The sequence below is a fragment of the Citrus sinensis genome, chromosome 1, assembly GCF_022201045.2.
Source record: "Citrus sinensis cultivar Valencia sweet orange chromosome 1, DVS_A1.0, whole genome shotgun sequence".
NCBI lineage: Eukaryota > Viridiplantae > Streptophyta > Magnoliopsida > Sapindales > Rutaceae > Citrus > Citrus sinensis.
Genome location: NC_068556.1, coordinates 5,737,287 through 5,809,375, shown reverse-complemented (window position 1 = coordinate 5,809,375; position 72,089 = coordinate 5,737,287). Strand labels below are relative to the sequence as shown.

General features: G+C 35.9%; 6 protein-coding genes and 1 pseudogene across 6 annotated transcripts; 5 read left to right on the top strand and 2 right to left on the bottom strand.

Moving 5' to 3' along the window:
• Positions 1-5,353: 5,353 nt before the first annotated feature.
• On the top strand, positions 5,354-8,266 carry LOC102617281 (aldehyde dehydrogenase family 2 member C4-like). The gene is made up of 9 exons (XM_006475643.4): positions 5,354-5,521; positions 5,998-6,140; positions 6,239-6,622; positions 6,705-6,794; positions 6,888-7,061; positions 7,171-7,308; positions 7,419-7,556; positions 7,652-7,713; positions 7,876-8,266. The coding sequence occupies exons 1-9, from the start codon at positions 5,419-5,421 to the stop codon at positions 8,147-8,149; spliced, it is 1,506 nt and encodes a 501-aa protein (XP_006475706.1). The 5' UTR covers positions 5,354-5,418; the 3' UTR covers positions 8,150-8,266.
• A 9,389-nt stretch (positions 8,267-17,655) lies between these two features.
• LOC102617568 (aldehyde dehydrogenase family 2 member C4-like) lies at positions 17,656-28,254 on the top strand (annotated as a pseudogene).
• Positions 28,255-33,832: 5,578 nt separating this feature from the next.
• LOC112497978 (multiprotein-bridging factor 1c) lies at positions 33,833-46,297 on the bottom strand. Its single transcript, XM_052440380.1, is given in 3 exon segments — positions 33,833-34,075; positions 39,226-39,363; positions 46,155-46,297. Coding segments are annotated over 3 exon segments (447 nt in total). The 5' UTR covers positions 46,221-46,297.
• Positions 46,298-47,860: 1,563 nt separating this feature from the next.
• LOC102617856 (DNA mismatch repair protein MSH7) lies at positions 47,861-57,205 on the top strand. Its single transcript, XM_006475644.3, has 17 exons — positions 47,861-48,309; positions 48,730-49,273; positions 49,684-49,779; positions 49,896-49,951; positions 50,295-50,361; positions 50,824-50,919; positions 51,528-51,659; positions 51,760-51,793; positions 51,900-51,944; positions 53,044-53,243; positions 53,335-53,461; positions 53,551-53,828; positions 54,494-54,688; positions 55,138-55,551; positions 55,625-55,721; positions 56,071-56,198; positions 56,561-57,205. Exons 1-17 carry the CDS (start codon positions 47,975-47,977, stop codon positions 57,032-57,034), a joined length of 3,318 nt encoding a protein of 1,105 aa, XP_006475707.1. The 5' UTR covers positions 47,861-47,974; the 3' UTR covers positions 57,035-57,205.
• Positions 57,206-57,680: 475 nt separating this feature from the next.
• On the top strand, positions 57,681-62,126 carry LOC102625158 (ARF guanine-nucleotide exchange factor GNL2). Its single transcript, XM_006476036.2, has 2 exons — positions 57,681-58,740; positions 58,820-62,126. The coding sequence occupies exons 1-2, from the start codon at positions 57,686-57,688 to the stop codon at positions 61,905-61,907; spliced, it is 4,143 nt and encodes a 1,380-aa protein (XP_006476099.1). The 5' UTR covers positions 57,681-57,685; the 3' UTR covers positions 61,908-62,126.
• A 786-nt stretch (positions 62,127-62,912) lies between these two features.
• Positions 62,913-63,530, top strand: LOC102625444 (hypothetical protein). Its single transcript, XM_006476037.1, has one exon. The coding sequence runs from the start codon at positions 62,913-62,915 to the stop codon at positions 63,528-63,530; it is 618 nt and encodes a 205-aa protein (XP_006476100.1).
• Positions 63,531-64,940: 1,410 nt separating this feature from the next.
• Positions 64,941-67,244, bottom strand: LOC102618143 (trihelix transcription factor ENAP1). Its single transcript, XM_006475645.4, has 2 exons — positions 65,804-67,244; positions 64,941-65,287 (listed from the first exon to the last, which is right to left on the bottom strand). Exon 1 carries the CDS (start codon positions 66,814-66,816, stop codon positions 65,809-65,811), a length of 1,008 nt encoding a protein of 335 aa, XP_006475708.1. The 5' UTR covers positions 66,817-67,244; the 3' UTR covers positions 64,941-65,287; positions 65,804-65,808.
• Between the last annotated feature and the right edge of the window lie 4,845 nt (positions 67,245-72,089).

The window sequence follows — 72,089 nt, the reverse complement described above, 5'->3', positions numbered from 1 at the left end:
ATAGTACAAGATCAGATATCACATATGTTGTAAGCAGATTAAGTACTTAGACTCAGAATCCAAACTAGGATTATTAGACTGTAATAGCCAGAATGGCAAGATATTTGAGAGGCACCATCAATTACGAGCTTAAATATAGTAGAACTCGATCTATACTTGAAGGGTATAGTGATGCAACTTGGATCTTTGAGTTAAATGAGCTCAAATCCACTAGTGGTTATATCTTCACCCTTGGTAGAGGTGCAGTATCTTGGAAATCATCCAAGCAAACATGTATAGCTTGTTCTACCATGGAGTCCGAGCTAATTACTTTAGAAAAAGCTTATTCAGAGGTTGAATGGTTGCAAAACCTCTTAGCAAATCTTCCTATTTCTACTCATCCTCCCGCTGTTGTGCTAATTCATTGCGATTGTCAAGCCACTATTGCAAGAGCTAGGAGTAGGGATGGCAATGGGCACTGCCCGCAGCGGGTTTGCCATTACCAAACCCAAACCTGCACAAAATTTAAATTACCAAACCCACCCGCAACCCCCAGCGGGTTTTAATTTTTTTACAAAAACCCACCCGCAGCGGGTTTTAACAATTACCAAACCCGCAATGGTATCCGGCGGATTTTTTGCAGGTTTTCGTATTTAAAATCACAAATGTTTAATATATAAATTTATAATAATAACCTCAAATTCCATATAACATACTCAATTTTATATTTAAACAATGTAAATGAAAAATTAAAATTTCCACATCAATTCAACACAAATTCTCAAATTTAAGTATAAATTACACAAATCCATTTAAAAAACACAAACTAGTATCTAAAAATAATAATTATATTTCATATTATCATTTAAAACAAGCTCCAAGAGAAGATATTCATTTCATTCACCACCATAAGCACCCATCCAACACAATGCCTATAATAATAATTAAGATTAATATTTTCAAATACTAATTCGAAGGAAAATGCCTTTAGTTTTCTTTAGATTATGACTTTAGAATAGGAGATAGGCCATATACACACATAGACAACTTTGAGCCTTTGGCTATTTGGTAATTTGATTAATGACATTATTTTCTTTATACATTTTTAGATTAAAATTAAATTAAAAATATTTGGAAAAAATATTGCGGGTTTGATGGATATCCATGCGGGTATCCATCGGATATAAGGTTAATACCAAACCCACCCGCATCTATGTGCGGGTTTTAATTTATAATACAAAACCTGCCCGCAACGGGTAAAATTACCCGCAACGGGCGGGTTTTGCCGGGTGGGTTTGGGCGGGTTTGCGGGTACAATTGCCATCCCTAGCTAGGAGTAAAATTTATAATGAGAAGAATAGAGACATATGGATGAGACATAGTATTGTTAAGCAATTGCTAGAGTCAAGTGTTGTGAGCCTAGACTTTATAAGGTTAGAGTTGAATTTGGCCGATCCTCTGACAAAACCACTAAATAGAAGTTTAATAGTGATCACTTCGAGGAGGATGGGATTACTGTCTAGATCAAAAGGTAAAAGTGGTGGCAACCCTACCTATGTGATTGGAGATCCCCATGAATTAGGTTTATAACGGTAAAAAAAAATTGTTGTCTTGTAGCATTATCTATATATTGCAATCTTAATTTTATTCAATAAAGATATTCTTTATTTATGAGTCCTCCCTATGGTGAGATAATGTTTATTGCAGTGATTTAGGTTGAGCAATTGAGCTCTTATTGAATTCCATAGCCCATATATTGTGTATGGTGGTGTGTCAAAATTGCATGACATACTTGATAGAGATTCACCTAGGTGAGTGTGGAATTGGGTTGGTTCCTAAGAGAGTTAGACGGGCTTCTCTAGAGCACTAATGAATCTAGGGGCACAGGGCCATTAAAGTGCCAAATCGCAGAACAAATAAACATAGTGAGAGTTTAATGTGAGCTTCTAGTCCTCTGCCTTAAACAAAAGGAATATTAGTTTATAGAAGCTATATGTTTTACCAAGTTCCTGTGAGACACAATTAATTGTTCAATGGCTAGTTCATAACCCAAAAGGCACTAGTTCATATGCATTAAACTTTATGGACAAGGATGAAGATGAATGAAATTGAGCATTTTGAAATATGTGGGCGATTGTTAGAGATTGAGTTGGTTTTTAAAATACCAATATCCCACATTACTTAGATAAGAGAGCTTTAGTTGGTTTATATATAGAAACCAAATATGGTGTGGTGACAATCTCGTAAAGAGAAGGCCCATGCCCATTAAACAAAACCCAAGAGAGGACCCCATTCTGGGAATCTATTAATTGGGCAAAAAGAGAGGACCCCATTCTGGAAATTTATTAATTGGGCGCACGCGCCCAATAACTCACGCGTAGGGGGGACCCCCTGGCAAGGTTGCCATGTATGTGCGCGAGCTTGGCCGCTTTTTACGACTTTGCCCTTTACTTTAATTATTTTTAAATTCAAATTATATTGAGAATTTGATTCCTAATCAATTTCATATTTATTTTTAAATTTACAGGGGCTAGGGCGTATCTATATAAAGAGCCAATTACACTGCACAATTTATATCCTAGAAAATTGATTCGCTCTCTTTTCTGTGTTGTTTCTGATCTTGTTCATCGCTGTTAGTTTTGTTGTTCTAAACTATTGTATTGAGTGTAGTAGTGCAGTAGTGTATCCTGGAGATCAAACCGCCTTCGTTCGTCCTTCTTGCACTGAGATATTGTATCTTGAGGCAGGGAATTTGGTCTTAAGGATAGTGCTCACAAACGCCTCGACTATTTAGCTGTTTCTATTCAATTTCTGCTAGTTTAGTGCCGTTCTTTTTCTAATAGTAGAGAGGTGGTGCAATTAGAGAATTTGGCGATTTTGTTCAAGTTGTATAATAAGATTATGATATGATCTTGATTGAGTAAAGATGTCATTTGATAATCATTTGGCTGAATTACATTGCTAGATCATGATTTTATGGTAACTTATTAGAGGAGAGATTTTAGAGACAATATATTACGTCGACTTCTCTCTTATTTTCTTAACAAAGCACATAGAATACAACATTGATTTCTCATTTAAAAGTTGTAAAAAAAAAGCAATAATAATCAATTAAATGCTTACATTCTTATGACAACACAACAAAGAAAATTGGTAGACATATAAAGTATTTTAATTTCAAATTAATTAATTATTGATTTATGAATTAATTTGATCTAATGGAAAAGAAAGATTTTTTAAAAATTTATTATCTAATAAATTTATCGAATTATTAATTTACTACATTGGGACTGACAAAAACTATCATTTAATCAAGATTATCAATTTATCGAGTATTAATTTAACGAGATTCTATTGTATAACAAATTTTCATCCCAAACACTAATGTCGCACACATATGTTGGATGAAAAATCTCATAACTTGTTAAATTACTTATTACTTCATCTTATTTAAAATAAGTGATCGAGTCACAAATTCTTATACAAATTGATATGACATAACTGTATTAATTAGTTAAAGTAAATCATGTGATTATAAAGTGTTCTGATCTGACCGATGTCGTTATGCTATATCAGTTTATACAAAAGCATATGGCTCCATCAATACTCATAAAATATAGACTTGATCTTGTTAATTAATATATAAACTTATAACTTCGTAATTAGCTCTACATCAATGATTAATATTTATGAGTTTATTCATTATTTAGCTCTATATTAAAGATTAATATTTATGAACTTATTCAAGAGTCTGCATCTTTGCATTAATAGAGAGTTAGGATACAAACTATGGCTCTTTGAAAAGCTTGAAACATTGTCTGTAGTTCTGGGCTGAATTAATTCAATAAGAAAGAAAGGGGCGCCTGTTCCTGTTTTGACCAGTTAGCTTGCTTGTGTGCTGCTCTTGTTTGTTTTCTTGAGTTTTTGTTTTTCTTTTGATCTCTGTTCCTAAATCTGCTTTATTAATTGAGTGTTAGCCTTAAAGTTCATATATCTAGGCTTGTTCTAAAGGATCTTGGGTGCCAAATTGATCTGAATTAGGGATTAATTGGTTCAACATAAGTAAATGAAATAAATTTTTCTTTTGTTTATTCTATAGTTAGAATCTCCTGATGTCAAAAATTGGTTCTCAAGCAATGTAAATGAGTCTCCTATTTTGGGTACAAGTGATCAATTTGAAAAGAGACACTTAATTTGGAAAGGGAGCCAGAAAAAGTCTGTTGTTGAAGACAGCAACGGAGAGGCAGAAGAGAAATTGATCATAATTAGACAAGTTAGAAGTGGAGATGAAAAAGACTGAACAGGACAAAGTGCATTACAGTTTCACAACACAAAATTAAAAAATTCTAAAAATAACGAATAAGGGTCCTACTCTAGCTAGTCATTAGCCGGGAACGGAACGTCCAAGACGTCAGACTTTTCTGTTTTATGGTGTAGCTGATCAAAATTGAAAAGGAGCTAGGCTTATGCTGCTGGTTCACTTCATAATGTTTGTCAAGAACACAAGTCCTTCATTTTTCAATTAATGCGTTTAAAATGAACAAAATATTACCCAACGAAGTCAGAATTAGTGGTCTTGCAGTGGTCGTTACGCACGCACCTCAATAGCGATAGCCCCTAGTCCTCTTAAATCATATTTGTCTCTGAGTAACCATTTTTTTACGGGTCATCAGAAAATAAAATATAATTTAACGATTTCGGAGTACCTCATAAAAGATATTTTTGTATAAAGAGATAAGAGTAGGTAACAAGAAATATTATTAAATATTATATCGTTTCAAATCTCTTAGTTTAAAACATGGCATATAAAATCTCATAATCCTATTTTGGAAGTAGGTACTATAAAAAAATATTAAACTAATAACCTCTATAAATTAATGATATGGAATCATATAAAATCTAATAATCAGAAGAGGTATTAGTTAATTAATAAATAAATAATTTGTTGATCCACATAGTGCATTTCCAATTCAATGAACATACATTTAATCAACTAAAAGTTCATTGTATTTTACCAATCTAACCAATTAATTTAAATTAATTAAAAAATAAATTCAAATTTATTTCAATCTAAGAATTCAACCCACGAACTTTTAGATGCTATAAGAAAAATTAAAACTATATTTTAAATTTCAAGAAAAAAAAACATTAGAGTTATATTTTATTTAAGTAAAATATCATAACAATTTATTTGTTAGTTCAGTGAATTTTTAATTTATAACATGAATATAGTTTTTCAAGGATTTTTCAAGAAAGTATTATCTTATTAATTTATTAAAATTATTAATTTAGCTTATTTGTCAAGTCCGGAATGTAAAAAATTTTATATAACAATATTAATTTATAGAGATTTTACTATAATATTTTAAATATGTTTGAGCCTATAAATAAATTGTGAAATAAGCTCAAGAGGCCATATAATGAGTGAGAGAGTGAGAGATGGCGAGCCTTCGCAATGGAAGCACCAAGTCTTTATTCAAGTTGCGGGAGATCAAGTTCACAAAGCTGTTCATTGACGGAGAATTTGTTGATTCTGTTTCAGGTTTCTCAATCATCTCACTTTCTTAATATTGTTTTTTTTTTCTTTTTTTTGTGGGTTACTTGGCTTCTTTTCATTTATATTATTAATTTTTTGGAGGTCTTTTGGATCTCAGGATTTAAGGAGTTATGGCTTAAAGCGTTTCATAAATTCTTGTGAGCCAAAACAATACAATATTAAATAGAGTCTAAATAGAAGTACTAAAAATATGTCTAACATTTAATAATAAACTGAAATAAGAACTTAGTAAAATTTCGTAGTTGAAATTAATAAGAGCTTGTAACTACCAATTTCGCTACCAATTTTTAGAATCCATGTACTTTATAGTTTACAAGATTATTGCAAGGACGACAGATATATTGTTATATCATCTCTTTCACATATGTACTTGCGCATTTTATTTCGCTTAATTTTTATTTATTTACTAAGTAACCACAACTAACGTTGAGGGGCAAAAAATTAATTAATTTTTCTGACAGGGAGGACGTTTGAGACAATTGACCCTAGAACAGGTGAAGTCATAGCAAGAATTGCAGAAGGAGACAAGGAGGATATTGATCTTGCTGTCAAGGCTGCCCGTCGCGCCTTTGATCATGGTCCATGGCCCCGTTTTTCTGGAGCTGTAAGTAATGAAGTTTAACGTCACTATTTAAAAATTTTCAAATTGCCGATAAAATACCAAAAGCATAACTGTTATGTGTACCTTAAAATTTTAATCAGGAGAGGAGACGGCTAATGTGGAAATTTGCGGACTTAATTGAGGAACATGTAGAGGAATTAGCAGCGTTAGATGCTCTTGATGCCGGCAAAGTATACTTGAGGGCCAAAACCGCGGAAATTCCTGGGGCTGCCGAATTCCTTCGTTTCTTTGCGGGGGCAGCCGATAAAATACACGGAGAGGTTCTGAAAATGTCAAGCGAGTTACAGGGCTACACGTTGCGTGAGCCAGTTGGCGTTGTTGGACACATCATTCCCTGGAATTTTCCTACCACCATGTTTTTCATGAAGGTTAGCCCTGCCTTAGCCGCTGGGTGCACAATGATTGTCAAGCCTGCCGAGCAAACTCCCCTCACTGCTCTTTATTATGCTCATCTTGCCAAGCTGGTAAGTGCCTTCGATTCATTCAGATACACTGATCATCAAACGCTTTATGCAATTGACATGTATAGCTGATCATGTACTTCAGGCTGGGATACCTGATGGAGTGCTCAATGTTGTACCTGGATTTGGACCGACTGCCGGTGCTGCCATTTGCTCGCATATGGACATCGACTATGTGAGATCAAAAATATGAGAAGATTTTGTACGAAAGTGCTTGAAATTCATTTGATACCAGATATTCACAATTTGGTGGTCTCTGTCTTTTCAGGTTTGCTTTACAGGGTCTACGGATGTGGGACGTCTGGTGATGCAGGCAGCAGCAGCAAGCAATTTGAAACAGGTTTCGCTAGAGTTAGGAGGCAAATCACCTCTCCTGATTTTTGATGATGCTGATTTAGATACAGCTGCTGATGTTGCTCTTTTGGGCAACCTGTATAACAAGGTAAAATGTTGTTTATCTTTCTTTCTTTTAACTCATATAATTAATTAATTCAAATCTACTATCGACCAATATGTTCTAACATTTTTCTTTTCTAAATCTTAATTTTTAGGGAGAAATTTGTGTGGCAAGTTCTCGTGTTTTTGTTCAGGAAGGAATCTACGATAAATTTGAGAAGAAGTTGCTTGAAAAGGCAAAAGCTTGGCTAGTTGGTGATCCTTTTGATCCCACTGTTCGTCAAGGACCACAGGTACTATTAATCTGTTAAAGCTTAAGACTAAAATCAGCTAAGTCGTAGCAAGAAAATTCTTACATTGAATTCCGTAAAACATTATTTCTGTGATTCTACGTACGTAACAGATTAGCGAGAGGCACTTCGATAGAATTCTTTCTTACATTGAGCATGGAAAAAGAGAAGGAGCAACCTTGTTAACTGGGGGTAAGCCAATTGGTGACAAGGGATATTATATTGAGCCTACAATTTTCACTAATGTCAAGGTAAACTTTTCTAACAAGTATGTGTATGAGAATCTTGATTACAATGTCATGATCAAAGTTATTTTCTTCAATTATTAATCTTGCAATTTCTACAGGAGGACATGATAATAGCAAAGGAAGAAATATTCGGACCTGTGATGGCATTGATGAAATTCAAGTGAGTGAGAGAATAGCATGTCTGTAGGGAAAAAAAAAGTGCAGAAGTGAAAAACTCTGCAACCCTCTTTAGGATTCTGATTATTTCGAGATTGAAGTAAGAAAATATTTAATCTCCTTAAAATTCTCAGTGTTCTGATCATTTTTTGGTAAGCGATTGCAGGACTGTTGAGGAGGCGATTAAGAGTGCAAACAATACCCAGTATGGCCTCGCAGCAGGTATTGTAACCAAGGACTTGAACGTGGCTAACACGGTCTCCAGATCAATACGAGCAGGCATTATATGGATCAATTGTTATTTTGGTTTTTCTATGGATTGCCCTTACGGAGGATACAAGATGAGTGGATTTGGTAGGGAATATGGATTGGAGTCTCTATACAAGTATCTCCAAATCAAGTCCGTTGTTACTCCCATTTACAATTCTCCTTGGCTCTGAACTTGCACATGCTTTTTTTTTTTAAAAAAAAAAAGTAGTTGGCTGACCAAGGGTCATTTGGTGTTGTGGTTTTTAAACTAATAGAAGTAAAGATTGATTGTGTTTGTTGTTAGGAAATTGGTGGGTGGAGCAGACACGCAGCTAAAATAAAATTGGAAGAAAAATAAAGAACAAGCACAAAAGAGGACACCGGAAATTACGTGGTTCAGCTTTTAGCCTACGTCCACGGGCAAAACAGAAGGAAATATTTTACTAGTGAAAAGGAGTTACAAATATTATAGTATTTTAGCTCACTTCCCAAAATCCCAATACACCCAAACTATTAAATCACTATAACTCTTAAAAACACTCTCTAAATAAAGAAAAGAACTGAAGAACTCGATGATTTACAAATAAAGGGAGCCAGCGTTTTTATAGCCAAAATTGGCTACTGTTCATTTAATATTTAATTATTATTATTATTTTATTAATTTTTCTTTTCTTTTCCTTCTTCGGCCCGGCATCTCTTTTTTTCTTCTCTCTTTCTTCTTTTTCCTTATTTCTTTGGGCGGCGCCAAATTTTTCTTCTTTTGTTTTCTTTGATTCAAAGAATGCAGCAACAGCCGCATTCAAAGCAGGGAATAGTGGTGGGCACCACCTTCTAGAAAAGGTGGTGCTATTTTCCACATTCTCCCACTTGGAGATTAGATTGAGAAGCAATCAATCTCCACACCATCCTTTCTGCTTCGCCATTGTCATGTTGCCTACGTTTCTGCTAGGCCACAAGAGGATATACTCCAGATAAACTTGTCAGCATTTATTGGCTTGGTCAAAACATCTACTAGGTTCTCCTTGGTATGGATTTTTTGCAAATCCACACTTCCGTCTTCCACTACTTCTCGAATGAAGTGATACTGCACCCCTATGTGCTTTGTCCTGGAATGAAAGGTTGGATTCCTTGCAATGTGCAAGACACTCTGACTGTCACAAAACACAGGAATTTTATGTTGTTTGTGCCCGAGCTCCTCCAATAATCTTTGTATCCAAATAGCTTCCTTGCAAGCTTGTGTAGCTGCCATGTATTCTGCTTCTGTTGTAGATAATGCCACAATGGTCTGCAGTTTCGAAATCCAGCTTACAGCTGCTCCCGCAAGTGTAAACACATAACCAGTAGTGGATTTTCTTTTATCAAGATCTCCTGCAAAATCTGAATCCACATAACCCCTTACAGTAAACTCTAATCCTCCATAACATAATGCAACATCTGAGGTTCCTCTGATGTATCTTAGAATCCTCTTCACAGCTATCCAATGCTCTCCACCAGGATTCGCCATGTATCGACTGACTGCTCCCACTGCTTGTGCAATGTCTGGTCTAGTACATATCATAGCGAACATCAAACTTCCCACTGCTGATGCATACGGTACTCGAGGCATCTCCTTCCTCTCTGCTTCATTGCTACGACACATACTTGAGGATAATTTGAAATTAACAAAAAGCGGGGTAGAAATTGACTTACAATCTTGCATGTTGAAGCGTCGCAAGATTTTCTTCAAGTAATTCTTCTGCGAAAGCCAAATCTTCCTGTTATTTCTGTCTCGGTGAATTTGCATCCCTAAAATCTTGTTTGCTGGTCCCAAGTCCTTCATTTCAAACTCCCTAGCCAACTGTGCCTTCAATTCTTGGATTCGATCTTTGTTGGGACCTGCTACCAACATGTCATCCACATACAACAGCAAAATAATGAAATCATTATCTTCAAACCTCTTGTAATATGCACAATGCTCTGAACTGAGTCTGTTGTATCCAAGGCTCATAATGAAGGAATCAAATCTCTTATACCAACACTTCGGCGCCTGTTTGAGACGGTATAGAGATTTGTTTAACCTGCAAACCAAGTTCTCTTTTCCTGTTTCTGCAAAACCTTCTGGTTGGAGCATATATATTTCTTCTTCAAGTTCTCCATGAAGAAATGCAGTTTTCACATCTAAATGCTCTAGATGTAGGTCAAATGTAGCACATATTGCCAAGACTATTCTAACTGTTGTGAGTCGAACCACCGGTGAAAATATCTCGTTGAAGTCAATACCTTCTTTCTGAGCATATTCTTTCACCACCAGTCTCGTACGATACCGCTCCACTTGGTCATTGCCATCACGCTTGATCTTGTAGACCCATTTGTTTCGAATGGCTTTTCTTCCACGTGGTAGTGGTACAAGTTCTCATGTCTTGTTCTTGTGTAGAGCTTCAATTTCTTCCTGCATTGCTGTCATCCACAAAGCAACATCTGAGCTGTTTAAAGCTTCATGAAAAGTTGAAGGCTCTCCATCCTCTATTAGAAGACAGTATGCAACGTTGATCTCTGTGACATACTCTGAGTGCCACATTGGTGGTCGTCTTTCACGAGTTGACCGACGAACTTCTGGAGCCTCGGACTCAACTAGTTCTTGTTCTTCGTGCTCTGGTGCTGCTTCAGAAGAATCTGAATCTTCTAGATTATTTTTCACATATACCGGTATAGTCTCTGACTTTTCTTTTACACTGCTATCATCCTCATTTCTCCTTTGCTGTTGATTTTCTATAAAGACAACATCTCTGCTGATGACGATCTTGTGGGCAGTGGGGTCCCACAGACGATACTCCTTTACTCCATCAGCATACCCCAAGAAGATACATCTTCTAGATTTTGGATCCAGCTTTGTTCTTTCTTGGGCATTATACATCACGTATACAGGACATCCAAATGCATGTAGGTAGGAATAATCAGCTGGCTTTCTAGTCCACATCTCCATCGTCGTCTTCAACCCAATAGCTGTAGATGGTGACCGATTTACTATATAACAGGCAGTTTTGGCTGATTCTGCCCAGAATGAATTGGGTAGACCAGCAGTCCTCAACATAGCTCTTATTCTTTCTGTAAGAGTTCTGTTCATCCGCTCCGCCACTCCATTTTGTTGAGGAGTGTATGCCACCGTGAACTGCCTCTGAATACCTTCTTGCTTACAGAAAGCAAGAAACTCTCCGTCTGTATATTCTCCACTATTATCCGTCCTCAAGCACTTAATCTTTTTACCAGATTCAAGTTCCACCCGCGCTTTGTATTCTTTAAACACTAGAAATACATCTGACTTTTTCTTAATTGGATACACCCAACATCTTCTGGAATAATCATCAATGAAAGTCACCATGTACTTTACACCTCCCATGGATATATCCGGTGATTCCCAAACATCAGAATGAATCAAGTCTAGAATGCATTTACTTCTAGCAATAAATCTACTGAATTTTAATCTATGCTGCTTACTTGTAACACAATGCTCGCAAAATGGTAAACTTACCGAATTGAGCCCTGGAAGTAATTTTTGCTCAGAAAGAATCTTCAAACTTTGTTCTGACATGTGGCCAAGTTTGAGATGCCACATCATCGTTGACTCTTCTCCATTTGATGCGACACACTCATCAGCCTCCTGTAGTGTTTCTCTTTTAAGCATGAATAGATTAGCACCGATCTTTTCTGCCTTCATCAATACAAGCTCTCCTTTAACGATCTTCATAATTTCATTCTCTACATGAGTTTTGCACCCATGATTGTCTATTTGTCCCAAAGACAATAGATTTTTCTTCAGGCCATTAACATGTCGTACCTCCCCAATTGTGCGAATTATACCATCAAACATTTTTATTTTAATAGTACCAATACCAGCGATCTCCAAAGCATGATCATCTCCCATATATACAGATCCTCCTGAGATAGGTTCATATGTGTGGAACCATTCTCTCCGAGAGGTCATGTGCCAGGTAGCTCCTAAGTCTATAAGCCAGACATCAGACAGTCATTTTCTGCCTTCTAAAACAGTTGTTGCCTCGCTGTAAAGTATTTCGCCATCATCCGAGGTACTTGCTACACAACCCTCAGCATTTGATGACTCAGGTTCTTTACCCACTCTTCTCTTCTGGTTACTCCAGCACTCCTTTTTGACGTGCCCTTTCTTACCACAGTTGTAGCATTTAACATTCTTCTTACTTCTGAATTTTGATCTACCATGATTTTGACTCCCACTGGGGCCACGTTCCGTTGATCTCCCTTTCATCACCGATAGCGCCTCCACTTGCTGCGAACTTGCTTGTCTGTTTTCCTTATTTTTCCGCCTGCTCTCCTCATTTAATATGGAGGCTGCAACATCGTCGAAAACTAGACTGTCCGCTGGATTGTTGTTTGTCAGGTTGATGATGAGTTGATCATATGAATCTGGTAGACTTTGAAGTAGAAGCTCTGCACATTCATTTTCCTCTATATTATGACCCAACGTTGTGAGTTGTGAAAATAGAGTCTTCAAGGTGTTGATGTGGTCGGCCACCATTGTAGATTCCGTCATTCGAAGAGTATAAAGTTTCCTTTTCAAGAAGATTTTATTGTGTAGTGATTTGGCCTTATACAATTTTGTAAGAGTATCACATATTTCCTTCCCTGTATTTTTCTCTGCCACACTGGATAATACTCCATCTGCAAGTGCCAAGTGTAGATCAGAAATGGCGTTGCCATCTATCTCGTTCCACTTGTCATTAGTTATCTCAATGGGCCTTTCTCAAATTGCTGCCAAGCAATTATTTTTCCTCAATACAGCGTTCATCTTCATTTTCCACAACGAAAAATTATTTCCATTAAACTTTTCAATTTCATACTTTGCCGCCATTTTGTTGATAAATATCGCACACAAGCTAGTGTACCACCTTGAATAGTTGTGAGTATGTGTGAGAATGCACACCAGGAAAGTTCCCAGGAAAGACTGGAGGGGTCACAATGGTCCCACTTAAAACCCAGACTCCTTAAATTCTTATCGCCTTTGTGACAGAACTTTCCTCGACATGTACAAAACCACACAGTTACTTTACTCACACCACTATTCCCTGCTTTGCACCGCAAGATTCTTGGATCGCTCTCACCATTTCACGTGAATAGTACCATATACGTAAATAGTATCGTATATGTGAACAGTAGCGTATACGTGAATAGTATCGTATACGTGAACAGTGCCGTATACGTGAATAGTACCCCTTACGTGAACAGTACCCAACTCCAAAAATACAACCAATAGCTCTGATACCATTGTTAGGAAATTAGTGGGTGGAGCAGACACGCAGCTAAAATAAAATTGAAAGAAAAATAAAGAACAAGCACAAAAGAGGACACCGGAAATTACGTGGTTCGGGCAAAACAGAAGGAAATATTTTACTAGTGAAAAGGAGTTACAAGTATTGTAGTATTTTAGCTCACTTCCCAAAATCCCAATACACCCAAACTCTCAAATCACTATAACTCTTAAAAACACTCTCTAAATAAAGAAAAGAACTGAAGAACTCGATGATTTACAAATGAAGGGAGCCAGCGTTTTTATAGCCAAAATTGGCTACTGTTCATTTAATATTTAATTATTATTATTATTTTATTAATTTTTCTTTTCTTTTCCTTCTTCGGCCCGGCATCTCTTTTTTTCTTCTCTCTTTCTTCTTTTTCCTTATTTCTTTGGGCGGCGCCAAATTTTTCTTCTTTTGTTTTCTTTGATTCAAAGAATGCAGTAACAGCCGCATTCAAAGCAGGGAATAGTGGTGGGCACCACCTTCTAAAAAATGTGGTGCTATTTTCCACATTTGTCTTCTAAAATTTAGAAGATACACATGAATATATGTATCAAATCATCATGCAATAATATTAATTCCTTTATATTTAGAAGCTAAATATCAAATATCTATCATATATGTATCAAATATATGAAATAAAAATTGATTAGATGACTTTCAAGATATAAAAAGAACTTAAACTTTATTTTTAATAGATGATTGAAGTAGATGACGTATATAATTATTTAGTATTTTGATTAATCTCAGATTCAAATGGCATTAATTTTTACACGTGTTGCAATAATTTTTTCGTTTATATTTTGGCAACCCCCAAATCCAATTGCTAGTTTCGCCCTTGGGCGGTAGGTTGCTATTGGTCTATAAGCCGTTGATGATGAATAGATTTTGATCTTGAGGTGCCATATTAAATTGTTATTGGTAATTTGATGTAAATATATCGAGTTTAAAACGTGTACGAAAAGAAATACCACATTTAAATGAATGCCATTTAGTGATTTCATATTGATCTTAATGAGTATGTGAAAAAATTTATCCAAAAATAAGTTCATCTATAATAATTAGGGAACGCCTAAGTTACAATCAATGTACCTTACGTTCTTTGTCTTTTTCTTTTTGGCAAATATCATATGAGCCCTCCTAATTCTTTTTATTTTCAATTTTTACAGCTGTGGATGTATTTGTCTTCTTCCATCCCTCCTATCGATTTTTTTATTTTCTCTAAAGTTTTATTTATTTCTTTAAACATTATTAAATGATTATCAAATTCATACAAATCTATAAATTCAGAATAAACTTCTGGTCCTAAATTTATTAATCCTAGTCTTGAATTGTAGGTTTATTGCATGTAATTTAATTATATAATTAAATTAAAGAGAAATTATATAAAAAATATAAAAAATATACATGACAGACTTCAAAATTAACATGCAATAGCTTTCAGAATTACCGTTAAAATCATTCCTAAGAATTAATTCTGATTATTCTTCCATCCCTCCTATCGATTTTTTTATTTTCTCTAAAGTTTTATTTATTTCTTTAAACATTATTAAATGATTATCAAATTCATACAAATCTATAAATTCAGAATAAACTTCTGGTCCTAAATTTATTAATCCTAGTCTTGAATTGTAGGTTTATTGCATGTAATTTAATTATATAATTAAATTAAAGAGAAATTATATAAAAAATATAAAAAATTATACATGACAGACTTCAAAATTAACATGCAATAGCTTTCAGAATTACCGTTAAAATCATTCCTAAGAATTAATTCTGATTAAAGGGCATTATCAACATATACTCTGATTAATTCTGATTAATAGATACCATTTGATATTTTAATTTACCATTTTAATTCAATTAATGTAGTTTCCATAAAATTCAAGGGTGCCAATAGATATTTCACTTCTTGAATGTATGTTGCGTTACACGTAACCTAGGTTTGGCCATTTGATAATCGTATGTTATTATTTAAAAAAATAAAAAGAACATTGGAAAGAATGAAAAATAGATGTATAATTGATAAAAGAAGGCAAATACATCCATAAACATAAAGAATACAAGGACTCGTGTGAAATTCGCCAGAAGAAAAAAGACAAAAAACGTAAGTTACGCTTAACGTAACTTAGAGGCACCCTAATAATTAAAGTTATAGTCAACATACAAAATTTGTAAATCAATTGATGTGGCGCAATTATAAATTTACCATTTGAATGAAAAATGATAAGACTCATCAATAACTAATTATCACATAAATTAATGAGATATTATCACATTGTTAGTCGTATATATAAATATGTTATACATGGATTAAGATCCTCTCCTGATCTAATCTTCATATGAGCAAATTATGTTAATATGATTGGTGGTTAATAAATTAAAAGGAAATATAGTTAAATCCTAATAATCCACTAACATTAAAATACAGTGGGCACAAGATCTGTAAAATATCAGGAGTGCTCAGATCATAAAATGATCATGATCCGTTATACAGACCTTCTATAACCTTTGTAAGTCTTGCATGACTGTGATAATTAATATAAATTAATTATGGCAAGCATTAATTTTTTGTAAGCCTCTCCTAAAGAAGTAACTATATCAATTTTAGATAATAAAAAATTAGTTAAAAATAGATTATACACACACACACACACACACTCACACACAATTGCATATATTTAGGGGCAAAATTACATTGAAATAGAGTTAGCGCCTATTTGGTATTGCTTATCTAATGGCTATGAACATAAGCTCTTTTTAGGTTTTTCGTTTATTGTTTGGTTGTTTTTTTAATAGAGTTTTTAAAAAATAAATAAGTTATTATGCCTCTATTAGAAAATCTTAAATTTTATGCTTTCGAGAGTAGAGGTTGAAAAACTTTTTTAAAATATCGTTTACTTAATTGACAATTTTATTTCACTCCTTCCATGACATAACTTTAAAAACTTTACTTATTAAAGTAATTTTATAATTTTTAATAAAAAAATTTATTGACAACCAAACAATTACAATTTTTTGAGTAAAAACTCTACCAACAAAAGCTCCACCTAAATAAGTTTTGTTTGAAAAACTATATCAAACGAATCCTTAATTACCCTTCTTTTATCTTATTATGAACCAATTACATTGCAACAGTCATTTATTTTAAAAATAGAAGGACAAGATTTTTAAGTTTAACACATTAGTCCTGCAAACACAAGTTTTCTATTGCAGTTTTGGGGATATAATTTGCAATTTTATTTACAAAAATACCATTTTACTAAGTTTACAAAACTGCCATTGCTATTTTTACAAGTTTTGCTATCACAGCCCGACCCGAGCACAAGACAAAGTAAAGCTACAAATAAAAATCAATAGAAAAAAAGTATACGTTCATTCGGCTGAAAAAAAAAATTATACCAAAATGGTTAAGAATGCATGTTTGATAAAAAAACAAATAAAGACAATAACATACTTAGATGTTAAAAAAAAATCTAGAAAATCTTTAACATAACCTACTCTAAGATATGGAATTTCCCAATTTATCAAAGCCTAACAAAAAGTTATATAGACTTCTTGTAATTCAAAATAATTATCTTCAGACACAACTCATTTAATATTATAAAATATACATGTCTACTAATATTTTATACATTTACACTATTGATGTTCTAAATTAATATACAATTTTATAAATGATACAATATGTATATTTTTATCCTTTAAAAAAATCATGTCTAATATTTGAGTTTTTATGACAAGAATATAATTGAAAAAAAAAATCATATTTACATTTATCATCAATTATGTTTAGTAAATAATATACATAGTTTAACTATGTTGATAAATGTAATAATGTCATTTTAATTGTTAAACTAGTTCAATAGAGTAAATAATTTAAAATATCTTGGATTTAACATTTCGAAAGCTTAAAACTTTTGGCTGTTCTAATTTACTATAAACGACAAGGACTTTTAGTGTTAATAATCTAATATGCACATCCAGCCATTATACTACTCTTGCGTTAAAAAAAAAAATTTATATTAGAAATGGGGTCTTATTAAATTTGAAGCAGCTTATGTTAGTCTATAAGTAATTTTCTTTTTTTTTTTTGATAACATAATTATTATCAACCGAATGATAAGAAGGTCATGAAAAAATACTCCTAGTAGGTTGATGCAAGTTACATTTGATGTATCGGCTCTGCCTTAAAAATGATATCTTTTCAAATCTTTTAGTTAAATAATAGTGCAAACTCTCATAATTTAGTTTGGAAGTAGGCACTAATAGCAAATTAATAATATTTAAATGAACAACGTGCCTAGATATAAATTAAATAAATTGTGTAGTGAGCATATATACCAGACACAGCATAAAGGGGCCATAGTGAGAGACAGAAAAAGAGAGAGATGGCGGGCCTTAGCAATAATGGAAGCTCCGAGCAGTCTTTTTTCAAGATGCCGGAGATCAAGTTCACGAAGCTGTTTATTAACGGAGAATTCGTTGATGCTGTTTCAGGTTTTTATTTAATTTCTTAATCATCTCTCCTCTAACATATTGTTTGTTCAATTTTGTTTAGTTGGTTTCAATATTTCAACTTTAATCAGCTTATCAACTTGGGCTTCTGTTCATTTTTGTTTCAGGTTTTTTAACCCAGCTACAAACTAAAATATTTTTTCAATAAACATTATTTATCGAGACTACTATGAATATTTTTAGTTGAATATATGAATTTTTGTTATGACCGAATATAAACATTATTAATTTTACTAAAAGTATAAAAAAAAATATGTTAAGAATTAAAATGAATATTACTTTTTTATTAAGGCTTATATTTTTTAAAAATTAGCAGGCCTCAAAGAAATTTTCAAGGCTCAGGTTGGCTTTCGCATAGCTTCATCACTAATAGGGTTGTCAAAAATATTCGCCTGCACCTGGACCCGGACAATTCGGGCTGGGCAATCATGAGGTTGGGCCAAACCCAGACTTTACTTGATGAGGCTGGGGTCTAGTTCGAACTTAGAGCTTATGAAAAAATAAATAAATAATTATATTTATTTGGCCTATCTGTTACATATATTTAAAATTTTAATTATTTAAAATTCATATTTTCAAGCCTAATTTTATTAAAATAAAATTTAAGATCAGAAAATTATGAAATAAGTTAAAAATATACGTATATAATATTATAAAATTTAAAATCTAAATTTTTTAAGCCTCAATAAAAGAAACTCGTCTTAGTGCTGTGCTTTTTAGGCCCATCCCAAGTGTTCAAAAAATATACCTAGACCAAATTTGGGCATTGCTATATCTAGGATCGACCTAGGTTTTTGCTATCCATACCTCTAAAAATATTAATCATATAAGAGATAAACTAAAGGAGCTTATCTTAATCGAGTAATTTTCAAGCAGTTTTATTCGGCTAATCACCTGAGTTCAAATCCTGGAGAGATAGGGACAAAAAAATTAATTTTGACTTTCGCTATTCCCCTTCCTAGAAAAAAAAAAAAAAAGGCTATGGGAGTCCACGTGCCAATTGTTTAATTTCTTGGCTAGCATATTGTTATGGGCTGCTCAAATTTGACAAATCCAAAATATGCTATCTTTGCTTGTGTTTTGAAGCATCCATCTCTAGCATAGTCTTTACTTGTACAGATCCTGGAAGCCTCTAAATATTGCTAGATTATTGTAACATGTAGGCAGGATATTGTGAAAATGAGAGCTCTTTAAGCCATGAAAACTCTTGAGATCAGAAAACTCTAGAACATTGTCGATCTCGGCATGCCTCCCTGTAGGTATAAATGGGCTTGTCACTTAACATTTCAAGCAAGAGCCAACTTGTGAACAACTTCTCAAAGCTCCATTATGCACTCATCTTATGACTACAAACTCTGTTTGGCTTAATTACCCTCTCTTGCTCTTTCGCAAGCATTTTAGTTTAACTAATCGACAAGCTTAAAGTTTATTTAATAATGTGCCAGTAAAAGTTGCTTAAGTACCACATGAATGCGCTGCATAAATACTCATGTCATGAAAATATGCTGCTTCGTTTGAGTAGTTAAATACTCAATCACGATGCTTTGGATGGGCACTAGTTACTACTGGTTAGGAAGTTAGAACAAATGGTTGTATTTAATTAGAGGTTCATGCATTCAGGACTTTGATTCAAACTCAATTGTAAATAAAATCAATAGCTTCGAAGTTTATGAAGATTTATTTTTCTCACTTCAGTACGATCTCACACCTGCGTCTCAATCAATCAGGCTAATAGAACGGGGACAAGCTCTAAATTATTTAACACATTATTGGCATGAAGCCAAGCAGCCGACGGGCCGAGTCCAGAAAGCGTTTGATGTGTTTTGAAAAGAGCACAGCTATTTAGATTTTTAAAAAAAAACAAAAACAAAAATTTTGATAAAAATAACTACACAATTAAGTCAAATTTACTCAATTCAATATTATAATCCCGACTGGGTGTATCCACTATTTTTAACTTTTTGTCAATTTTTAGTTCACTTAACATTTTCATTTTGAAGTACACAAATAATACCTTTCTGGCTTCTAAATTTTGGTAGTATCGAAGTAATATTTTTTGGGCATGTCAATAATATTTTTTGAGTAAGCCTTTTGACACCCTTCAAAATCCTCATAAAATATTTTTCAAATTAAAATTATTTAAATAACCTAATACAAATTAATTCATTTCTTATTTTGAATGAAAATCCAATTAAGCACTTAGATAAATTATTATTTTAATAAATTTTTACACACATCCCATTTTATTGTTTATATATATAATCTTAATTGAAATTTTCTTTTGAGAAAGTTATAAAAGTTTAGAGTTATGAAAATAGAAATTATATGGTAAGAAGAAAAAAATTTAGGATAAATTTAATATTTTAGGATTTATATGTAATTTGAAAAAATATTTTTTTAGGGTAGAATTTCATAGGAAGACCGTTAATTTTAATATATGGATTGGTACTTATTACTTAAACTGAGGGTATTTTAGGAAATAAATTGAAAAGAGATTTTTTAAGTATTTTTAGAGTAGTGTTAAGAGCCGTAAATGCTATGTTTAACCTTTTTAAAAAAATAAGAGAATCTCCTTATCTATTTCGTCAAACATGGGAAAAGAAGTTGTATTTTTTCACAAAACAATATTACTCTCCAGCGGTACTATGTTACATTACTTATGCATCATATGCATCATCATCGTTCAGATGCATGCTTGCACATTTTTTTGGGCTTAATTTAATCATTTCCGAAGTATATATAAAAATACTCTAGAGGGAGAAACAATCAATTAATTTCTCTAATAGGGAAAACATTCGAGACAATTGATCCAAGAACCGGAGAAGCAATAGCGAGAATCGCAGAGGGAGACAAAGAGGACATTGATAATGCTGTCAAGGCTGCCCGTCACGCCTTTGATCATGGTCCATGGCCACGTTTTTCTGGAGCTGTAAGTAATTAAATTCAACTTCATTATTCCGAAGCTTCATGAAATTGCTTTTAAGAGTACCAAAAGCATAATATTAATCTACTACGTGTTACTTAAAATTGTGATCAGCAAAGGAGAAGGATAATGTTGAAATTTGCGGACATAATTGAGGAACATTTAGAAGAATTAGCCGTACTGGAAGCTCTTGATGCTGGCAAATTGCACAGCTGGGCCAAAGCCGTGGACGTTCCTGCAGTGGCCGAAAACGTTCGCTACTTCGCGGGTGCTGCAGATAAAATACACGGAGAGGTGCTGAAAATGTCACGTGAGTTGCAAGCCTACACATTGCGTGAGCCCATTGGCGTTGTTGGACACATAGTTCCCTGGAATTTTCCTACATTCATATTTTTCATGAAGGTTAGCCCAACCTTGGCCGCTGGCTGCACAATGGTTGTCAAGCCTGCTGAGCAAACTCCCCTTACTGCTCTTTATTGTGCTCATCTTGCAAAACTGGTAGGCCTCTGCGTTTATTTTTTTCTTAGATTCTGATGCATTGGTTATAGAACTCGTTATGCAATTGACATGGCACATATGTCACAGGCTGGTATACCTGATGGAGTGCTTAATGTTGTACCTGGATTTGGACCGACTGCCGGTGCTGCCATTGCCTCACATATGGACATTGACAAAGTAAGACCCCAATAAAAGAAAATTGTAGCAAAGTGCTTTCTTCAGTATGAATCTGGATTTTCAATTCGGTGGTCTTAGTTTTTTTCCAGGTCAGTTTTACGGGGTCAACGGATGTTGGACGTCTGGTGATACAGGCTGCATCAACAAGCAATCTGAAGCCAGTTTCACTAGAATTAGGAGGCAAATCACCTCTCTTGATTTTCGATGATGCTGATGTAAATACAGCTGCAGACACAGCTCTTCTTGGCAACCTGTTTAACAAGGTCAAAAATATCTCTTTTTTTTGTTAAATCAGTTATTATGATTAACTAGTTGGATATGTAATCAAGTATGTTCAAACATTTTTTATGTTAATTTTTAGTGAGAAATTTGTGTGGCAAGTTCCCGTGTTTATTGTCAAATAAAGTGGCCATCTAGATGGTCTAAAGCAGCCATCTAGACGGTCAGCATCAATGTTGTTCAAAGAAGAAGAATTTTGCAGCAAATTGGAAAAGAAAAGGAGCACACGGGTTTGACATTTGAAAGAAGAAAAAAAAGAAGATAAAAATAATATAGAATTGATGCATAGTGCCAAAGCTTTCTTTATAAATAGAAACGAAGAGAATGAGCAAAGGCATTCCATTCAGAGAGCAATTTAGGGAGTTGAGAGAGAGTTTAAGAGCTTGCATTTATAAGCTCTTGTTATAGTGATTGAGAGAGTTTGGATGTATTGGGATTTTTTGGGAAGTGAGCTAAAATAGTACAATACTTGTAACTCCTTTTCACTAGTAAAATATTTCCTTCTGTCTTCGCCCGTGGATGTAGGCTAAAAGCCGAACCACGTAATTTCTGGTGTCCTCTTTTGTGCTTGTTCTTTATTTTCTTACAATTTCAACTTAGCTGCGCGTTTGCTTCACCCACCAATTTTCTAACAGTGGTATCAGAGCTATTGGTTGTATTTTTTGGAGTCGGGAACTGTTCACGAAAGGGGTACTATTCATGTATACGGCACTATTCACGTATACAGCATTATTCACGTATACGATACTATTCACGTATACGGTACTATTCACGTGAAACGGTGGAAGCGATCTAAGAATTTAGCGGTGCAAAGCAGGGAATAGTGGTGTGAGTAGAGCAACTGTGTGGTTTTATACATGTTTAGGAAAGTTCTGTCACAAAGGCGATAAGAGTTTAAGGAGTCTGGGTTTTAAGTGGGACCATTGTGACCCCTCCAGTCTTTTCTGGGAACTTTTCTGGTGTGCATTCTCACACATACTCACAACTATTCAAGGTGGTATACTAGCTTGTGTGCAGTATTTATCAACAAAATGGCGGCAAAGTATGAAATTGAGAAATTTAACGGAAATAATTTTTCGTTGTGGAAAATGAAGATGAAAGCTGTATTGAGGAAAAATAATTGCTTGGCAGCAATTGGAGAAAGGCTCATGGAGATAACTGATGACAAGTGGAACGAGATAGATGGCAATGTCATTTCTGATCTACACTTGGCACTTGCAGACAGAGTATTATCCAGTGTGGCAGAGAAAAATACAGCGAAGGAAATTTGGGATACTCTTACAAAATTGTACAAGGCCAAGTCACTACACAACAAAATCTTATTGAAGAGAAAACTCTATACTCTTCGAATGACGGAATCTATAATGGTGACCGACCACATCAACACCTTGAAGACTCTATTTTCACAACTCACAACGTTGGGTCATAATATAGAGGAAAATGAACGTGCAGAGCTTCTACTTCAAAGTCTACCAGATTCATATGATCAACTCATCATCAACCTAACGAACAACAATCCAGCGAAAAGTCTAGTTTTCGACAATGTTTCAGCCTCCGTATTAAATGAGGAGAGCAGGCGGAAAAATAAGGAAAACAGACAAGTAAGTTCGCAGCAAGCGGAGGCGCTATCGGTGACGAGAGAGAGATCAACGGAACGTGGCCCCAGCGGGAGTCAAAATCATGGTAGATCAAAATCCAGAAGTAAGAAGAATGTTAAATGCTACAATTGTGGCAAGAAAGGGCACGTCAAGAAAGAGTGTTGGAGTAACCAGAAGAGAAGAGAGGGCAAAGAACCTGCGTCATCAAATGCTCAGAGGTGTGTAGCAAGTACCTCAAATGATGGCGAAATTCTCTACAGCGAAGCAACAACTGTTTCAGAAGGTAGAAAACAACTTTCTGATGTCTGGCTTATAGACTCAGGAGCTACCTGGCATATGACCTCTAGGAGAGAATGGTTCCACACATATGAACATATCTCGGGAGGATCTGTATATATGGGTAACGATCATGCCTTGGAGATTGCTGGTATTGGTACTATCAAAATAAAAATGTTTGATGGTACAATTCGCACAATTGGGGAGGTACGACATGTCAATGGCCTGAAGAAAAATCTATTGTCTTTGGGACAAATGGATAGTCATGGGTACAAAACTAATGTGGAGAATAGAATTATGAAGATTGTTAAAGGAGCGCTTGTATTAATGAAGGCAGAAAAGATCAGTGCTAATTTATTTATGCTTAAAGGAGAAACACTACAGGAGGCTGATGCATGTGTCGCGTCAAATGGAGAAGAATCAACGATGATGTGGCATCTCAAACTTGGCCACATGTCAGAACAAGGCTTGAAGATTCTCTCTGAGCGAAAATTGCTTCCGGGGCTTAAATCGGTAAGTTTAGCATTTTGCGAGCATTGTGTTACAAGTAAGCAGCATAGATTAAAATTCAGTAGATCTATTGCTAGAAGTAAATGCATTCTAGACTTGATTCATTCTGATGTTTGGGAATCACCGGATATATCCATGGGAGGTACAAAGTACATGGTGACTTTCATTGATGACTACTCCAGAAGATGTTGGGTGTATCCAATTAAGAAAAAGTCAGATGTATTTTCAGTGTTTAAAGAATACAAAGCGCGGGTGGAACTTGAATCTGGTAAAAAGATCAAGTTCTTGAGGACGGATAATGGTGGAGAGTATATAGACGGCGAGTTTCTTACTTTCTGTAAGCAAGAAGGTATACAGAGGCAGTTCACAGTGGCATATACTCCTCAACAAAATGGAGTGGCAAAGCGGATGAACAGAACTCTTACAGAACGGATAAGAGCTATGTTGAGGACTGCTAGTCTACCTAATTCATTCTGGGCAGAAGCAGCCAAAACTGCTTGTTATATAGTAAATCGGTCGCCATCTACAGCTATTAGGTTGAAGACGGCGATGGAAATGTGGACTGGAAAGCCAGCTGATTATTCCTACCTACACATTTGGATGTCCTGTGTACGTGATGTACAATGCCCAAGAAAGAACAAAGCTGGATCCAAAATCTAGAAGATGTATCTTCTTGGGGTATGCTGATGGAGTAAAAGGGTATCGTCTGTGGGACCCCACTGCCCACAAGATCGTCATCAGCAGAGATGTTATCTTTATAAAAGATCAACTGCAAATGAAAGATGAAGATGATGGCACTGTAAAAGAAAAGTCAGAGACTGTGCCGGTATATGTAGAAAATAATCCAGAAGATTCAAATTCTTCGGAAGCAGCACCAGAGCATGAGGAACAAGAACCAGTCGAGTCCGAGGCTCCAGAAGTTCGTCGGTCAACTCGTGAGAGACGACCGCCAACATGGCACTCGGAGTATGTCACAGAGATCAACGTTGCATACTGTCTTCTAACAGAGGATGGAGAGCATTCAACTTTTCACGAAGCTTTAAACAGCTCAGATGTCACTTTGTGGATGACAGCAATGTAGGAAGAAATTGAAGCTCTACACAAGAACAAAACATGGGAACTTGTACCACTACCACGTGGAAGAAAAGCCATTGGAAACAAATGGGTCTACAAGATCAAACGTGATGGTAATGACCAAGTGGAGCGGTATCGTGCGAGATTGGTGGTGAAAGGATATGCTCAGAAAGAAGGTATTGACTTCAACGAGATATTTTCTCCGGTGGTTCGACTCACAACAGTCAGAGTAGTCTTGGCAATGTGTGCTACATTTGACTTACATCTTGAGTAGTTGGATGTGAAAACTGCATTTCTTCATGGAGAACTTGAAGAAGAAATATATATGCTCCAACCAGAAGGTTTTGCAGAAAAAGGAAAGGAGAACTTGGTTTACAGGTTGAACAAATCTCTATACGGTCTCAAACAGGCGCCGAGGTATTGGTATAAGAGATTTGATTCCTTCATCATGAGCCTTGGATACAACAGACTCAGTTCAGACCATTGTGCATATTATAAGAGGTTTGAAGATAATTATTTCATTATTTTGCTGTTGTATGTGGATGACATGTTAATAGTAGGTCCCAACAAAGATCGAATCCAAGAATTGAAGGCACAGTTAGCTAAGGAGTTTGCAATGAAGGACTTGGGACCAACAAACAAGATTCTAGGGATGCAAATTCACCGAGACAGAAATAACAGGAAGATTTGGCTTTCGCAGAAGAATTACTTGAAGAAAATCTTACGACGCTTCAACATGCAAGATTGTAAGTCAATTTCTACCCCACTTTCTGTTAATTTCAAATTATCCTCCAGTATGTGTCCTAGTAATGAAGCAGAGAGGAAGAAGATGTCTCGAGTACCGTATGCATCAGCAGTGGGAAGTTTAATGTTCGCTATGATATGTACAAGACCAGACATTGCACAAGCAATGGGAGCAGTCAGTCGATATATGGCGAATCCTGGTGGAGAGCATTGGATAGCTGTGAAGAGGATTCTGAGATACATCAGAGGAACCTCAGATGTTGCATTATGTTATGAAGGATCAGAGTTTACTGTTAGAGGCTATGTAGATTCAGATTTTGCAGGAGACCTTGATAAAAGAAAATCCACTACTGGTTATGTGTTTACACTTGCGGGAGCAGCTGTAAGCTGGGTTTCGAAACTGCAGACCGTTGTGGCTTTATCTACAACAGAAGCAGAGTACATGGCAACTACACAAGCTTGCAAGGAAGCTATTTGGATATAAAGGTTATTGGAGGAGCTCGGGCACGGACAAGAGAAAATATCTGTATTTTGTGACAGTCAGAGTGCCTTGCACATTGCAAGGAATCCAGCCTTTCATTCCAAGACAAAGAACATAGGAGTCCAGTATCACTTCGTTCATGAAGTAGTAGAAGATGGAAATGTGGATTTGCAGAAAATCCATACCAAAGAGAACCTAGCAGATGTTTTGACCAAGCCGATAAATACTGATAAGTTTGTCTGGAGTAGATCCTCTTGTGGCCTAGCAGCAACGTAGGCAACATGATTATGGCGAAGCAGAAAGGATGATGTGGAGATTGATTGATTCTCAATCTAATCTCCAAGTGGGAGAAATGTCAAATAAAGTGGCCATCAAAATGGTCTAAAGCAGCCATCTATACGGTCAGCATCAATGTTATTCAAAGAAGAAGAATTTTGCAGCAAATTGGAAAAGAAAAGGAGCACACGGGTTTGACATTTGAAAGAAGAAAAAAAAGAAGGTAAAAATAATATAGAATTGATGCATAGTGCCAAAGCTTTCTCTACAAATAGAAACGAAGAGAATGAGCAAAGGCATTCCATTCAGAGAGCAATTTAGGGAGTTGAGAGAGAGTTTAAGAGCTTGCATTTATAAGCTCTTGTTACAGTGATTGAGAGAGTTTGGATGTATTGGGGTTTTTTGGGAAGTGAGCTAAAATAGTACAATACTTGTAACTCCTTTTCACAAGTAAACTATTTCCTTCTGTCTTCGCCCGTGGATGTAGGCTAAAAGCCGAACCACGTAATTTCTGGTGTCCTCTTTTGTGCTTGTTCTTTATTTTCTTACAATTTCAACTTAGCTGCGCGTTTGCTTCACTCACCAATTTCCTAACATTTATGTTCAAGAAGGAATTTATGATGAATTTGAAAAGAAGTTGGTAGAAAAGGCAAAAGCTTGGGTGGTTGGTGATCCTTTTGATCCTGCTGTTAATCAAGGACCACAGGTATTGATTAACCCATTAATTTAAAGCTTATGACTTAAATCAGCTAGTGGTATAAAATTGCAATATAATATTTTAGATGACATGGTAGTAGAACACCATAAATGCAATGCAATGCTGCAAACATTACAATCAAATTTGTCAGACCAGAAAAAGATTTCTGTAAATATATTTTTGTGGCTATGTTAACAGATTAACAAGAAGCAGTTCGATAGAATTCTGTCTTACATTGAGAGTGGCAAAAAGGAAGGAGCCACAGTGTTAACTGGGGGCAAGACTGTAGGTCAGAAGGGATACTACATTGAGCCTACAATTTTCACAAATGTTAAGGTAAAATTTTCTGGCAAGTACACAGAAATATTGATTACATCGTCAAGATTGAACTCATATCCTCCAATTATTGTTAATCTTACAACTTGTACAGGAGGACATGTTAATAGCAAAGGATGAAATTTTCGGACCCGTGATGGTGTTGATGAAATTCAAGTGAGTATTTGTAGCTAGTCTTTTTTTTTTTTTTTAATCTTCAACTGAAGAATTGACATTGCTTTCTTATCAATAATTGGACTATGATTAACCCTACTTTTAATAAAATTTTACATAATACACATGCCTTCAATTTCTCAATATTCTGATCAGTTCTTGCAAAGCAATTGCAGGACTGTTTAGGAGGCGATTAAGAGCGCCAACAATAGAAGATATGGCCTAGCGGCAGGCATTATAACTAATGACTTGAACACAGCCAACACCGTATCTAGATCAATAAGAGCAGGCATCATATGGGCCAATTGTTATTTGGCTTTTGATAACGACTGCCCTTATGGAGGATACAAGATGAGTGGATTCGGTAGAGACTGTGGACTGGATTCTCTTCATAAGTACCTCCACGTCAAGTCCGTTGTTACTCCCATTCACAATTCCCCTTGGCTCTGAATTACTGGGCTTCCAAACTGTAGTGCTTAGGAGTGGTTAATTACTTCAATCAACTCTAAACACTTCCCAAGATCATAATTAAACAAACAAGATGCACCAAGAATCAATCCAGCAGAATACACACAGATTATAAGAACTGAAAAATTAAAGAAAAGAACAAGAATTAACGTGGTTCAGCTAGCTTCAGTCTAGCTTACATCCACGGGAGAAACAGAACCCATTTGTATTGATTGTTCAAAGAAGTTACAAAGAGTTTACAAGCTAACTACAGAGTCTTACAAGAAGCCGTTTTCTTTCAGTCTTCTCAACTCACAATAGCTCTCATTTTTTTCCTCCTTTCTGTTACCAGAATCAACTGTATATAACAGCTCTTTAACGAATCAGCAACCAACCCAGAAAACCACGTGACAGGCATGTGAGTTAACTGATCTTAACGAACCAAGAAAGCAACTTATCCGTTCACGTGAAACTCTCGTGTATCACTTAACCAAAACGGCCTTCATACATGTCGTTCCAGGAGATACGAGTTTGACTTTCCAAAACGCAGCTTCAGCTGATGTTTCCACCAACAGATTTGCTTCACATCACAACAATTCTCCACCTTGAACAAATCACTCCCTGATCCTGATTTCTCCAACCTGAGTATTTAGAATTCACTCAGCCCAGCTTTGTCCAAGCAACTCTTGAACTTAGCTGTAGTTACAACCTTAGTAAGCATGTCAGCAGGATTATCATCTGTATGCACTTTCACCATGCTAATCACACCTTTAGAGATCACATTTCTGATAAAATGTAACTTGATATCTATGTGTTTAGTTTTTTCATGGTGAGCTGGGTTCTTACTCAAGTAAATTGCACTTGAGCTGTCACAATGAACTTCCACAGCCTCCTGCTTCATCCCTAGTTCTGTTATCAACCCTCTCAGCCACAGAGCTTCCTTGACAGCTTCTGTTGCAGCAGTATATTCAGCCTCTGTTGTTGACAAGGCAACAACATGCTGCAAACTTGCCTTCCAGTTAATAAGGCAACCATCCAAGAAAAACATATAGCCAGTTAAAGATCTCTTTCTATCTAAGTCCCCAGCATAGTCTGAGTCAACATAACCATAGAGACCTGCAACCTTTCCAGCTGATTTTCCATATACCAGCCCATACTGTTGAGTACCTTTCAGATACCTCAGCACCCATTTAACAGCCTTCCAGTGTTCCTTTCCAGGTGTAGCCATAAACCTACTTACAACACTTAAAACATGAGCTAAGTCTGGTCTTGTAAGTACCATTGCATACATCATGCAACCAACAACATTTGCATAAGGAACCTTTGTCATTTCATTCCTCTCTTCATCTGTACTGAGGCATTGGAAACATGACAGCTTGAAGTGAGATGCAAGAGGGGTTACTACTGACTTGCTATTTGACATCCCAAAAGTTCTCAGTACCTTCTCTAGATACTTCCCTTGAGACAGAATCATAGTACCCTTCTTTTTGTTCCTTATTATTTCCATACCCAAAATCTTCCTAGCTGGACCCAAGTCTTTCATATTAAATTTTGAATTGAGCAGTTGCTTCAAAACCTCAATCTCTTCCCTTTCATTACAAGCAATCAACATATCTTCTACATATAACAACAGATATATTTAGTTACCTGATTGTGTGATCTTGTAGTAAACACATACATCATAGCTGCACCTTAGATACCCATGAGTGACCATAAACTCATTAAATCTAAGGTACCATTGTCTGGGTGATTGTTTCAGCCCATACAGTGACCTATTCAGCAGACACACACAATCAGCAGATTCAGGACTTGTGTACCCTTCAGGTTGTGTCATCAAGATGTCCTCATTTAGTCTTCCATGTAAAAACGTTGTCTTGACATCGAGTTGATCAAGCTCCATGTCTTTTACAGCTGTTAAAGCCAGTAGCACCCTGATTGATGTGTGTCTGACTACTGGTGAGAATACCTCTTTGAAATCCACTCCAGCCCTCTGTGTGTAACCCTTAGCCACTAACCTAGCTTTGAATCTTCTAGGTTCAGTAGCTGTTAGTCCATCTTTGACTTTGTAGATCCATTTACATTCTACAGTTCTACTGTTGGCAGGTCTTTTAATCAGCTCCCATGTATTGTTCTTCTTCAGTGAATAGATTTCTTCATCCATGGCCTTTTTCCACTCATCTTTGAATAGTCCTTGAATAGCCTCTTTGTAGTTCTTGGGTTCGTCATCATCAATTTGGTGAGATGCTGTCAATGCATAGGCTATCAGATCTGCATATCTATATCTGACAGGTGCTTTTGCTTTCCTTCTTTCTCTGTCTCTTGTCAGCTGGTACTCCTGATGCTGAGCTTTAATCTGCTTTACATGATTAGTTCCTTCATCAGCAGCTCTTTGATAAGATTCATCATTATCTTCTAAAGCTTCTCTAGTGTAGGGCTCCACCTCAAACTGAACATTGGTTCTCTCCTTATCATTTTGTGCATCTGTGTCAGCGGATTTCTTCATTTCTAGTGCAGCTTTCTCATTGAATATTACATCTCTACTGATAATACACTTGGGAGGATTAAGGTCTGTACACCATAGTTTGAATCCCTTAACACCTTCAGGATACCCAATGAACTTTTCTTTAAGAGCTCTTGGAGCTAACTTCCCTTGACTCACATGTGCATAAGCTGGACATCCAAATACTTTGAGGCTGCCATAGTCTGCTGGTTTTCCATGCCATTTCTCAAATGGGGTTTTGAAGTCAAGAGCTGCAGAGGGACTTAGATTTACCAAATAGCTTGCTGTTAACAGAGTCTCAGCCCACAATCCTTTGGGAAGTTGTGATTGGATCATCATGCTTCTTACTCTGTCCATCAGGATTCTGTTCATTCTTTCGGCTAACCCATTTTGTTGAGGAGTCAGCCTTACAGTTCTATGCCTTGCAATGCCATGATCTGCACAATAGCTATTAAACTCCTGATTGCAAAACTCAAGACCATTGTCAGTTCTGAGTTTCTTCACCTTCAATCCAGTTTGATTTTCAACTAGGGATTTCCACTCTCTGAATTTGCCAAATACCTGATCCTTGTGTTTTAAGACATAAACCCATACTCTCCTTGAATAATCATCTATTAAAGACAAGAAATAGGTGTTGCCACCTAGTGACATTGTCTGTGCTGGTCCCCATAAATCTGAGTGTATGTATTCAAGGATGCCCTTGGTTGAATGAACTGATTTTCCAAAGCTATTCCTTGTAGCTTTGCCTAGTACACAGCCTTCACAAAAATCTAGTTCTGAGATTTGACTGCTGCCTAGAACCCCTTGCTTCTATAATTCTTTCAGACCTCTTAAGCTCATATGTCCTAATCTAAGGTGCCACAGCAAAGTGTTATCACAGCTTGAACTGATTGACACTCCTGACACACCAATTATAGCTTCCCCATTCAAAACATAAACCCCATTTCTCTTATAACCTTTCATAACTTCCCCATCTCCATTTGAGATTCTCAGCTCACCAGATTCAAGCTTAATACTAAGCCCCATTTGGTCAAGCATACCTAGAGATATTAAGTTCCTTTTAAGTTCAAGCACATACCTAACTTCCCTTAATTCTCTTATTGTTCCATCACGCAATTTTAGGTTTACATTTCCTATCCCCACAATCTTACAGACAGCATTGTTACCCATCATAACTTTTCCACCATCAGTTTCATGATAGTTTAATAGGTAGTCTTTAAAGGGGCACATATGAAATGTACAATCTGAGTCTAGAATCCAAGTACCTTTTTGCACATGCTCTGTAGCCACACATACTCCTGCTGACTCATACCTCTCTTCCTCAGCAGTAGCAGCAGTACCATTTTGGTCTCTTTTCTTGTTCTTGAGTTCTGGGCAATCTCTCTTGAAATGCCCTTCTTTCTGGCACTGAAAACATTTCTTGCCTTTAGTCTTTTGTTTGTTGTTCCCTTACTTCTTTTTCTTTCCATCATACTTATCAGTTCTTGCTTTTACTACCAGCACTTCTCCAGAGTTCATATTCCCTGACTTTTCTTGTAGCCCTCTAGTATTCAGGGCAGCTTTAACTTCATCCAATGATAAAGTCTGTCTCTCATACATGAGTGCATCAACAAAGTTCGAATATGAGGGTGGAAGTGAACTAACCAGAAGCAATGCTTTACCTTCATCATCTAAACCTTTATCAATTATTTCCAATGTATCACAGACTTTGTTGAATTCATCAATGTGGTCTTCAAGAGATGATCCTTCAGCCATCTTTAGCGTGAACATCCTCTTCTTGATGTAAAGTCTGTTGGCTAATGACTTAGTCATATACACCCTTTCAAGTTTTGCCCACAGATCAGCCACTGTTCTTTCTCTTGCAACTTCCCTGATCACCGAGTCTCCAAGACTCAAGATTATGGTACTTCTTGCTTTCTTATCAATCTCAGCAGCTTGTTGTGGTGTTAGTGATGATGATGAGGTGGAGGCTTCTAATCCTTCTTTCTTAATGATTGGTTCTAAGGCATCACCTAGCCCTTGAGTGATCAGTAGCGCTTCCATCTTGACCTTCCACATGTTGAAGTCATTCTTCCCTGTAAACTTCTCTAGATCAATCTTTGAACCAGCCATACTTGTGTCTGATTTGCAATCCAGGCTCTGATACCAATTGTAGTGCTTAGGAGTGGTTAATTACTTCAATCAACTCTAAACACTTCTCAAGATCACAATCAAACAAACAAGATGCACCAAGAATCAATCTAGCAGAATACACACAGATTATAAGAACTGAAAAATTAAAGAAAAGAACAAGAATTAACGTGGTTTAGCTAGCTTCAGTCTAGCTTACATCCACGGGAGAAACAGAACCCATTTGTATTGATTGTTCAAAGAAGTTACAAAGAGTTTACAAGCTAACTACAGAGTCTCACAAGAAGCCGTTTTCTTTCAGTCTTCTCAACTCACAATAGCTCTCATTTTTTTCCTCCTTTCTGTTACCAGAATCAGCTGTATATAACAGCTCTTTAACGAATCAGCAACCAACCCAGAAAACCATGTGACAGGCATGTGAGTTAACTGATCTTAACGAACCAAGAAAGCAACTTATCCGTTCACGTGAAACTCTTGTGCATCACTTAACCAAAACGACCCTCATACATGTCGTTCCAGGAGATATGAGTTTGACTTTCCAAAACGCAGCTTCAGCTGATGTTTCCACCAACAGATTTGCTTCACATCACAACACAAACTAAGTTATAGGAGCTTGTTTGAGTATTTGCTTTGTATTCTAATGCAGATTAGATTATGTTTTCAGTAATTACGGGTTTTGCATTTAGATGAATCATTCAATCAATAAGCAAGTCGAATCAGCTAATTCGCAACCCAAAATGTTTCAGACAGTTGAAATAGAAATCCATAAACCACAATTCATCTACATTTCTTTAGTATATTTGCAACTTTTTCTACAATCTAAAGATCAAGATCGAGGGCCACAAAGTCATTCCAAACACAAACAACACAACACATATGTCCAACTTCCAAAACCAACAAACTACAATCAAACAAACCAGAACCCGACATCATCCCAGCAAACAGCCATCATCACTTGCGAATTTTGACTCTTAGCTTCACGCCAATAGCCTTCTCCATCTTCGCCAAAACAGTTTGGTTTGGCACAACCTTTCCATTCTCATACTCCGAAACCACCTGCGGCCGCTGGTTTATCTGATTAGCCAGGTCGGGTTGGCTCATCTTCTTCCCTAGCCGCGCCCTCTGTATCTGCCTCGGCGTATCCGGCTCGGTTCCCTCATCAAGTTTCCTCATGTTGACGACTGCTCCAGCGGTCTTCTTGTTTGATCCGTGTTAAGGAAGCTCATATTTGCAGTCAAGCAGAGGATCACAACAGCTTCTATAATCAGTTGCAAGTTGATAACATGTACTGCCAGTTGGCACCAGGTGGTTATGTAGCTGCTTGTACTCATACACGTGATAAGTTTGTTAATCAATTTGTAATTAGTTAGTTAGTTTTGTAACCTTCAGCTGAGCTGCTACACTTGTATATATATGCCTGTAATCGTTCAGTAGCAACTTAAGCTTGAGAAAATAAAAGAAGAAAGTTTTCTAGATCTCATTTTATTTTCTTATTAGCCAAACACTCATTTTCTGTTTCTTTAAGTTGGTATCAGAGCCAGTCATGGCGTCTCTGAATATTGTCTCATCAAATCACACTTCGAATATTCATACAAACTCAAAAAACTTCTCATTCACGTTTAATACCCCTGTGAACTGGATTAGGCAAACTATCTGATCTGGAGGTCCCAAGTTCTAGCTTCCATACGCGGCAATAGACTGGAAAAATTCATTGATGAAACTGTCACTCCTCCTCCATCTCATATTGCTCGAAGAATTGACAATAAACTTAGATCTGTTGAGAATCTAGATTCATCAAGCTGGAAAGCACAAGATCAAGTACTTCTTGGCTGGTTGCTATCATCGATGAGTGAAGGTATTATAAGCCTGGTGTTTAATCTGGAAACTTCTCTTGAGGTATGGAAAGCTATTGAAACTCAATTTGGATCACATTCAAAATCCAGACTCTCAGGACTAGGAAAGATGATCTGAAAATTAATGAGTATTTCATTAAAATGAAGAATTTTGCTGATAACATGACTGCGGCAGGAAGTGCCTTAAGTAGTGATGATTTAATTTTGCATGTACTCTCAGGACTATGACCAGATTATAATGTTGTTGCTACTTATATTACTGGTCAAATAAGTAGTGATAAAATGAATTTGAATGAGGCTTATATGTTGTTGACTCAAGAGGCTAGAATTGAGCAACAAGCACATATGCTTTCTGGAATGGATGTTAAGCATAATTTTGAAGCTAATTTAGCTCAGAACAGAGGTTTCAAGAAAGGAAACTTCTCAGGTGGTAGAGGATCTGGTAATCATAACTATCTTACTGGATTAGATAATGCTGGAAATTTTAGAAATAATTACAGAGGTGGCTATGGAAGATCTGGTTTCTTTGGCAATGGTTCTGTAAATAATCTTAATAACCAGTTCAAAGGATTTCAAAGTGATAATCAAAGGGGATCAGGCTCAGGAAATTGGAACAATGGTGGGGGTGGTAACAATAACTCTATCAGGCCTCAAATGAATCATAAACTTCAGTGGAATGCTTCTAAACCAACTTGTCAAATCTGATTCAAAACTAGTCATACTGCAAATGTTTGCTGGAAACTTGAAGAATTCTTTACCTCTGGTGCTTACAAACCTCCTCCAAACAGAAATCCCAAAGCTGCATATCTATCTGATAAGGATGGTGCAGCTGATGCCAATTGGTATCTGGATAGTGGAGCTACACACCATCTTACCAATGACATGAGAAATATGACTATGGCAGAATCCTTTGCAGGTAACTCTAAACTCATCATTGGAAATGGTACTGGTTTACACATAACAAATGTTGGAAATGTTGTGTTAAGAATGCATAACTCTTCTGCTCATAATACACTCGAATTAAACAACATGCTTTTTGTTCTACAAATATACAAGAATCTTATTAGCATATCTCAGCTAACCAAAGATAACACTATTGTTATTGAATTTACTGATAAATCCTGTTTTGTGAAGGACAAGGTGAGGAATTTGATCATACTGCAGGGCAAAGCTGAAAAAGGTTTATACAGATTGCTATTGTTTCCCTCTAATAAAGTCTCTTCTTAATCATTTCAAAGGTCTCTTGAAGCCACTCAATCCAAAATTTCAAATGTTCCTCTATCTATGTTTTTAGTTGTTCAGTCAGTTGTCAATAAACAAACAAGCCCCTGCTTGCATACTGCAGCAGAACCTTGTATCAGTCCAAATTGTATGCTGAGTGTTTCTGTTTTGCATCAGAAACTTGGTCATCCTAATTCCAAAGTTTTAAGTCATGTAATAAACTCTTGTTCAGCTTTCAAGAATTTATATAGAAGTAAATTTCTTGATTCATGTGATGCATGTAAAATGGGAAAAATGCATAGATTACATTTTCCAGTTTCTACTACCAAAACAAAGCATGTATTAGAAGTTTTGCACACTGATTTATGGGGACCTGCCCCTGTGCTTTCAGTTCAAAGCTACAGATATTATGTGAGTTTTGTGGATGATTTTTCAAGGTTCACATGGATATTCCTATTAAAAACCAAGGATGAAACACTAGCTGTTTTTAAAATCTTTAAGAAGCAAATTGAGAAATAGCTAGATAGATCCATTAAGTGCATTCAATCAGATTGGGGTGGAGAATATAGATCATTTGTTAATTTTCTTCATGAGGAATGTATTCAATTCAGGCACTCATATCCCTACACTTACAATCAGAATGGCTTAGTTGAGAGAAAACATAGACACATAACCGAGCTAGGTCTCACCTTACTTGCTCAAGCCACTTTACCTATCAAATTTTAGTGGGATTCCTTTCATACAGCCACCTATATTATCAATCGACTTCCCATACCCATACTATCTATGCAGTCACCTTATGAATGTGTCTTTAAAACCAAACCTGATTACAAATTTCTCAAGGTCTTTGGTTGTTCATGCTTTCCATTCTTAAGGGATTATAATACTCACAAATTCCATTTTCATACCTCAAAATGTGTATTTCTTGGTTACAGCCCTTTACATAAGGGTTACAAGTGTATGCATTCTTCTGGAAAGATTTTTATAGCCAGTCATGTGCTATTTGATGAAACCTTTTTTCCTTACACATCAAATTCACAATTCTTAACTTCATCATCTAAATCCTCTGTTTTCCATTACAGTCTTCTTCAATCTTATACTGTTTCACTTTCCAATAGCAATCAAGAAACCTTTGAAGCTAGCTCTGCAGAAGATAAAGCTCCATCTCATCATTTTAGTGATCATTCCTCACCTGATAGTCATAATACAACCTTTGATGTTTCATCTTCTCAAATACATCTTCAACCCTCTACCATAGTTACTTCATATACACAACAACAACATCATCTCCTATTCAATCCACACAACCATCCCAACATTCTCTGCCAAATCATCCCATGATTACTAGAGCAAAAGCTGGTATATTCAAGCCTAAAGCATTCTTAACATCACATAACAGCCTGGAACCATCCACTGTTGATGAAGTTTTGTCTAATCCTAAGTGGAAAGCTGCAATGCAATTAGAATTTGATGCTCTAACCAGCAATAATACCTGGACTCTAGTACATGTGACATCTTAGCATAAGTTGGTTGGATGTAAATGGGTCTTTAGAACCAAGTACAATACAGATGGTACAGTTTCTAAACACAAAGCAAGATTGGTGGCCAAGGGCTTTCACCAGACAGCAGGAGTGGATTATAAGAAAACTTTCAGCCCTGTGGTAAAGTCTTCTACAGTTAGAACTATACTGAGTTTGGTAGTGATGAAAGGTTGGAAAGTCAGGCAAATCGATATAAATAATATTTTTCTTAAGGGAGATATTTCAGAGAATATATACATGACACAACCAGAGGGCTTCATCACCAAAGATGGCTATGTCTGTAAACTTAGCAAGGCTCTTTATGGCTTGAAGCAAGCTCCTAAAGCTTGGTATGACAAACTCAAAGGGTGTCTTACAAGCTGGAATTTCTTCAACTCCAAGGCTGATACATCCCTGTTCATCAGACATGACACCGGAGGTATCATTCTTATTCTTATCTATGTGGATGATATTCTCATTACAGGACCAAATTCTTCCCTGTTGGAAACATTCATCACTAAGTTTAGTAAGGTTTTGCCTTAAAAGATTTGGGATTGGTATCCTATTTTCTTGGTGTTGAGGTGTGTTATACTAATAGTGGGATGCATTTATCACAAACAAAATATATCAAAGACCTCTTAAGTAGAGCTTTAATCCAGAACTATAAAGGTTCTGATACACCTCTCAGCACAGGTCAAAAGTTAGAAAATGTAGCAAAGGGCTGTTTGAGGAAAGAATTTGAAGATCCAACTCTCTATAGAAGTATTGTTGGAGGGCTCCAATACTTGATACTCACCAGGCCTGATATTGCATACTCAGTTCATAAGCTCGGTCAATATCTAAGTGCTCCTACACTTCAGCATTGGTTTTCTTGTAAGAAGGTACTTAGATATCTTCAAGCAACTGTCACTCATGGAATATATATTCAGAAGGAAGGGGAGCTTGAAGTTACAGGTTTGAGTGGGTACTCAGATGCAGATTGGGCTTGTGATACAGATGATAGAAAAGTCCATTGGAGCATATTGCATTTATCTTGGCAACAATTTAATTTCATGGTCCTCTAAGAAACAAGCCATAGTGGTAAAATCCAGCACTGAAAGTGAGTATAGAGCACTGTCATCAGCAAGTTCAGAAACCTCTTGGCTGGAATCTCTATTTTCTGAGCTCAACATTGTAAAGCTGCCAACACCAGTGCTTTGGTGTGATAATCAGAGTGCTGGGGAATTAGCCAAAAATCATGTGTTTCACTCCAGGTCTAAGCATATCGAGTTGGACATTCATTACATTCGAGATAAGGTACTTCAAAAACAATTAGAAGTGAGATACATTCCTTTAGATGAACAAGTTGCTGATATTCTCACAAAAGCTTTATCTCTTCCAAAATTCAGCTACTTCAGGTTCAAGCTCAATGTCATTAGCAGACCCTTGAGCTTGAGGGGGGATGTTAAAGAAGCTCATATTTGCAGTCAAGCAGAGGATCACAGAGCAGAAGACCACAGTAGCTTCTATAATCAGTTGCAAGTTTATGACATGTACTGTCAGCTGGCACCAGGTGGTTATGTAGCTGCTTGTACTCATACACGTGATAAGTTTGTTAATCAATTTGTAATTAGTTAGTTAGTTTTGTAACCTTCAGCTGAGCTGCTACACTTGTGTATATATGCTTGTAATCGTTCAGTAGCAACTTAAGCTTGAGAAAATAAAAGAAGAAAGTTTTCCAGATCTCAATTTATTTTCTTATTAGCCAAACACTCATTTTCTGTTTCTTTAAGTTGGCGTCAAACTTCTTTACGGTCTGGACCAGCGCGCCTGACTACAGCGCTTGGTTCACCGCCTCTGGGTTTCGCAACTCTTGAGCCTTGCTCTTGGACTTGTGCAGCACCACAGGCTCTGATACAACTTGGCCCATTGTTGTGAATAAGATCGAGCTTAATGAGACAGCAAAGGAAGAGATCCAACCTACAAAAATGGAAGAAGCTCAACCCATGAATGAGACTGTGAAGCCATAGTTAATTATATTCTATTATGGGCTTACTGAGGTGGCTGGTGAGCTGGCATAAGTGGGATTCAAACGAGTGAGCAGTTAGTAATAACAGACTGATTCGTTAAAGTGGATACACACGTGAGAAGCATACATATATAAGTTGTCTCTAAACTAGTTTCAGAAATAGAAGAAAACACTTAAGCATTACAGAGAAGAAACGCTAATTGGAAAAGAGAGAGGTTTTAATCTGCAGTGGAAGTGTTCTTTTGTAATAAGCCATTATAGTCAATAAAAGCTTCTGCCCTAGCTGCATTCCTATAGCCGTGGATGTAGGTTCCTTTGTGGAACTGAACCACGTTATTTTTTTGGTGTTCAACTGTTCTTGATGTTCCTGTTTTTTTTCTTCTTGTGTTTAAGTCTTAGTTGATTCTTTTCTTGAGCAAGTTACGATATATTGCTCTGTCTTCCATAACAAACTGGTATCAGAGCAAGGTGTTGATTGGGATCGAATTCGAAAATGGCAAGCACCAGAGTTGATCTTGAAAAGTTTAATGAAGATAATGACTTTTATCTCTGGAGTTTAAATATGACAGCAATTCTGATTCAGTAAGGGCTTAATAGTGCCCTCGATGATAAAGAAGATCATATGGCCAAAAAAGAGAAAGGAGAAGGTTCTTCAAGTTTTGGTGGAGACTAGATGACCATAAACAACAAGGCCCATAGCACGATTATCTTATATCTCTCCGATGAAGTCTTGAGAGAGGTATCCAAAGAAAGAACTGCATCTGGGTTGTGGGCCAAGCTTAAAGAAATGTTTCTGAAGAAATCATTAACAAAGAGGTTGTACATGAAGAGGAGATTATACACATTCTCGATGAAAGATGGTGTAACCATGAAAGATCATGTGGATGAGTTTAATAAACTCATTCTTGATCTTGAGAATGTTAACATAATTCTTGAAGATGAAGACAGGGCACTCATTTTACTTAGTTCCCTTCCAGAGTCTTATGAACACTTTGTAGATACTCTCCTCTATAGAAGACAAACTCTCACGTTGAAAGATGTCAAAAATGCTCTGGAATCTAAGGATTTGAAGAAAAGGGCAGAAGTAAGAGATTAAAGCAATGCAGAAGGTTTAGTTGCCAAAGGAAAGCCAGAAAAGAAAAACAATAAGCAGAAGAAAAACAATAGCCATAAAGATAAAGCTGAGAAACAGAAGAAGAAGAGGAAGTGTTACTTCTGCCAAAAAGAGGGGCACTACATCAAGGATTATTTTGAGAAAAAGAAACTAGAAGAATTACAAAAGAAGTCAAATGGGAAGGCTGATGTAGCCTTTGAGGATGAAGGTGACTATGATGAAGCAGATGTTCTGGTGGCTGCAGAGAGGCATCCAATTGGTGAGTAAATATTAGATTCAGGTTGTTCTTTCCATATGTGTCCAAATAAGAGTTTCTTTAAGACCTTTGAAAGTGTAAATGGAGGGAATGACCTGTTAGGAAATAATTTGGCTTTCAAGGTGGCTGAAATAGGAACCATTAGCTTAAAAATGCATGTGGTATCACTAGAGATTTGCACCATGTGAGATATGTCCCTGAACTAAAAAGAAATCTAATATCCCTAGGAATGGTTTATCAATCAGGGTGTACTATTAAGGCTGAAAATGGAGAAATGCATGTCACAGATAAGGGTGAAACTGTTATAAAGGGGGTTAGGAAAAATGGGCTATATATACTTGTTGGATCCTCACATGAGCATGGGGTTTCTGTAAGTGTGACCAGAGACAAAACTAAGCTCTGGCACATGAGACCAGCCCATATCAGTGAGAGAGGTCTCAGAGAGTTAAGCAATCAGGGCTTATTTGGTAATGAAAAAATTTCTTCCTTAAAATTTTGTGAGAAATGTGTATTTGGCAAAGCTACAAGACTGAAATTCAGTATGGGGAGGAAAGAAACCAAGCAAACCTTATATTACATTCACTCAGATCTTTGGCGGCCACACAAGTTCCATCTTTAGGTGGAGCTAGGTACTTTGTGTCCTTTATAGATAACTTCTCTAGGAAGGTTTGGATTTTTGTGTTAAAACACAAAAATGAAGCACTAAAGAAGTTTAAAGAGTGGATTACTCTGATTAAGCATCAAACTTATAAGAAAATAAAAAGGCTACAAACAGATAATGGGTTGGAGTATTGCAGTAAAAAGTTTAAAGATTTCTGCAAATCAAAGGGCATAGCAAGGCATAGAACTGTAACCTATACCCCACAGCAAAATGGGCTAGCAGAAAGGATGAACAGAACCTTAATAGAGAGGGTAAGATGTATGCTACTGAATCTAAGTTTATCTAAAGGTTTTTGGGCTGATGCAGTCACTACAGCTACCTACTTGATAAACAGAAGTCCATCTACAGCCTTAGGCTTCAAGACACCACAAGAGATTTGGTCAAGAAAGCCACCAGACTTGAGTAATCTGAGGATTTTTGGGTGCCCAGCTTATGCTCACATAAAGCAAAGTAAGCTTGAACCAAGGGCTGTCAAAGGGTATTTTTTGGGTTATCCAGAGGGCATTAAGGGATACAAAATATGGACTCTCAATCGCAAACCATCCAGAATACTTGTCAGTAGGGATGTAACCTTTGATGAAGAATAAATGCTTCAGTCAAAGGTAGAAACTGATATTGAAGCCTCAGAATTAGAGGAAACTGAAAGTGTTGGACAGAAGGTAGAGCACTCTGATAGTTGCAAGACTTCTGATGAGCCTCCAGAACTATTCAAAGAAGGGAGGAAATCATCATAATTAAAGACATACCAACTTGCCAGAGATAGGGAGAGAAGAGCTATCAAAATGCCAAGGAGATATGGCATAGCTGACCTTATTTCCTATGCACTAACAGTAGCTGATGAAGTAAATGGTGGAGAGCCTTTGAGTTATAAAGAAGCTATGTGTTGTGGTGATAAGCTGAAATGGTATGCTGCAATGCAGGATGAAATAACCTCACTAAAGAAGAATAACACCTGGATCTTAGTTGAAAAGCCTCCTAACAAAAAATTAGTTGGCAGCAAGTGGATCTTTAAACTGAAGGCTGGAGCTTCAAAGAAGGAACCACCAAGGCATAAGGCCAGACTTGTGGCAAAGGGATTCACACAAAAAGAATGAGTTGACTTCAATGAAGTGTTCTCACCTGTAGTCAAATACAACTCCATTAGGTTGTTAATGGCCCTCTCTGCGTATTTTGACCTGGAGCTGGAGCAGATGGATGTTAAAATTGCTTTCTTACATGGCAGTCTTGATGAAGAAATTTTCATGGCACAGCCAGAAGGGTTCATTGAGAGAGGATCTGAGGACAAGGTGTACTTATTGAAAAAGAGTTTGTATAGGCTCAAGCAATCTCCAATGCAATGGTATTTGAAGTTTGATGAGTTCATGATAAGCCATGGATACTGCAGAAGCAAATTTAATAATTGTGTGTATTACAAATTCCTATCAAGTGGGGTTGGCATCTACTTACTTCTCTATGTTGATAACATGTGTTGTGTAAATTTTATTGAACTCGCAAGCGCACAAATCTATTGTAAAATAGATTAATAGTGACGAGTGTCGATCTCACAAGGAGGTGGATTTTAATTGTGTGTAGAATTAATTTTGTAAATGGGTGATTGGATTTTTAGTGAAAGTGACGTAGATTATCCTAAAATTGGAATTGAAATGGCGAGAATAAATTGAATAGAAATCTATTGAAATGACGTACTTGGGTATCTAGATCCGTATCAACATGCACCATGGGCTAAATTTTCCTTATTAATACCAATTAAATCATGAGGGGAGAATCCATACCTCATGAACCAAACTCTAATCAATATGGTGCTAAGAGTTTATCATGTCAAATAATAATAACCTTGTACTAGGGAGCCGGTGTAACCAGGGCGGTATCTAGACAAGATTATTATTATTTGTCGACGAAAAGTCAAATCATCCACAAAAATTAGAGGGGAAAAGAAAATAAATTTACCAAATAAAGCCCATGACACATGTTGAGACTTCACCTTCAACCCAAGCTTGAAAGAAAATTAGCTACTCATAATTGAACTATGGGCAAAATAAGAATTTATTAAAATACGTAGAAAATACAAGATGGAGAATGAATTACAGAAAATGGATTCAGAGCTATCAAATTAGGGGGGGATGCCCTTTTTTTATAGATACATTAAGTAAATCATGGTCATCGGATTAAAAACAGTTTGGACGCTCAGGATTGAGCCACATCATCAGTCAGCAGTACGCGATTTGACCACGTGGGTGAACAGTAACACGGTTTGACCCGGGTTGAACAGTGACGCAGTTTGGTTGAAAATAATCCTGTGTGATGCATGTACCGTACGCGAGATTTTTGGTCCACTGATATGCTGCCACGTCACCATCAACAGTACATAAGAATTTTAGTCCAACAGGATCGTGACACCTCATCAGTTAATGCCACATCATCGGTCAATGCCACGTCATCGATCCGTCTATGTGAACAGTGTCGTGACCAATAACGTAGACAGTACTGTACACGTGAATAGTACCGTACATGTGAACAGTGCCATTTTTCCTTTTATGCTCCTTCTAAGGTTTTTAACCGTCCTGAGTTCAAAAGTGATGTCCGTTTTACCGTCCGATCTCTCGTTTATTGTGAAATGACCATGATGCCCCTAAAATACATAAAATACTTAATTAAAATGAAACACACATAATTACATTACAAGAAGCTTAAATACATAAAAGTAAGGGTTGTTAGTAAGACGTGAAATGTAAAATGACGATTTTCTCCTCTATAAATATACATTTTCTAACACTCAACAACATGCTTATTGCATGTAAGCAAAAAGAAGAAATAAAGAAGCTCAAGGGTGAACTAAGCACTGAATTTGAAATGAAGGATTTGGGTGCAACTACAAAAATTCTGGGCATACAGATAATAAGGGACAGAAACTCTAAGACTTTGTATCTGTCTCAAGCTGATTGTGTGAAGAAAGTGTTAACCAGGTTCAATATGGAAGATTCAAAACCTGTTACAACACCCCTGTCAGCTCACTTCTAGTTATCTAAATCTCTGGAACCTACAACTGATGATGATCTTAACTATATGAGGAAAATACCATACTCCAGTGCAGTTGGCAGCATCATGTATGCCATGGTGTGCACCAGACCTGACTTGGCACATAGAGTTGGTGTCATCAGTAGATTTATGGGGAACCCTGGTAAAGATCATTGGAATGCAGTGAAATGGGTAGTGAGGTACCTTCGAGGGACTGTTGTCACTGCCATTGTGTTTGGAAAAATAAGTGGAGCATCACCTGAAGTTGTTGGGTTTGTAGATTCTGACTCTGCAACAGATAATGATAGAAGAAGGTCTATAACAGGGTTTGTGTTTACTATGTGTGGAGGTGCTATAAGTTGGAAGTCCTCTCTGCAATCAGCGGTTGCTCTCTCAACGACAGAAGCTGAGTATATTGCACTCACAGAAGCTGTTAAAGAGGCAATATGGTTGACAGGGTTGGTCTCTGAATTGGGGTTTAAAGAATAAGTTGTTAAAGTTAGTTGTGATAGCTCAAGTGATATTCAATTAAGTAAAAACCCTAAGTATCATGAGAGAACTAAACATATTGATATTAGAATGCACTTCATAAGGGATGAAATTGGCAAAGGAGTGGTGAGTGTGGTCAAGGTTCCTTCTGAGGTCAACCCAGCTGACATGTTAACCAAGCCACTGCCATCAGTCAGGTTCAGGAACTTGCTGAACTTGATTGGAAGTGTTAACTTGTAATTCAAGTTTACAGTTGTTGATTCAGTGTAGGGGGAAGCATAAACAGAATAAAGCTAAGGTGGAGATTTGTAAAGCCTTAGTTAGTTATATTCTGTTATGGGTTTGTTGAGGTGGCTGGTGAGCTGGCATAAGTGGGATCCAAACGAGAGAGCAGTTAGTAATAACAGACTGATTCATGAAAGTGGATACACATGTGAGAAGCATACATATATAAGCTGTCTCTAAACTAGTTTCAGAAATAGAGGAAAACACTTGAGCATTACAAAGAGGAAACGCTAATCGGAAAAGAGAGAGGTTTTAATCTGCAGTGGAAGTGTTCTTTTGTAATAAGCCATTATAGTCAATAAAGCTTCTGCCCTAGCTGGCATTCTTACAACCGTGGATGTAGGTTCCTTTGTAGAATTGAACCACGTTATTTCTTTGGTGTTCAACTGTTCTTGATGTTCTTGTTTTCTTTCTTCTTGTGTTTAAGTCTTGGTTGATTCTTTTCTTGAGCAAGTTACGATATATTGCTCTGTCTTGCATAACAAAGACTCAAGCTAGAGAGCAGCCTAGGATAGGTCCAGCTCGTGCGAGAAAGAAACCAAGATGGCTTAAAGACTTTGTCATTTGAAGAATGTTCGAGAATGCTTGAGATATGAAAATAACGAATATTGTTCTATTTTCAATTATTGTTTTGTTGGTATTAGTAATTTTATTCCATAGTTAGTTAAGGGTGCGTGGGTGTTTTGGGAAGGCAAGAATATATTGTACTGTCAAGGCAAGGGACCCGTGAGGTCATTTAAGGAAAAATATCATTTGTCTTCTTCTCAACTTCGTCTCTTTTATTTCTCTGCAATTCCCCTGTTTCTATTTTCTTTGTTCAAATCCTCTTCCAAACCGATTGGAGTCTGCACTCGCTCAAAGAGTGTCGTATCAGGCTCCCAATCCTGTGATATTGCTCCTGGATATCGGCTCGGCATCGTCTGTAAAGCGTGAGAGATCTAGGAGAGTTTGATTTGATTTACTTATTATCTTTTTCCACAAGCAAAAATCGAGTGACAATCAGGTGATGGGGTGCTAGTGAGGAGACATCTTATATTGAAACCTCGTCTCTGGAAAGTTCTTCCAGCTTCAAGGTTGTGTTATGCGAGCAATGGTAAAACTTCCATCAAATGGATGACATGCCAAATGATTATTGGTTTTGTTGCTGACGAGGACAGTTAGCGTATCGTAATTAAGCGCGTTGTGCGTGATCGCCAAGGCAGCTAAATATCTTCGGGTGTTGGGATGACGTGGCAACAGTGTGTAAACCGTAAGATATAATGGGTTGGGCCAACTTGAAATGGCGCGAACTTTGTGCTACTGACACCCCTTTAAAACATTAAAAATAACCTCCATTTTGATATTTTGTAATTTTTTTTAATCTATTGATATTTTACATCAGTCATCTGTTATTAACTTATTATCTCCATTTTTACCCTGCACAAATATTGGAGAGGTGGGAGAAATGCCTTTTTTTTTTCCTAATTTTTAATTGGAAGTGGTGGTGTAAGACCCTTAAGAAGGGACTCACACTCAAGTAACGGGATGAGTTTACCACTCGATCAAAGTCGGTCAAGGCCGAGTGGCATATTTATTGTCTTCATAGTACAATATAGTTACATAAATATTTTATAAATATGCTTAGTTTTGTTATTATTCAATTTAATACATTAAACATATTATAAATTCAACGAGTCTTAATGTTTCTTTTTTTAAGTTTCAAGAATTATATTTATTAAACAATTTTTTTAAATATTATTAACTTTTATGTGAAAGTTTTCATTTTGTAATAACACAAGGTAATAATTTTTTTATATAAATTATAAATCTAATTGATCATCTAATACCGCAGGAATCTCGATAAATTTATAAATTTAATTAAATAATAGTTTTTCCTGATTTGGATGTGTGGCCAATATAGTAAATTAATAATTTGATAAATTTATAAGATATGTTTTTTATAGGTACCACTTACTATATAAGTTAATAATTATCTAATTTAAAATTAAATACACATGATATTTCATGTGGCTTTGTAAAACATATTCTAAGCATTGTTTTTACTTCTTAAAATGATTTTAAAATTAAATCTCATCATTAATTCTTTTTGTATTACGAAATCTCAATTTGCATTGTTATTTTACAACAATCGCAAGATGAGCTCTGTATATTATTTTTAATATAAAAATAAAAATTCTATAATAATCTAATTATTATCATTATAAGATAATTAACTACTATTTAAATTAAAAATATTAAATATTAAATTAAGATAAATAAATACTATAAACGTACTCATATTTTGAAGAAATAAAGAATTTCTCCATTAGTTATTAATTAATGATCTTTTAATTTATTAATGTATTGATATTCATAAAAGGCCAAAACTAATAGATTTTTTATGGTTCTAATATTACTAATTTATTTTATTGAGATTTTACTGTATAAGAATTTTTTTTTCACTCCACTTCAAGGTGAAAGATTAGGGTAAGTTTGACATTTCGCTTTTTTGTTAATCGAACGGCGGAGAGGAGGTATTAGAAATGGACGGTCTCTTTTACGTTAGAGTTCGGCCTCCAACAATTAGTCCGCCGTTTTTAGACCAAGGAGCATAAGTTGGCGCCAATTATTCAGCTTAAATTCGCCGCTGCCTCATTTCTCAGAGACTCAGACTCACTTCTAAAATTCGAAGATGCAGCGTCAACAATCGATCCACTCCTTCTTTCAGAAATGCTCGCCGGCGAACAAATCTGGCGCCGCAGACATGTCAGGCGCCCGGAAAGACTCCAATTTTATGACAAAGCAGCGGAATCCAGTCGGTGACTCCTCCGGTCAACCTACAGTTTCTGCTACGGAGGACTCCTCTCTGGAAATCAGAGGAACCGACACTCCACCGGAAAAAGTGCCACGTCAGATTCTACCGTCGGGCTTTAAGGCGAATGAGGGGACCAGTGGAGGTTCTTCACTGTTTTCGAGCATTATGCATAAGTTTGTGAAGGTTGATGCAAGACAAAACGCAAATAAAAGGTACTTTGCTTTTCTAAAACTTTAGGGCTTTTGTGGTATAATTTTGATAAATACTTCTATTATCTGAAGCTAAGGTTTCTTTTGCTAACGAATTATTTTTCTTATGATTTATCGTCAATAGTGCGAGTGAATTTTCGAGTGAAGAACTTGTACACAACATCTATCTCCGCTATATGATTCTTCCTCGAATTTTTTATTAACAGTTCTTGGTTATCTCGTTATGTTTTGAGGTTGTGATATGTTTCCAATTGTCACATTAAGTCTACGATTCTTTATGCACGAAATTTTTTTGTGCAATATTCCTCAAATTGCAGGTTGCCATTTGGTTGATAATAACTCGTGGATGTTTATGTATTTGCTAGTTGGATTTGCCTTGTGTTATTTACGATTTTTATTAAATTATTTGTGTAAAATTTGCAGGAATGAACAGCATGGAAATTCCTCTACTGTTTGCTCAGTGTTTGGTAAAACTGGTGATCTGGAAGCATCATCTCAACAGGGAACAGCTTCTCTATATTCTGAAAAAGACAATGTTTTCAATTGTAATGGCTTGGCCAACCAAGGATGTGTTTCATGTACTGAAATGAATGAAGATGTTTCTGGTCCAGATACACCGGGCATGCATCGTGTTGTTCCTCGTCTAAAGCGGATTTTAGAAGATAATCTCAACATTGGGGACAAGAAGAACTCTTCATTGCTGGATTCTAGTAAAAGAATGAGACTTCTTCAGGATTCCGTGGCTGGGGTTAAGAACTGTGAGGAAGAAGCTGATACAACCAGCAAGTTTGAATGGCTTGATCCTTCTAAAATTAGGGATGCCAACAGAAGAAGGCCTGATGATCCCCTTTATGACAAGAGGACACTTTATATACCACCTGAAGCTTTGAAGAAAATGTCCGCATCTCAAAAGCAATACTGGAATGTCAAATCCCAATATATGGATGTTTTGCTTTTCTTTAAAGTGGTTAGTTATTGTGCTATGTTTAAATGTTCTTTTAACTACTTACATTTTCTACAAGGCATTATTAGTGAACATTGTTGGTTATCAATGAACATTTGCTTGATCTTGTGAGATTTAGAAGAGTGCCATGAAGGATTGAATGCTAAAACAGATGCATCTAGTCTTAGCAACCCTGGACCAAATATTATGAAAAAAAGGACAGATTCTGCTATTTTGGTGACTTACAAGATGAGCATCATGTGGGTTTTATATGCTTTTTTAGTTTAACTGTGGCCTTTTAGGAAGCCTCCTTATTTATTAGATCTATCTATCAGATCTAGAATTGTTTACTCCTGTATTGTTTTGTCCAATTGAAATATTTATGGGCTGTGGATGAAACTTGCCTAATGATTCGATCTTATGATCAAATATAGGGGAAATTCTACGAGCTCTATGAACTGGATGCTGAAATTGGTCACAAAGAGCTTGATTGGAAGATTACATTAAGCGGTGTAGGGAAATGTCGACAGGTGAACAAATATTTATGGTTTCAAACCTTTGATTAACCTTAAATTCTCCTTCTTTTTCCTCTTAAATTTTATTTATATATTTATTTTTCCGCAATGAATTATTTCTTTATCATCAGGTTGGTATCTCCGAGAGTGGGATTGATGATGCTGTTGAAAAACTAGTTGCTCGGGGGTAAGAATGTTTGACTACCTGGTCTAAATGTGAATACAAGTCTTTTAAAAATGCTAAGTTTACAGTCACTAGAAAGCTGTATAACAGTTCTCTTTGTTAAACAGCGTTCTAGCGACCGTAAAATTAGCAGTTCTACTGGTTTTATGGGATTTATGAGATGAAATGCATAAAAGAGCATTTGAAGTTTCAACTATGCACCGTATTGATATTGATTGGAGAGGCGAAATGGCATTTATCCATGTGACGGTGATTGTAATTATTCTGAGTTAAGTGCTTGTTTATCATCTTTGTCCTAGTTTCAGAATTTTACAGTTCACTCTTTGCTTGTTTTGTTCTCTTGAAGATATAAAGTTGGACGGATTGAGCAGTTGGAGACATCTGAACAAGCAAAAGCAAGACATACAAACTCTGTAAGATTCCTGTGCTGAGTAGAGAAGAGACAAATATAATGATTTATTGTTCTATTTGCCATGCTTCACGTGTCTTTTGAGGGCTTCCTTTAAAGTAATCAAATTTGAGATATGGAGTTTATATCAGTACTCAAATCTTACTAAACTAGTTTCCATATGTGATTTTAAAGCTATTGGCTGTGAATATGTATTAGACACATTTTCCCATTCATTTTCTGTTTCATTTTTCTCTTTTTGGGTGAGGGCAGGTCCGGCTATTCTAGAATGCTCATAGTAACATTAATAAACAAGTACTACATCATTTGCTACTCCTTCTGGTTTTCAAATAGATCATGCTCTGAATATGTTGTTAGCTTGCCTTAATTCTTTTTGTTTTCATCTACTTTGGATGCATTCTACATTGTGCAAATGCTTAGAATTATAGTCTAAATTTATTGATTTGACATTGACGTTGGGTTTCAGGTAATTTCTAGAAAATTAGTGAATGTTGTCACACCGTCAACCACAGTAGATGGTACGATTGGCCCTGATGCTGTTCATCTTCTTGCTATAAAAGAGGTCTGTTATGTTTTCTTGTTGGTTACTCCTTATATGGGAAACCTAAATGGCAATTTTTCATGCATATACGTCCTAAATTGCGCTCTGGTATTTTCTGTTATCATTTACTTTCGTTGCATCCTTCTTGAAGTCTACCAATATCAGTATGCTTGTCTAATGATTATCAAATCTTATCTTCTTCCTCCAATTTCTGGATTTCTTGTTTTTCTCAATGTATTTCTTAACTCTGTCCAAGTACCAGCTTATTGTCTGATGTATTTGCTTCAATGATAATGATGATCGGACCAATGTTTCATTTATAAGGCAGCATATGAAGCTTTTTTTTTTTTTTTGACAAATAGTCAAATTCATGTTGGCTGCAAGCACTGATGTTAGAACAGAATATCCAACTGAATTTTGTATGTTAATCAAATGGAAGTTCTTAATTGTAACCTCTGTAAAGAGAGTCAAGAAATGATTTGATAAAATAATGGAATGATCTGTCCTGCAACATTGGCTAATGTTAGATAACATGTTTGAAAAAACTTGCTTGCTGTTTCCTTTTTGTGCTTGACATGAAGATTTGGTCAGTTAAATTCTAAGTTTATTGGATTGTACTTTATCTCTAGGGGAACTGTGGGCCAGATAATGGTTCTGTTGTCTATGGATTTGCTTTTGTTGATTGTGCTGCTCTGAGGGTCTGGGTTGGCACCATCAATGATGATGCTTCATGTGCTGCTTTGGGGGCTTTATTGATGCAAGTAAATTTTTCTATCTTGCTATCTTTTATATAATTTTTTCCACATAGTCTGTCAAATTTGATATATCAAAATTCTGATTTTCATGCTGGAAATGATTTAGGTATCACCTAAAGAAGTAATATATGAAAATAGAGGTGATCCATTTTCCTTTATCCTTTGTTATTTGAGCAGAGTTCCACCCTGAAGTTATGCCAGGAAATTGTTACTTTGATTGTAGCTAAAATCATTTTAATATTTCAGGGCTTTGCAAAGAAGCTCAGAAAGCGCTGAGAAAGTTCTCAGCAGGTGAGGGTTGCCTCAACTTTCTGATATGTTCATATCTGATGAAATTATGTCAATACATGTCATCTCGTGATTTTTAGACCATACAGACATGTACAGAGTGTTCCCAGGCTTTGCTGTATAAGCATAGTTTTACGTACAATATGTTCTGGTGTATGACTGTTTCTTTCATTCATGCTTATGCTTAAGTGTTTTGGAACTTCTTACGTCACCTTAATTATTGGTTTGCTTGAATCTGCTTGAATCTTCAATTAGCTTATTGGCATTTTTATCATGATAATGAAATCAATTCATGTTGGGGTTATTGTTGGACAATCTGCCATCATTGCTCTATGGATTAGTCATTCACCGGCCATTTTTATTTGTACTTATGCACTTCATTTTCCCATTATGTAGACCATAAATGTCCAGAAGCAGGGGCAGAACCAGATATTTGCATTAGGCTGGCTATTTATTCAGTTAGATGTTTACTCATATTTGTTAAGTAGAAATCAATTAAAACAGGGAGAAATCAATGTGTACACATATTCATAAGACGAATTGCATCGGGTAAAAGGGAGTTGGAGAAAGAGAAGTAGGAACATAATAAATTACTTATTGCTGTGGATTGAAGTTATTTTGGTTTATCTATAGGAAATAGAAAATAATGAAATCTAAGTAATATAAAAGAATTATGATAAATTCTTTTTTTAATGGTTTGCAAGTTAAAGAAAAAAATTTCTAATGAAGTTTTTGTTGTGTTGATAGAGAAAGAGCAAGAGAAATTTCAGGATAATGCAATGGGTTAGTTAAATATTACCTCTATTTGTCTTGGTTTTCATAAACAAAGTAGGCATATGTATGTTAGTGTCTATATATATATAATGTTTCAATTCAAGATGCTGAATTTGTTAAAATCCGGAAAAGCTATTAAACCATGTGGTTTAATAGCTCTCGCACACTTTAATGAAGCTGAGGATCCTGAACCAGTATGTGTGTGTGTGTGTGTGTGTGTGTGTGTGTGTGTGTGTAAATGTTCTTTGGAGTTCTGTCAGTTACTTGTTAGAAGTTGATCGTAATCATGCTAAGAAAATTGCATACCCAATTTTTTCTTATCTTTTAGGTTCTGCAGCTTTGGAACTCACTCCGGCTATGGCAGTTACTGATTTTTTGGATGCTTCTGAAGTTAAAAAATTGGTTCAGTTGAACGGTTACTTCAATGGGTCTTCAAGTCCATGGAGTAAGGCACTCGAAAACGTAATGCAACATGATATCGGGTTCTCTGCTCTAGGTGGACTTATAAGTCATTTATCCAGGTTGATGGTATGCTTTCTTGTATTACCTCTTCCAGTTTTAAATTTGTTGAGGTCCCCTTAATGTTTGGGTCGTCTAATGTGTTCCAATTTTTATGCAGTTGGATGATGTTTTACGAAATGGAGATATATTACCTTACAAAGTTTATAGAGATTGCCTTAGAATGGATGGACAGACACTGGTAAATCTTGAGATATTTAATAACAATGCTGACAGTGGTTCATCAGGCAAGTGTTTTCCTCTTTTTATCTTAAAGTGAAATTTTGAGTCTCAGAGGACAGCATCCTTATAAAGTAATACTACATGTGAGTTGCAGGTACATTGTTCAAGTATCTTGATAGCTGTGTGACATCATCTGGTAAGCGGCTTTTGCGGAGTTGGATCTGCCATCCACTAAAAGATGTTGAAGGCATTAATAACAGGCTGGACGTTGTTGAATATCTAATGAAAAATTCAGAAGTTGTGATGGTTGTTGCTCAGTATCTGCGCAAGCTCCCTGACTTGGAGAGGCTGCTGGGAAGGGTGAAAGCTAGAGTTCAGGCATCATCGTGTATTGTATTGCCCTTAATAGGCAAGAAAGTATTGAAACAGCAAGTAAGGTTCTCCAAACATGGCATATCTATACCTTCCAAATTCATTAGGAAAAGCAACTGCATGTGTTAGTCACCATCGACTAACGAATTGCAAGGGTACCAGAACCTTTCTGTAGTTTCTTTTATAGCCTGTAAAATGTTAGACATTGACAATTGCAAGTCAGAATTCTATCGTAAATATTTTCTTCTTTCTCCTAGTGAATCGACTGTTTTGAAATTTGGATATTTGAGGTAAGTTAACCCAAGATTGTTAACCCAATCAACTGTTTTGGCAATTGCTGCAAGGATTTCAGAATTGGAGTAAGGGCTTGCAATGTGTCTCTACATGTGGAAAGCCATTGCCTTTGCATTTGTATACAATTTCTATTCACCTTGTATTTTAAGATGCAGTAAGGGTTTTTTGCTTCTAAATTTTTAAGATTTCATGAAACCATTTATAGAATTGATCTATGCTTTTGCATTTATTATAACATTTGTAGATATAGGAAGCTGCATAGTTTAATCATGCCAGATTGTCAAAGATATCATAACACCCATCAAAGATGTCATTAATACCTATCATTTTAGCACCTTTCTTTCTCTTGCCACTTAAACATTTATCTAGAATTTTGATTGAGTAAAGCTTTTAATTAAATCCAAGTGTATAATACATTCTTTCTGCTACAGGTGAAAGTATTTGGGTCTCTTGTGAAAGGACTTAGGATTGCAATGGATTTATTAATGTTAATGCACAAGGAAGGGCATATAATTCCGTCATTATCTAGAATTTTTAAACCGCCAATATTCGATGGTAGTGATGGGCTGGATAAATTCCTTACTCAGTTTGAAGCAGCAATTGATAGCGACTTCCCTGATTACCAGGTCTGCTTCTTTCTACTCTTACATTCTGCAAGTGTCAGTATTAAGGGTTCCTTTGTGTTTGAGTTTCATATCTCATGTCAGAATGTTATTTCACTGAGTTCAACATTTTAGTGAAGGCTAGTTTTGGTTGTAAATTTTTTGTTTTCACATCTTGTAGTTTCCTTCATAGATTATTTTAAAACCTTCATAGGAATCAACTCACTCTTTAAAGACATTAGCGATCACCTTCTCTCTGTGTATCTGAAGTTGACTCTTAATTTCAACTTTGTTATTATCATTTGCAAGACTTCCGACTTTTAACAAGGTGTGGAAAATTCTGTGTTCCACAGTTCAATATTATGCAAATGCATGCTTGCTGACTTTCTTATCCTTGTTTGGATGGAGAGTCAAATTTTTACATTTTATATACCTATCTTTGGGCCCATTACTGATATTACTTGTGTTATCAGAACCATGATGTAACAGATTTGGATGCAGAAACACTGTCAATTCTGATTGAGTTATTCATTGAGAAAGCTAGTCAATGGTCTGAAGTTATTCATGCTATTAGTTGTATCGATGTATTAAGATCTTTTGCTGTTACTGCGAGCATGTCATCTGGTGCTATGCATAGACCTCTTATTTTGCCTCAATCAAAAAATCCGGCTGTGAGGCAAGACAATGGAGGACCTGTACTTAAAATTAAAGGATTGTGGCATCCGTTTGCACTTGGAGAGAATGGAGGACTACCGGTCCCAAATGACATTCTTCTTGGTGAAGATTCAGATGACTGTCTTCCCCGTACCTTGCTATTGACTGGACCTAATATGGGTGGAAAATCAACACTTCTGCGTGCCACATGTTTAGCTGTAATACTGGCTCAGGTGTGTTACTGTTGTGAATATATTTCAGCGATTTTTTTCTGAGTTGTAACACTAATTTTTTAACAACCTGCAGCTGGGCTGTTTTGTTCCTTGCGAGATGTGTGTTCTCTCTCTTGCGGATACCATTTTTACACGGCTTGGTGCCACTGATAGAATCATGACAGGAGAGAGTAAGTCTGCTTCAGAAAAATATTTATCGAGTAGATAAACTTTCATTTGGGGTATAAATGTTGGATAAGATTAAAGAAGATAACACATTCTTGTTTTACATGAATCTATGAAAACTTATGTTATGGGTGCCTTCATTTTGTGTTTTGACGAAAAGCACCTCCAACACCGGACTTTTCATCTAATGTATCCATCTATTTCCTTATAAATTATTGAACTTTTCTTTATACCTTCCGGAATAAAAAGTTACATACAAGCGCAGAAATGCATATGTTCACATAATTAGCAATTTGCACGTGGACTATTAACGTTATGAAGTTTGACTGCCAAGAGAATCTCGGTCTTTTGTAGGTACATTTCTTGTTGAGTGCACAGAGACGGCATCAGTTCTTCAGAAAGCCACTCAAGATTCTCTGGTAATTCTTGATGAACTGGGTCGAGGAACAAGCACTTTTGATGGATATGCCATTGCCTACGCTGTGAGACTTTCTGCTTACCACAAATTACTGGAATTGAGTTTAGAACTTTGAAATATATGTTAACATCTATCATCTCCTCTTTATTTACACATCCTGATTGTGATCTTATCGTCATGCATTTTTTGATCATATGCTTGGGATGAACTTGTAATATTAGACGTGTAATCACTGACATGTGGATGGATATATGCACTGGTGAACTTTATCTTGGGAAAAAATTAAGTGCAAATGCATTACTGTAATATAGCATCAAAAGGATCAGTGATTGTTTGTTGTGGCCGGTTTAAGATTTAGTTGGATTTTTTAATACAAAATAAGTGTTATATGAGGTGTGGTTCATTAGAGTAACATGAAATTTTCAGGTATTCCGCCAACTTGTTGAAAGGATCAATTGTCGGTTGCTATTTGCAACACATTACCATCCACTCACAAAAGAATTTGCTTCTCATCCGCATGTTACTCTACAACATATGGCTTGTGCTTTCAAGTCAAACTCTGAAAACTATTCGAAAGGTGATCAAGAGCTGGTTTTTCTCTACCGCCTTACTTCCGGAGCATGCCCAGAGAGCTATGGGTTGCAAGTGGCTGTAATGGCTGGGGTTCCACAAAAGGTGGTTGAGGCAGCATCACATGCTGCTCTAGCAATGAAAAAATCAATAGGAGAAAGTTTCAAGTCGAGTGAACAGAGATCAGAGTTCTCAAGTCTCCATGAAGAGTGGTTGAAGACCATTGTAAATGTCTCAAGGGTTGATTGTAATTCCGATGATGATGATGCTTATGACACATTGTTTTGTTTGTGGCATGAGCTAAAGAATTCATATCAGTTGCACAACTAAAAGAGAAGGTGGCAAAGATAATGATTGCTACATGACTTTGCCTAATTGCCTTAATCAATTTTTCTTTGTGTATTTACCTAATTTTTGTTTATTAAGAGGATGCATTGTAACTTGTTGCTTGAAATGATTATAATGTAATATTCTATTATGCAGAAGGCACTTCTTATATCTCCTGTCAAATCCAAGAAATCAAGTTTTGGTGGTGCTGTTAAGCTTTGCTCTATAAACTGAGGTTTCTTTCATTTAATTTTTTTCTTTTATCAAATTTACAGTCAGGTAAATCCAAAGCAATCATTGCGAATCTTTTGAGCCACTTTACTGTGAGTAGAGACTTTAAATCTCTACCTAGCCATTTTGCTTAACAGAATTGATTTAGTTTAGGAGAAATTAGTGGTAGAAGTTTTCAAATGTTTGTCCTTTAGCCATAAAAGTTTATCAACAATTTAACCTCTTGTTTAGCAAACAATTCGGCCACTTTCTCCCACGTGTCGGGGTGACAAAGACAAAAGTCTCCGTTGTTCCGAAAATGCCCCCAGTTGTCCCCGTATCCTCGTAATCGCCCTCACAACAACCAAACATCAAATCATTTTCACGGCCTACATTGTCAACCGTTTTTTGAAGTTCTTCAAACGGTTTTCTCAGTATAATCAAATGGTAGAATTGCATAAGGAAGAAGATGATAACAAATGCGCAACATATCACGACAATAAGAAAGATATGGACAAATACAAAAGAAAACAGCTTGGTCTCTCTTGCATGTTAAACACCGAAGTGGGTTCCGTCCTTGCCGTGATCCGTCGACCGTTAGACGCGCACTACGTTCAAGAAGACACTTTCGAATCTGCAGTCGTGCAATCTTTAAAATCACTGCGGTCTCTCATTTTCAATCCCCAACAGGAATGGCGCACCGTCGATCCTTCCATTTATCTATCTCCATTTCTAGATGTGGTCCAGAGCGATGACATTCCGGCTGCAGCCACAGGCGTGGCGCTTTCAGCCATTTTGAAGATTTTAAAGCTTGAAATATTTGATGAGAAGACACCAGGAGTAAAAGATGCTATAAATATTGTAGTAACAGGAATTACAAGTTGTCAACTGGAAAAAACAGACCCCATATCAGAAGATGCTGTGATGATGAGGATTTTACAGGTTTTGATAGCAATTATGAGGCACCGTGCTTCGATTCTGCTCACAGATGAAGCGGTTTGTACCATTGTCAATACATGTTTTCATGTTGTTCAACAGTCTGCAAGCAGAGGGGATTTGCTTCAACGGAGTGCAAGGTACACAATGCATGAGTTGATACAGATCATATTTTCAAGGTTGCCTGATATTGAAGTTAAAAGTGGAGAGGGATCAGAATCTGACACTGAGGATGTTGATATGGATGCAAATTTGGGTTCTGGCTACGGAATTCGTTCTGCTGTTGATATCTTTCATTTCTTGTGCTCTTTGTTAAATGTAGTGGAATTGGTGGAGGGAGAAGGTTCTCGTACTTCTGATGTAGATGTTCAGCTTTTCGCCTTGGTTTTGATCAATTCTGCCATTGAATTGAGTGGTGATGCAATTGGAAAGCACCCAAAACTCCTAAGGATGGTTCAAGATGATTTATTTCATCATTTAATTCACTATGGAGCACGTTCAAGTCCACTTGTGTTATCCATGATTTGCAGCACTGTGTTGAATATTTATCACTTTCTTCGAAGGTTGGTCAGTATTCATAATACTTTCTTGTTGTTGGAAAAACAGCCAAGAAGGATCTAATGGATTTTTTGGTTTTTGTAGGTTCATTCGTCTCCAACTTGAAGCTTTCTTTGGATTTGTGGTGTTGAGAGTTGCAGCTTCCGGAAACTCTCATCAACTCCAAGAAGTTGCCCTTGAAGGAATTATAAATTTCTGCAGACAACCAACATTCCTAATTGAAGTCTACGTGAACTATGATTGTGATCCCCTTTGTCGAAATGTGATAGAAGAGATAGGAAAATTACTTTGCAAGCATTCATTCCCTGTGTCTGGCCCTTTGACTTCCTCACAGATACAAGCCTTTGAAGGACTGGTAATCTTGATTCACAACATTGCAGAAAGCATTGACAAAGAAGGAGATACAAGCCCTTCTGGTCCATACCCTGTTGAAATCACCGAGTATAAACCTTTTTGGGAAGAGAAACCCAATGATGACTCAGATACCTGGGTGGAATATGTAAGGTTAAGGAAAGCGCAGAAAAGGAAATCATTGATTGCTGGGAACCATTTTAATAGAGATGAAAAGAAAGGCTTAGAGTACCTGAAACTTTGTCAATTAGTCTCTGATCCACCAGATCCAAAAGCCTTAGCTTTTTTCTTCCGCTTCACTCAAGGACTTGACAAAAATATGATTGGGGATTATCTTGGCGATGCTGATGAGTTTCACATTCAAGTTCTCAAAGAATTCACTGAAACTTTTGAGTTTGCTGGCATGACCCTCGACAACGCTCTTAGAACTTATCTAGAGACTTTCCGTTTGCCAGGAGAGTCCCAGAAGATTCAGCGAATCCTTGAAGCATTCTCCGACAGATTTTTTGATCAGCAAACCTCAGAAATTTTTGTTGCCAAGGATTCGGTGTATATATTTTGCTACTCCCTCATTATGCTCAATACTGATCAACACAATCCACAAGTGAAGAAGAAGATGACAGAGGAGGAGTTCATCAGGAACAACAGAGGGATCAATGGAGGGAAAGATCTTCCTAGAGAGTATCTGTCGGAGCTTTTTCACTCCATTGCATCCAATGCAATCTCAGTTTTTGGCCAATCTGGCCAGATAGTGGATATGAATCCAAGCAGATGGATTGAACTGATAAACCGATCAAAAACTATGCTGCCGTTCATCTTATGTGATTTTGATCGTAGGCTAGGGAGAGATATGTTTGCTTCCATTGCTGGTCCAGCAGTTGCAGCGCTTTCTGCGTTCTTTGACCATGCTGACGAAGATGACATGCTCCAAGAATGCATCGAGGGGTTGATATCCATATCTAGGATAGCTCAGTATGGACTAGAAGACACTCTTGATGAGCTTCTTGCCTCATTCTGCAAGTTCACCACATTGTTAAATCCATATGCCACAGCAGAAGAAACATTGTTTGCTTTTAGCAATGATATGAAGCCAAAAATGGCTACTCTTGCAGTTTTTACTCTTGCAAACAACTTTGGGAACTCTATTAGAGCAGGTTGGAGGAATATTGTGGACTGCTTGTTGAAACTCAAAAGGCTTAAGCTACTACCCCAATCTGTCATTGAATTTGATATTTCTACCACTGATGCCCCTTCTCATTCAAGAGCTGAATCAGGTGTAGTTTTCCCCGCTTATGATCCCACATCTGGAAACCGCCGGAGTTCAGGCATGATTAGTCGATTTACTCATTTTCTATCATTAGACAGCCCAGAAGACTCTATATCCCTTGGCATGAATGAATTCGAACAAAATTTGAAGGTGATCAAACAGTGTCAAATTGGAAACATTTTCAGCAATAGTACAAACTTACCTCTTGAGGCTTTGCAGAATCTAGGGCGTTCTCTGATATTTGCAGCTGCAGGAAAAGGCCAAAAGTTTAGTACTCCAGTTGAAGAGGAAGAAACTGTCGGTTTCTGTTGGGATTTGATCATTGCCATTGCTATAGCCAACAATAACAGGTTCCAGGCGTTTTGGCCTTCTTTCCATGATTATCTTCTACTAGTTACTCAGTTTCCTTTATTTTCACCTATCCCATTTGCAGAGAAGGCAATGGTAGGCCTTTTCAAGGTCTGTCTCAGACTGCTTTCTTCATACCAATCAGATAAATTACCAGAGGAGCTAATATTCAAGTCCATAAATCTAATGTGGAAGCTCGATAAAGAAATTCTTGACACGTGTTCTCAGCTTATAACACAGTCGGTGAGTAAGATTATCATTGAATACCCTGCAAATTTGCAATCTGCAGTTGGGTGGAAATCCGTCCTCCATTTGTTATCAGTAACTGGTCGGCATCCAGACACCCACGAGCAGGCAGTGGAGACTTTAATCATGTTGATATCTGATGGTACCCATATTTCAAAGGCAACTTATGCTTACTGTATTGACTGTGCATTTAGTTTTGTTGCGCTAAAGAACAGTCCACTAGAGAAGAACTTGAAGATCCTAGACTTGCTGTCAGATTCCGTGAATTTGCTGATACAGTGGTATAAAAATGCATGGTCAGAATCAGGGAACAATTATAGCATTGCGAGCAGTACAAGTACCTCCTCATTAGAGGACTACAAAGGCCTTAATTCTTTGAACTTTGCTGTAAATTTATTCATCAAACTAGGTGAAGCACTTAGAAAGACTAGCTTAGCACGACGAGAAGAAATAAGAAATCATGCGGTTTTAGCTCTTCAAAAATGCTTTACATTGGCTGAAGACTTGGATTTCTCATCAATCAACTGTATAAATTGTTTCAACCTCGTGATATTTGCAATGGTCGACGATTTACATGAAAAGATGATAGAGTACTCGAGGCGAGAGAATGCAGAGAGGGAGATGAGAAGTATGGAAGGGACTTTAAAGAATGCAATGGAGCTCTTGGCCAATGTGTTCTTACAGTTTATAAAACAGATTGCAGAGAGTCCTGGGTTTAGGACATTCTGGTTAGGAGTGTTGAGAAGAATGGATACATGCATGAAGGCTGATTTGGGACCATATGGTGAGACTAAACTACAAGAAACAATCCCAGATTTGTTGAGAAATATGATAACAATGATGAAGGAAAGAGAGATTTTAGCGCCTAAAGAAGATGAAGATCTATGGGAGATCACATATATTCAGATACAGTGGATAGCTCCTTCTCTCAAAGAAGAGCTTTTTCCTGATGAAATTTAAAATACAGAGTAATTTCGATAGTTTTGAGTTACCAACATATCAGAGACGTAGTAAGGTATCATTTTTTTTTTTTCCGTTTACTTGTATGTAAAATGGTGTAATTGTTGATGTTGTAATTCCTTGCGCTGTAACCGCGTTGCGCATGCATGCTGTAGCTTTACATATACAAATGTTTAATCCAAGTTGAGAATTTGAGATTAATTAATTTCCCCCTGTTTCTTTCTCAATGTTAACGCACATACACAAACAAACACAGCGATTTGCAACTTTCCATGATCCCACTCGAGGCAAAATCATGATATCTCATTGTAGAATAGTATGAAACCAACGGAATCACCTCAAGCACTCTCTTCAATCACAAGATCGTCTCTCTTTTGCCCTTCTAAGAAAAAAATAATAAAATACTAGACATCCACCCACCAAAATCATAAAAGTGTCTTTGGAGTGCAAGACAATAGATCACATGCATTTAATTAGCAAAAAGGTAAACGAATGACCATCAGGTATTTTTAACATCATCAAGAATAATTAAAAGTTTCAAAGCTATTCTCCATATTCTCATGATTGTAAGCTATAAAATATCCCTTCATGGACTATGTTAATGGTATAACCACCCTTAAGCAAACCTGTTCAATCATGATATATTAACAAGCAAGCAACCATAATTTAGTTTAAGTTTATCATGAATCCGCCCATCAACAGCCTCATTCACTCAATTTTCTCTAGTCTCACTCTTCAAAAGCAATGCCAAGGAGAACAGCACAAGTGTTTGAGTCAGTCTATCTGATCGACACAGCCCAGATATTCAGGGAATCCATAAGAGTTATACTTCTCCATCCCACTCAGTTCCATTCTATCTCAATCTTCTTTTTCTCTCCTCTCTCAATATCTCTCTTCATCTCTCACTTTCTTGTTCGCTATTTTCCCCAGATACCCTCATGGAGTATCAACATCACAGATCATTTACTCGGACATCCTCTATTGAAAATACTCTCCAAAACCATAATGCACCTTATCATTTGCTTCCCTTCCTTCATCACTTTCTCACTTATAGGAAGAGCTGCAACAATTCAAGCAGTTTCAGACAATTACAATGGAATAAGTCTTGATAGAAGAAGGCTGTTAACGAAAAGTGGGATGACTTGGATTAAGCTTCTCCATACAAGTTTCTGGGAATTCTTCATTGTTCTTGGCCTTTTCGGAGCTTTGCTTATCAGTTTGGCAACGGTGCCAAAGTTACTATTTTCCATGGGTTTGTTAAGCTCAAGGATGTTGGGTTTCTTGTGTGTTTTAGGTTTTCTAGGAATACCATTCTGTGTAGTATTTGCGCAGTTAATGGTTGTGGGGAACCTTGCAAAAGTGTTGTCAGTGTTGGAGAGTGAGTGCTATGGACTTGAGTCGTTATTGAAGGCAAACAATCTCATGAAAGGAAGGCGACAGACAGCTTTAATCATGACTTTGTTGAGCAATATGAGTTTGAGATTGGTAGAGTTTCTATTTGAGTTCAGAATATGCAGAGATATCAGTATATGGGAGGCTCCCCTACTGGTTTCAATGTATTCTTCTGTGCTTGTTTTTGACAGTGTCATGAATGTTGTATTCTATTATGCTTGTAAACCTTGAAAATTATCATCCTGATTAACCAAACACAACATTTTCCAAAAGTGTAATGAATAAGAAGTCATTAATTCACTCATGGGAAGATTTTGAATGAAAGGGCTCATGTTATCAGAATTTCCGGATACCAATAAAGATTAGCAAATGCTATGTTACATTCACTCAACAACAACCACACAAATTGTATGGGCCCATCATTTGTGTGGTTATTGTTGAGTGTGTATGTTACATTAATTGTAACATAGGCACTCCCAATAAGATTTTATATGGCATTCTTTATGGATATTGTACGACAATATGATATTGATGGGGTAAACTTGCATCCATCTTTCAAGTAGCTTCTAATAAATAATTATTACTTTTCATCTCACTTCAGAATATGATTAATGCAAAATGCATTTTCTCTTTCACACGCTAAACATAGCTTACACATATTTCTCTTTTTCATCATTACAGTAACAAATCCTTCATCAAGTCTCTTCATTTTATTTGTTTTATATTTTAAAATATAACTTACCCTGGTTCAGTTTTGTCCCTATTAGAAAGAAATTGGTGGGTTTCCTTTTTGTTTTGATCGGACTGTCTTTAAGGTTCAAAAACAAAAATTAGTTTGGAAGCCACGAAAAGAGGCAAATAGATGACATGGACACCTTTGTTTTTTGACGACCTGAGGATTCAAATTGAAACAGGTTATATTAATGGGTAGAGTTTTTCTTTCCTCATCTGTGGTTCCTCATCAATATTTCAAATCCATCAATCCGGTTAATCATGATCTTTTTTCAAACCGAACCAAATAAAAAAGAAAAGAAAGTTTCTTGATGAAACACAAGGTTCAATAATCAACATTGGTATTTCCTAAAAACAGAGTTATTGCTGGAAAGAACACCAGACTTTGACTGCCAACACAGAATATTTATATGACAACACCACTCTTTCTAGAGATGAGATGACATGATGAGTGAAAAAATACCACAAAATCAGATACCATATCAACTGGGACAAAAATTCCAAAGAGTACTACAATTCTTTATATTATTGAAAAGAAATCACTCTGGATGGATGTTTATGCAAATTTAAGAACCTTCTCAATCAAATTATAAAATTGGCAATAAATTGATATTATTTGATTATTTTCCTAACTTCAATGATTGCTCAATGCTCCTCAATGACCAAGTATACCTAGATCACACAACTTTCTCCTCATTTATCAGTTACTATATTTAAACAATGTTCTAATAAATATCCAATCAACCGAGCCTAACCTAGTTTCAACTTCAGCAACCCATTCTTCCATAGCAACCATCCTTTTTAGTTTTAAACATTGATCCAATTTATATAAATTAGGATAATGAAAATATATTATTGGGATCGTGTACAAATTATAAACTGCTATAAGTATGAATATGCAAAAAGAAATTAAGATTTAAAACTTTCTCACTTATATTATAATAAGGAAGAAACTCATACAATGTGATGTGATCATCCAAAAACGATGAACAGATCTTGTCAAAAAGGAAAAGCATTTACAACACGCAGAAGATGAGTACATTAGGAAATACAACACAAATTTATAAGATTCCAATGAAGGATAATGTTAAAGCACTAACAGAAATCATCCTTGCCTATCATGCTACACAAAACCTTGAAACTCCAAAAGAACTGCACTGTTAGTAACACTATTACCGAGCTGAGAGCAGATGGTGGTCTGTCCAAAACATTTATAGCAGGCTCAGATATCATCTTCCTTTCCAAAACCTAAGTACCTACAGTTATAAAGTTCGAAAAGGAAAAAAATTGTTACCGACAGTATGATGTTTTCGAATATTAGAAAACATTAGTCTTAGGCTTTCAAAAGCTAATCTACAATTTAATACCCAGTTTACGTTCAAATGCAAGCCAGCAAACATAGGTATGATAAATAACAAGTGATCCAGCATAATAATAAACCCATTCAAATCAGGAATCTGATAGCTAAAGATTCTATGTAACCTTGACAAAAGAAAGCAATGCGCATGAGAGAAATATTTTAAGAGGATCGATGGAACACACTTGTTGGAGGGAAAGGAGTCAAAGATTTGTGATATGTGTAGGATTCACTAGATATGAAGGGACACACGATCTTAAGTTAAACGGCACAAAATTAAATTAGTTAATAATAAAAATTTGATTAAAAACCAGAAACAAGTGACGGTAATGTCATGTATATATGGTAAGTACTTCAATAAAACGGCAATTATAGTACCAAAAGAAACATATGTGACAACAAATTAGACACTTACCAACATTATTCACTAAAATTCCCCATAGAATCACCATCACCACCATCATCGGTGTCCCCATCATCATCTCCTTCCCTAATTTTCTCAATCTCTAATTGTGCCCTTTCCAAAATTTGCTTCTTCTGCAGCTCTAACTCCTTTTGAAAATCCATTCTCATCTTCTCCAACTCCATCATCTGCTCCCTCTTACTATTCTCTATCTTCTCATATATATCTCCAAATTTATTCACTGAATCTGCCAACATCTTTAGTGAAGCCAAAGACCCCTCATTACTATCATCCTCTTCCTCTTCGACCTCTGATTCACTAGGGCTATCCCTCATCTCATCAAACCCATTAGACCTATCCAAGTAAACATTAGTATCCATAAATACATATTCACCCGAATCAATCCCACAAGCCAACCCGCCACTCTCTTTTCTCATATCCATTAACATATCCATCTTCTTAAAAAAAACCCATTTGCTATCATTTACTCCCATCTGCTCAACTTTAACCTTCTCCTTCTTATATTTCCTCTTCAAAACATCCATCATTTGCCTACACTGCGCCTCCGTCTTTTCAACTTTCAAAGCCTCCGTTACTTTCTCAGAAACCTCAACCCAATCTTCACTTCTCAAGCTTTTTCTCCCTAGTTGCAAAAACCTCTCTCCCCAAATTTCCAGCAACACAAAAGCCTCATGCTCAGTCCAATCATAGGATAGCTTTACACTTCTGGGTGCCAGCCGGTAGCCCGAACCGGAGCTTCTCAGCCTCTGTCGTTTTGGGTATCTCTCGAAATTCTCGCTTTCATTGAAATTGTGGCGATACGCACTTTGGTCATTGAATTGAACATGGTATCCTCCTTCTTCTTCTTCGTTTTCTTCTTCAATGCGATCTTCAATTTCATCGTCTTCGTCTTCTTCTTCGTATTGGTAGCGATTTTTGATAGGACGAGAATATGAAGGAAGCTTTTGGCGATTTAGAGAGTAGGGTTTTGGTGGGTATCTTGCATCATCTTCAGTGTCATCCATCCTGTCTTTAATGGATTTGAGAATGACGCAACCCCTAATTGAGAAAAGAGGAAAATTTATAAATAAAACTTAAAAAGAAAACATTAATACGATGTATCACCCGGATAGGAACTTAAACAGGTTCCCGGGAAATCTCGGTTTAATTTAATGAAGGTTAGAAAGAAACCCTAATTCATCAATTTTTTGTTCTTGTGAATTAAATTCGTCAAGAGCTCGAAGTTGGGAAATTTCAGACCCCCAATTTTTTTGGTCGGTAACATTAACGGATAATGCTAAAATGCGCGGGATTGCTGCTCTTGGAGTTGGATAGACACTGGGCCAGCGGGCCTTCTGGTTGAAAATGTTTAAAAGGGAAATTATCGTCTACCGACCATGAGGTTTTTCATTATGTTACGTGGATGACGAGAATGAGGAAATGGGCAGAAACCTCCCCTGAAGGCTGGAGAATAGCTACATTTCGTAGGCTTTCATGAAATGTAATAGAAGCACCCCCCCTTTTTTATTATTCCCCAAGAAAATAGACACGTGTGAAGACTTGAATTTCTTTTAAAAACAAGTTAATAATCATTTCCTTTTTGTCTTGAAAGTTTCTTTCTTTGCAATGACCTCTCTTATATGACCTATTGGATGGGGATGGTAATTTCAAATGTAATTTTATAAAATAACAACTTTGAAGTTGAGCAACTCATTCTCAAAAATAGAAGTTAATTATAGAATTTTGCATGAGAAGTAAAGTGGATAAAATTGTAGGAAATGCAATTCAACTTTTTTATAGTAAATTGAAGTATTAAAAAAAACAATTATTTTCCTTAATTTTTTAGTTGTATTATTTTACAAATAACTATACCAAATTGAAAATAGAGAAAGTCATAGATGCTCTAGGAGCATTACTTATTCTATATTCATATCTTATCATCTGTTTATAAAAATTTTCATTATTAATTGAATGACACACGCGGGGCAAGGAATGAGTGAAAAGAAAGCAATGCTTCAAGAGCATTTAATTTTCTTTGAGATAAGAGAAACGAAAATGGTAAGTGTCAAGACAACTGAGAGAAAGGTTCGGTTTTTGCTTCTTTCACTCTCTCTTCATTTTAATAATTAAAAGATTAAAAAGATAATAAAAAAAAAAAGAGGAAATCCAAAAAGTAGCAGATGATCTCAACTTATCCTCACTTGACTACCAAGCATAATCTCCATCCTCTGCTTTTTCCTTAAAATCGAAGCTCTTCTCTTTTCTTTCACTAAAACTCTACTATATTTTCCTTCACCAAAGCTCTACACAAGGCCCACATTTTCATTCACACACAAATTCTCACAAACACAAAACGCCACCTGTTTTAGCCCTGGAAGCAGAACCCGAAGCTACTCTTGAAGTTGAAGCCGAACCTACTACCAAAGTTGTGGAGTCCGCTGCCAAGGAAGAGCCCAATCATGAGCACATTTGTGTAGTTGTTATGGTAAATGATTAACGAAAATGATAATTGTTTTTGGTATTTCGTGCATTCTTCAATTAATTTTGTGAATTCCCCAAATGCTTGTTTTTCATTTTTTTTTAATCTCTGTGTGTTTAGTCAGATGGTTTCAATTTCTATTGTTTGGAGGTAATTATTTGATTATAAAGATGGAAGTTTCATTTTGAATATTATTTTTTGTTGTATGAGTAATAATAGTTGTCAGCTATTACTCTCGGTGAAATAGAAATGTACCTTTGTTTTGCCTAAGTTTTACTGTTTTAGAGATTAAATGATAGCAATTTCTAGTACTCTTGGAAGTAATTTACTAGTGAGATGATACTAATAAGGTTCTTTTAGGTGTCTTTTTTTTTTTAGTAATTTCTGGTTTCACCGTGGGTATTTTGGTTTATGTGAAATTTGTTGAATTTTAGTTTAGTGTGATGTAGAATTACTATGAATTTGGGAAAGCTGGTTAAATTTCTGTGAAAATTGCTGAATTTTGATTCAGTGTGATGTAGAATTGCTATGAATTTGGGAAAGTTGGTTTCAATTTCAGGGGTTTGCATAATCTTTTATTATATTCTACTTTTTGGGTTCTTGTAATTTTCAAATTTAGTATGTGTGCTTCTAGAATTGTTGTTTATGTGTGCTTCTGGAATTGTTGTTACTTGTTGTGATTATCTATGGAATATTAATGGGAAAGGCTTTTATACTTTGTCTCATGTTTGTTAACTCCAGATATTGTTCGAATTAATTTTTCCCTAGAATTTGACTGAATTTTGTTAATTTCATTGTCTAATTAGTCAGTTTTACACATAGATCTTGTGATAAACCATCCTTAGTATTATTTGACTAATTCATTCCTTTAATTTTCATTTTTTACAATTTTTTATGTTTCTTGGCTGAAAAAATGAGTTGTTGCAGAGTGCTTTGTGTTTTCATGCTCTTTTATTTTTAGCAATTTAAGTAGTATATTAATGACAATGTCATCTAGCATAAATGAAATTTGAAACTCACTGAAAATATGTAAGAGATTCAGTGAGTAAATGGAGTTGTTAACGTCACATACTAAAAAGAATCCAAATCACAAATTTTAGAAATTTAGAAGATGTAAGAACTTTCAATAAGCAGAAACCATGAATCTAGCGAAGAGAAAATTGACTTGTTAGTGGAGAAAGTTAGGAAGTTGGCATTGAAGATTGAGTGTTTGTCTGTTAGATTTCAATTATTTCATAAAGAACTTAAGTACATGCAAGAATGTGAAGAGCTGAGGCGATTGTTTGATGATGAATTTTGAAAGAGATAAACAGTAGGATATGATTTCATCATAATACATGTGATTGTTGTACTATACTTTATATTTAAGTGTTATTTTTAAGTTATTTCATTTTGTACTATGTACTGGGAAAAAACTTATAGACATATATAATAGCATTTTCCTTTTAAATATAGGACTCTGAGTTATTTCACTTTATTGAGCTTGAAATTATATTTAAATCGTTATTTTAATGCTGGAAGAGTTAAAACAATCTTATAAATCATTATTGGATGTTGAACTAGCATACAATGAGTACAAGCACATTCAAATTGCAATGATTTATGTCATCGAAAATTATCAAACAATGTCATTGAAAATTATCAAAAAAGCCACCAAACCAACAAAAATTATTTTAAAAAAACAACAATAGTACAATCATTGATGCCAATAGAAACATAATATTCATATATCATTAATTCATCACTACAATTTGTCATTTTAAGCCAAATCTAACTGAAATGATAAGGAAAATAATTTGAACAGAATATAAGTCAAACATTAATCACAACAATTGTTATCTTCATTAAATTGTTGATTTGGAAATTCTCATTTCCAAATCCTTCATACGTTATCGAAGAAGAATAATAATACGATTGTAAAGCATATAGTAGGATTAGTTGTTATGATACACAAAAAATTAAAGCATCATATTACATTTTAGAAATTTAAACATATAAGTATACATGAATATATTGATTTTAAGACGACAACTTACTGTGTGCCAATTATAAGGAAATGATTAATAAATATTATTTCCACCAACTTGGGTTAGGTATATAGGTACCTAAGAAAATTAAAAAAGTGTAAAATCCATATAAAAAATTTAAATTAAAATTTCCTCATGAATTTAATTCTTACATTATAGTAGTCTAAAGTCCTATATTGGTTGAGATTTGTATTAAGAGTACTTCATTCCTAAAATATTTACATATAGTCAACAATAAACTTAGTTACATATCTTCAAAATAAAAGAAAATTTTAAAATAAAAATTCATAAACTTACTATGGCCATGTTGCTCTGCTGTGTGGAGATTTCATTAGGTACTTCATAAGGCAATGAAGAATTTTCTTGTAAATCTTGTAAAATTATGACAAACAATTAAACGAATACCAAATGAAATTAGAAAACATATATTTGTATTTGAACAAACTTTTTTTTTTTTTGCAATCTTGTTCTTTTGGGCAGGTTTCTTATAGATTGAAGATTGTTTTCTCAAGCAAGAATGACGGCCTTTACGATGTGCCACTACTGGATCATTAATTACATGTTTAATATTTTTGCCTACTACAACTTATTTCACCAGTAACAGTTGTTGGTGAAATAGTTGTTTCCACACTTTCACACCGAATTTACTTAGGCAGATCTTTCATTGTTTTATCAATTTAATCCAATACTAATTTGTTACTACTTTCATCATCAATAGCTATACCTGCAATCTCAATGAAAGCAGTACATATTTTGCCATATATCTCTTGTTGAATATATAGATTTTTCACATCATAACTAACTTTCACCTTACTGTAGTATCTCCTCACATATTTCTTCCATTTTGATAAAATGACATTTCTGAAAGCTACATTGTTATATATCAGCAGTGCAAGGGCATGTCTATAAAGAATCCCCCCTAAACATAAACTTTGAATAGATACAGTTAACTTCACACTTAACTTCTTTAAAAACAACCTCAAAACTTCTTTTCTTACCTTACCCATATGATTCATTGATCATATACTGATTCTACAAAATCAAGTATATCACAATACATAAGTCCAATTAATTCTTGTTGATACTCTTTAAATTTAAAAATGGTATACACCTCTTCAATTTGCTTCTTCATCTCATATCTTATTACACGTAAAGTCTTTTTGCTTAAACACTTGAGATCTACTAGCCATTCTAATTCAGCTTTCTTTTTCAATATATTTTCATATTACTTCATAAATTGCTTCAAATTTATTGTTAACAATCCTGCCCGAAAATTGTCTTTCAAATAGCATGAAATCCAACGATGCTGCTCATCATATAAACCATTTAACCAATCATTATTCCATAAATCATATATTGTAATCATGTTATGACAAGCTTTCTCAGACACAACATGACTCAATGAATCATAAGCAATAAAAAGTAGTAAAGAAATAATCCTTTCACATTCTTTAAAAGCCCCTAACTTTTAAGGCACCTTCTTCATTATACGCCACAAATACTATCGATGCCTTGTCGAAGGAAAAAAAATTCTTTGTTGCTTTTTGCATTGCTTTGTCTTGGTCTGTAACGATACCAATGGGAGGAAAACAAAACATGCATGATAGCCACACCTTAAATAATTACGTAAATGTCTCTGTATCCTTATGTAAAGTTAATCTGCATCCTAACAAAATAGATCAGTCATGATGATTAGCTCTGACAAAAGGAGCAAATGACATGTCATACTTGTTTGTAAGATATGTTATGTCAAATGCGATGACGTCTCCAAGATATTTGAAAGTTGCCCTAC

Coding starts and splice junctions, on each gene's coding strand:
- LOC102617281 (XM_006475643.4), top strand. CDS start 5,419: ATGGCGAGCCTTCGCAATGGAAGCACCAAGTCTTTATTCAAGTTGCGG. Junction 6,623..6,704: donor ATGCTCATCTTGCCAAGCTG/GTAAGTGCCTTC, acceptor CATGTACTTCAG/GCTGGGATACCTGATGGAGT. Junction 7,309..7,418: donor CTGTTCGTCAAGGACCACAG/GTACTATTAATC, acceptor CGTACGTAACAG/ATTAGCGAGAGGCACTTCGA.
- LOC102617856 (XM_006475644.3), top strand. CDS start 47,975: ATGCAGCGTCAACAATCGATCCACTCCTTCTTTCAGAAATGCTCGCCG. Junction 51,660..51,759: donor TGGGGGCTTTATTGATGCAA/GTAAATTTTTCT, acceptor GAAATGATTTAG/GTATCACCTAAAGAAGTAAT. Junction 54,689..55,137: donor GCGACTTCCCTGATTACCAG/GTCTGCTTCTTT, acceptor TTGTGTTATCAG/AACCATGATGTAACAGATTT.
- LOC102625444 (XM_006476037.1), top strand. CDS start 62,913: ATGCACCTTATCATTTGCTTCCCTTCCTTCATCACTTTCTCACTTATA.
- LOC102625158 (XM_006476036.2), top strand. CDS start 57,686: ATGGTAGAATTGCATAAGGAAGAAGATGATAACAAATGCGCAACATAT. Junction 58,741..58,819: donor ATTTATCACTTTCTTCGAAG/GTTGGTCAGTAT, acceptor TGGTTTTTGTAG/GTTCATTCGTCTCCAACTTG.
- LOC102618143 (XM_006475645.4), bottom strand. CDS start 66,816: ATGGATGACACTGAAGATGATGCAAGATACCCACCAAAACCCTACTCT.